At 44.9% G+C, this 72,089-nt stretch overlaps 1 long non-coding RNA gene across 2 annotated transcripts; it reads right to left on the bottom strand.

Annotated features, from left to right (window-relative positions):
* Nucleotides 1-34,244: 34,244 nt before the first annotated feature.
* Nucleotides 34,245-57,831, bottom strand: LOC137375673 (uncharacterized). 2 transcript variants are annotated; one of them, XR_010976055.1, is made up of 3 exons: nt 57,738-57,831; nt 40,470-40,576; nt 34,245-34,680 (listed from the first exon to the last, which is right to left on the bottom strand). It is a non-coding gene; the product is annotated as an uncharacterized lncRNA (long non-coding RNA). The 2 variants fall into 2 exon arrangements; XR_010976056.1 differs by lacking the exon at nt 34,245-34,680 and adding an exon at nt 39,214-39,473.
* Nucleotides 57,832-72,089: the final 14,258 nt, after the last annotated feature.

Below are 72,089 nucleotides of genomic sequence, written 5' to 3'. Positions count from 1 at the left end.
TTTACAACGAACTAGCAGCTTTTACCATCATTGCCCTATTCCCCCTTGCTCTATACCACAAATTATCAGATTTATTGAATTCAATTTCACAATTTACCATGGTGGGATTTGAGCTCATAGCCTCTGGCACTAGTCCAGCACCAAAACAATGACACTGTACAGATTATGCTCAGTTTCTTCCCATACTTCAGGGAGCAATTTTAATGTTTTATAACTTACAGTATTGACAGATGTCGAAAAATACAATGCTGGACATGTGTGATGGACTAATTTGTTTTGATTGAGATGTGGGAGTGCGCTAACAGGATCTGTTCTTGTTTCTGCTTTCAACAGTCAACATTGAGTGCAGGCAGTCCCAGCTGAGGTACAGCACAGCCACATAGAATCAGTCAATCAGAAGGAGGCCATTCGGCCCATCGGTTTGGCAGCAGCTCTTTCGAAGAGCAATTCAGTTAATCACACACATCCTGCTCTTTCCCCATATCCCTGCAATTTTTTTTCTCCTTCAAGCATTTATCCAATTCCCTTTTGAACGCTTCAATCAAATCTGGTTCCATCACCCTATCAGGCAGCGCATTCCAAATCCTCGCCACTTGCTGTGTGCAAAAGACTTTCCTCATGGCACCTCTGTTTCCTTTGTTAATCACCTTAAATTTATGGCCTCTAGTTATCAACCCTTCTCTTTATCTACTCTATCAAAACCATTCATAAGTGTAGGGAAAGCTTCAAGTATATAACATAAAGCAAAAGACTCTATCTACTATGGTCCACCAAGACCCAGCCTCCATTCCAACCTACAGAAAAGCACCTTCTACTGCATTACTGTGAATCAGCCACTTACTCAGGTCAGCTATTTTATTGTGTGAGATACACAATTCGAGGTGGAGGGTCACAATTCGTGAGACAAAAAAAAAGAGGTGATTGTGCCCCTTCCTGGGCACTGGCAGCACTCAGGATTTACCAACAAAATTACAGCTTTGGAAGAAACTACCGAGTGTGGGTGTGAGCTGGAGGTTTGGAGAGTGGAGAATGTGGCCATCATTTTGACAAAGGGAACTGTTGCTAATCTGGGTAGTTAGAGGTCGGTTAGCTTAAACATCTGCAGAAGGAGAAATTTTAGAATCTTTAATTAAGGTAGGAATTTCAGATAAAGAGGAAGTAGGTAGGAGTAGCCAGTACAGATTTCAAAAGGGATGAGTGTGCTTGGTGAACTGAATATATACTTCTTTGAGGGGGTAGCAGACAAGATAGATGGGGGAAGTGCAGTGGATGCAGTTTACATGGACTTTAGGAAAACCTTTGACAAGGTAACACATAAGTTGTTACGAGAAAAGATTGAAGGGTATATAGAATCAGGGAGAGGATAGAAACCTGGTTTAAAATTTGTTAGAATGATGAGGCAAAGAATAGGAGTGAAGCATGTTTTTTTCAGAGTTGTTGGAAGTAAGAGCAGGGTCCCACAGATTTCAGTTCCGAGGTCACTTCTGTTCACTGTACAATAACACAAAGAGGAGTGGCATCAGAATTTGCAAATTATACTGAAATTGGAGGTATAATTCTTCAGAAGTTCAACAGAAGCTCAGGAAAGTGGAGGAATTGGTTAAACAGTACGAGATGACATTCAATGTCAGTGTGACCTTTTGGTTGACAGGTAAGTGGCAATGAGACTCTGAAGGGAAAAGGTTCAATGTTGTGGTTGTGCAGAGTGTTTTGGGAGAACAGACTCACAGGCCAACATAGGGAACACTTCAGGTTGATATGGTTGTTGTAAAAAGCTTTATCACAACTGTCTGTTGTCATGTCTGTGTATTTTCAATGTATAGCAATAATTTTTACCAATTGACCATGTCTTAGGATTTTGAAGAAGCATTGGATCAGCTAATAGTGTCACTTATGAGACAGGCATGGCAACTGAGCGAAATATTTCACACGCCGAGTACAAACATGTAAATCAAGGCAGAGCTCATTACGACATATAGGGCTGGATTCTATAGAGCACTCGATGTCAGGATCTGTGGCAGGGGGTGCCTGAAGATAACCCCGGATGAGGCCTGCCACGGACCCTGACGCCGGCAAGGCCTGGCCTGATATTCCTGGCGGTGGCAAGGCCTTGTGGTGGTCCCTCCAACCCCGCCACCCAGCGACGGGACCGCAATTTAAATATTTAAATAAATTACAACACCTGAATTAATGACTCACCCGTCGTCTCCTAATGTCCTGCTGCAATCTTCACCCCGGCGGATGGCACTGCCACGCCTTCGGATCCCTGTCCAGGGAAACGAGGTGCAACACTGGTGGGGAGGGGGAAAGAGCTACGTTTCTCAGTGTTGAGGCGGGGGGGGGGGGGTGGGGGACTGGGTTAAATTAGCACCATGAGTGTAGGGAATGGTAGGAAGGGTATAGTTTATAGTTTGTGCAGTTGGGGTGGGAAGGTCAAATAGTAAAGGTAAGTATTTTGGGAGGGAAAGGGCAAATCATTAATTTAAATGTTATGGGGGGTGGGTGGGAGAGAGGCAAAAGAGATGTATTTATTTAATTTCATTTAATTTATCTTTAAATATTTAAATTTACCGGGAGGACTGACTTTAAAGATGGCGTCCGTGCCTGCGCACAGGCAGCTGATGCCATTGCTGGGGACGGACAGCCCGCCCTCTCCACGTGATCGGGTTCGGCCCGCCCTGGCTAGTTAAATGAGCCACTGAGCTTTGAATTGCAGCGGCTCTTTTCAGCCCATATTAATTCAACTGCATAGAGCCTGCCCAAGATTAAATGGGTCTTAAATACCATTTCAGTGTTATCACTGAGATTTCAGCAGAATGCAAAGGCAGGCATGTGAGATTGGCACACCACGTTTACATACCAATACAATAACAGATTTCATCCCTCCAAACTTGGGTTGCATCTGGAGATTTGTAGAACATTAAGGCGAAGAGCACATTCCAAGCTGTCTGTTTCTGGTGGGAGCAAATTGTGTTGATGGATTGAAGCTGTTTTTATATTGTTCATAACTTCAGTTACCTTGAGATACCAGAGAAACAGAGATTACTCTCCTGATAGCAGACAAGGTTCAGGGAATATTTAATGGTAATATTCAAAATTATGAATGTTTTTGAAAGATTAGATATGAAAGAACTGTTTCCATTCGCAGGAGGGTCGGTAACCCTGAGGGGAGGTGGTGGCGTAGTGGAATTGTCACTGGATTAGTAACCCAGAGACCCAGGGTATTTCTCTGGGACATGGGTTCAAATCCCACCACAGCAGAAGGTGGAATTTGAATTTAATTAATAAATCTGGAATTAAAAGCTAGTCTAATGATGGCCATGAAACCATTGTCGATTGTTGTAAAAACCCATCTGGTTCACTAAAGTCCTTTAGGGAAGGAAATCTGCTGTCCTTACCTGGTCTGGCCTACATGTTACTCCAGACCCACAGTAATGTGGTTAACTCTTACATGCCCTCTGAAATGGCCTAGCAAGCCACTCAGTTGTATCTAACCACCACAAAGTCAATAAAAAGGAATGAAACCGGAAGGACCACCCGGCATCAACCTCGGCACCGGAAACAACAATGGCAAACCAAGCCCTGTCGACCCTGCAAAGCCCTCCTTACTAACGTCTGGTGGCTTGTGCCAAAGTTGGGAGAGCTGTCCCACAGACTAGTCAAGCAACAGCCTGACAGAGTCATACTCATGGAATCATACCTTACAGACAATATCCCAGACACTGCCATCACCATCCCCACGTATGTCCTGTCACACCGGCAGGACAGACCAAGCAGAGGTGGTGGCACAGTGGTATACAGTAGGGAGGGAGTTGCCCTGGGAGTCCTCAACATCGAATCTGGACCCCATGAAGTCTCAGGGCATCAGGTCAAATATGGACAAGGAAACCTCCTGCTGATTACCACTTACTACCCTCCCTCAGCTAAGGAGTCAGTACTCCTCCATGTTGAACACCACTTGGAGGAAGTGCAGAGGGTGGCGAGGGTACAAAATGTACTATGGGTGGGGGACTTCAATGTCCATCACCAAGAGTGGCTCAGTAGCAACACTACTGACTGAGCTGGCTGAGTCCCAAAGGACATATCTGCTAGACTGGGTATGGGGCAGGTGGTGAGGGAACCAACAAGAGGGGAAAACATACTTGTCCTCACCAATCTGCCTGCTGCAAATGCATCTGTCCATGACTGTATTGGTAGGAGTGACCACCGCACAGTCCTTGTGGAGACAAAGTCCCGCCTTCACATTGAGGATACCCTCCATTGTGTTGAGTGGCACTACCACCGTGCTAAATGGGATAGATTTCGAACAGATCTAGCAATGCAAAACTGGGCATCCATGAGGCGCTGTGGACCATTATCAGCAGCAGAATTGTACTCAACCACAATCTGTAACCTAATGGCCCGGCATATCCCCCACTCTACCATTACCATCAAGCCAGGAGACTAACCCTGGTTTAATGAAGAGTGCAGGAGGGCATGCCAGGAGCAGCACCAGGCATACCTCAAAATGAGGTGTCAACCTGGTGAAGCTACAACACAGGACTATCTGTGTGCCAAACTACGTAAGCATGCGATAGACAGAGCTAAGCGATCCCATAACCAACGGATCAGATCTAAGCTCTGCAGTCCTGCCACATGCAGCTGTGAATGGAGGTGGACAATTAAACAACTAACTGGAGGAGGTGGATCCACAAATATACCCATCCTCAATGATGGGGGAGCCCATCACATCAGTGCGAAAGATAAGGCTGAAGCATTTGCAACAATCTTCAGCCAGAAGTGCTAAGTTGATGATCCACCTCGGCCTCCTCCTGAAGTCCCCAGCATCACAGATGCCAGACTTCAGCCAATTCGATTCACTCCGCGTGATATCAAGAAACGACTGAAAGCACTGGATACTGCAAAGGTTATGGGCCCTGACAATATTTCGGCAATAGTACTGAAGACCTGTGCTTCAGAACTTGCCGCGCCCCGAGCCAAGCTGTTCCAGTACAGCTACAACACTGGCATCTACCCTGCAATGTGAAAAATTGCCCAGGTATGTCCTGTACACAAAAAGCAGGACAAGTCCAACCCGGCCAATTACCGCCCCATCAGCCTACTCTCAATCATCAGTAAAGTGATGGAAGGTGTCATCAACAGTGCCATCAAGCGGCACTTGCTTAGCAATAACTTGCTCAGTGACGCTCAGTTTGGGTTCCGCCAGGGTCACTCAGCTCCTGAGCTCATTACAGCCTTGGTTCAAACATGGACAAAACAGCTGAACACAAGAGGTGAGGTGAGAGTGACTGCCCTTGACATCAAGGCAGCATTTGACCGAGTATGGCATCAAGGAGTCCCAGCAAAACTGAGGTCAATGGGAATCAGGGGGAAAACCCTCCACTGGCTGGAGTCATACCTAGCAAAGGAAGATGGTTGTGGTTGTTGGAGGTCAATCATCTGAGCTCCAGGACATCACTGCAGGAGTTCCTCAGGGTAGTGTCCGAGGCCCAACCATTTTCAGCTGCTTCATCAATGACCTTCCTTCAATCATAAGGTCAGAAGTGGGGATGTTCGCTGATGATTGCACAATGTTCAGCACCATTCGTGACTCCTCAGATACTGAAGCAGTCCATGTAGACATGCAGCAAGACCTGCACAATATCCAGGCTTGGGCTGATAAGTGGCAAGTAACATTCGCGCCACACAAGTGCCAGACAATGACCATCTCCAACAAGAGAGAAGCTAACCATCTCCCCTTGACATTCAATGCCATTACCATCGTTGAATCCCCTACTATCAGCATCCTAGGCACTACCATTGACCAGAAACTGAACTGGAGTAGCCATATAAATACCATGGCTACAAGAGCAGGTCAGAGGCTAGGAATCCTGCGGCGAGTAATTCACCTCCTGACTCCCCAAATCCTGTCCACCATCTACAAGACACAAGTCAGGAGTGTGATGGAATTCTCTCCAATTGCCTGGATGAGTGCAGCTCCAACAACACTCAAAAAGCTTGACACCATCCAGGACAAAGCATCCCGCTTTATTGGCACCCCATCTACAAGCATTCACTCCCTCCACCATCGACGCACAGTGGCAGCAGTGTGTACCATCTATAAGATGCACTACAGCAATGCACCAAGGCTCCTTGCACAGCACCTTCCAAACTTGTGACCTCTGCCAACTAGAAGGACAAGGGCATCAAATGCATGGGAACACCACCACCTGCAAGTTCCCCTCCAAGTCACGCACCGTCCTGACTTGGAACTATATCGCCGTTCCTTCACTGTTGCTGGGTCAAAACCCTGGAACTCCCTTCCTAACAGCACTGTGGGTATACCTACCTCACATGGACGGCAGCGGTTCAAGAAGGAAGTTCACCGCCACCTTCACAAGGGCAATTAGGGATGGGCAATAAATGCTGGCCTGGCCAGCAACGCCCACATCCCATGAATGAATAAAAAAAATACAAAGGACATAGTTTTAAGATAATTGGCAAAAGAAGCAAAAAGGGAGATAAGGAGTGATGTTTTTGTGTATTGAATTATTATGATCTGGAATGCTCTGGATTAAAGGGCAGTGGAATCAGTATCAATAGTAACTTTCAAAAGGGAATTGAACAAATACTTGAAAAGAAAAAAATTGCAGGCTATGAGGCAAGAGCATGGACTAATTAGTGTTTTGAAAGTACTTCTATTTTTAAATATTTTTGAAGTCTCGTGGTTGAAGATTCTAGAAATGAATTCCTTTGGAGGAGTGAAATGATTCCATAGATGCTGGTCTTTTTTTTCAGGGTCACTGGAAGGACCTTGTTTAAAAACACTGACTGGAATTTACATATCTTCAACTAAGTAAACAGCAGGTGCCTTCTGACTATGGGAGTTGTTTAGAGAGAAGAGACATGTCAAGATTTATGGTGGTCAAGAGTTGGTTTCATTTTGAATACTGGTTTGAGTCAGTTGGGGGTCAGCCTGCTAAAAGAGAAGCATCCAGCTGCTCTTTTCTCCACCTCTTTGAGAAACCTTGAGAATCAAGGGTAAGAAATAGAGAAACTGAAGCAGCATTTCTCCTGAGAAGCTTCTGGAATACTCCCTCTCGACATCTCCTTAACGAACTGTTTCTGAAAAGATCCCAGTGACGCGTCTACATGTACTCAGATGTCAGACAGTATGCCATCTGGTACAAACATATTTTATCCTTTTTCTTCAAGAATTAACAAGTACTTTGGCCAAAGCATCTTTATTTTTCCTTTAACCGATGTGTGTGTGTGTGTGTGCGTGTGTGTGTTCACGCGAGCGCGTGTGTTGGGCATTTAGAAGGAAATATATATATATATATTTCACAGAATCACAGAATTGTTACAGTGAAGAAGGAGACCATTCAGCTCATCATGTCTTCACCGGCTCTCTGAAAGAGCAATTCCCTCAGTTCCATTCGCCCGCCATCTACTTGTAACCCTGCACATTTTTCCTTTTCATATAGCTGTCTAATTCCCTTTTGAATGCATCAGTTGAACTTGCCTCCACCATGTTAGTCATAGAGTCATAGAGTTATACAGCACAGAAACAGGCCCTTTGGCCTATCGTGTCCGTGCTGGCCAATAAGCACCTAACTATTCTAATCCCATTTTGCAGCACTTGCACTATAGCCTTGTATGCTATGGCGTTTCAAGTGCTCATCTAAATACTTAAATGTTGTGAGGGTTCCTGCCTCTACCACCCCTTCAGGCAGTGCATTCCAGATTTCAAAAACCCTGAGGGTGAAATTTTTTTTCCTCGCATCCCCTCTAAACCTCCTGCCCCTTCCTCTAAGGGAAAAAGTTTCTTCCTATCTCACCTATCAATGCCCCTCGTAATTTTGTATACCTCAATCATGTCCTCCCTCAGCCTTCTCTGTTCCAAGGCAAACAACCTTAGCCTTTTCAGTCTCTCTTCATAGCTGAAATGCTCCAGCCCAGGCAACATCCTGGTGAATCTCCTCTGCATCTTCTCCAGTGCAATCACATCCTTCCTATAGTGTGGTGACCAGAACTGTACACGGTACTCCAGCTGTGGCCTAACTAGCGTTTTATACAGCTCCATCATAACCTCCCTGCTCTTATATTCTATGCCTCGGAGAATAAAGGCAAGTATCCCATATGCCTTCCTAACCACCTTAGCTACCTGTGCTGCTGCCTTCAGTGATCTATGGACAAGTACACCAAGATCCCTCTGACCCTCTGTACTTTCTAGAGTCCGACCATCCATTGTGTATTCCCTTGCTTTGTTAATCCTCCCAAAATGCATCACCTCACACTTCTCAGGATTAGATTCCATTTGTCACTGCTCCGTCCATCTTACCAGCCCATCTATATCATCCTGTAATCTAAGGCTTTCCTCCTCACTATTTTGCTTTCATTGATCTCACCAAAGCCTTTGCCTTCGTCAGCAGACGTGGTCTCTTCAGACTACTAGAAAAGATCGGATGTTCACCAAAGCTATTAAGTATCATCACCTCATTCCATGACAATATGAAAGGCACAATTCAACATAGCGGCACATCATCAGACCCCTTTCCTATCCTGAGTGGCATGAAACAGGGCTGTGTTCTTGCAACTACACTGTTTGGGATCTTCTTCTCCCTGCTGCTCTCACATGCGTTCAAGTCTTCAGAGGAAGGAATTTTCCTCCACACAAGATCAGGTGGCAGGTTGTTCAACCTTGCCTGTCTAAGAGCGAAGACCAAAGTACGGAAAGTCCTCATCAGGGAACTCCTCTTTGCTGACGATGCTGCTTTAACATCTCACACTGAAGAGTGTCTGCAGAGACTCATCAACAGGATTGCGGCTGCCTGCAACGAATTGGCCTAACCATCAGCCTCAAGAAAACGAACATCATGGGACAGGACGTCAGAAATGCTCCATCCATCAATATCGGCGACCACGCTCTGGAAGTGGTCCAAGAGTTCACCTACCTAGGCTCAACTATCATCAGTAACCTGTCTCTCGATGCAGAAATCAACAAGTGCATGGGAAAGGCTTCCACTGTTATGTCCAGACTGGCCAAGAGAGTGTGGGAAAATGGTGCACTGACATGGAATACAAAAGTCCAAGTGTATCAAGCCTGTGTCCTCAGTACCTTGCTCTAGGGCAGTGAGGCCCGGACAACGTATGTCAGCCAAGAGCGACGTCTCAATTCACTCCATCTTTGCTGCCTCCGGAGAATCCTTGGCATCAGGTGGCAGGACCGTATCTCCAATGCAGAAGTCCTCGAGGCAGCCAACATCCCCAGAATATAAACCCTACTGAGCCAGTGGTGCTTGAGATGCCTTGGCCATGTGAGCTGCATGGAAGATGGCAGGATCCCCAAGGACACATTGTACAGCGAGCTCCTCACTGGTATCAGACCCACCGGCCATCCATGTCTCCGCTTTAAAGATGTCTGCAAACGCGACATGACGTCCTGTGACATTGATCACAAGTCGTGGGAGCCAGTCGCCAGTGATCGCCAGAGCTGATGGGCAGCCATAAAGGCGGGGCTAAAGCGTGGCGAAGTGAAGAGACTTAGCAGTTGGCAGGAAAAAAGACAGAAGCGCAAGGAGAGAGCCAACTGTGTAATAGCCTGGACAACCAATTTTATCTGCAGCACCTGTGGAAGAGTCTGTCGCTCTAGAATTGGCCTTTATAGCCACTCCAGGTGCTGCTCCACAAACCACTGACCACCTCCAGGCACTTACCCATTGTCTCTCGAGACAAGGAGGCCAAAGAAGAAGAAGGAGAAGAAGAAAAGAAGATATATGACACGACTAATTTTCGTGTCATCTGCAAACGTACTGATCTTACCTCCTATATTCACATCTAAATCATTAATGTACACTACAAACAGCAAGGGTCCCAGCACCAATCCCTGTGGTATACCACTGGTCACAGGTTTCCCCTCGCAAAAACAACCCTTGACCATCACTCTCTGCCTCCTGCCACTAAGCCAATTTTGGATCCACTTTGCCAAATTGCCCTGGATCCCATGGGCTTTTACCTTCTTAACCGATCTCCCATGCGGGATCTTATCAAAAGCCTTACTTAAGTCCATGTAGACTACATCAACTGCTTTACCCTCATCTACACATCTAGTCACCGCCTCGAAAAATTCAATCAAGTTTGTTACACACGATCTCCCCCTGACAAAGCCTTGCTGACTATCTCTGATTAAACCCTGCCTCTCCAAGTGGAGATTAATCCTGTCCCTCAGAATTTTTTCCAGTATTTTCCCAACCACTGATGTTAGACTCACTGGCCTGTAATTACCTGGTTTATCCCTGCTACTCTTCTTGAATAATGGTACCACATTCACTGTCCTCCAGTCCTCTGGTACCTCTCCTGCAGCCAGAGAGGATTTGAAAATTTGTGTCAGCGCCCCTGCTATTGCCTCACACAACAGCCTGGGATACATCTCATCTGGGCCTAAGGATTTAACCACTTTTAAGCATGCTAAAACAGCTAATACTTCCTCCCTCTCGATGCTAATATGTTCAAGTACATCACAATCCCCTCTCCCTGATCTCTACACCTAAATCGTCCTTCTCTATAGTGAACACAGATGAAAAGTAATCATTTAAAACCTCACCTATGTCCTCCAGCTCCACGCACAGGTTCCCACTTTGACCCTAATGGGCTGCATTCTTTCCCTGGTTATCCTTTTGCCCTTAATATACTTATAAACTGCCTTAGAATTTTCCTTTATCTTGCCCGCCAATGTTTTTTCATGTCCTCTCTTCACTCTCCGAAATACTTTTTTTAGTAACCTCTTACACTTTCTATACTCCTCTAGTGCCTCTGCTGTTTTCATCACTCCGAATCCTCCTCAAGCCTCAGGCAGTGCATTCCAGACCTTAACCACTCGCTGTGTGAAAAAGTTTTTCCTCATGTCACTTTTACTTCTGTTACCAAATACTTTAAATCAGTGCCCTCTCGTTCTCGATCCTTTCATGAGTGGTAACAGTTGCTCTCTATCTACTCTGTCCAGACCCCTCATGGCATTGAATACCTCGATCAAGTCACGTCTCAGCCTTCTCTTCTCCAAGGAAAACAGTCCTAACTTCTCCAATCTATCTTCATAACTGAAGTTCTTCATCCCTGGAACAATTTGCGTGAATCTTTTCTATACTCTTTCCAATGTTGTTCCCAAAGTGCGGCTCCCAGAACTGGATGCAATACTCCAGCTGAGGCTGAACTTGTGTCTTATACAAGTTCAACATAACCTCCTTGCTCTTGTACTCTATGCTCCTATTAATAAAGCCCAGGATATTGCAAGCTTTATTAACCACTCTCTCAACCTGCTCTGCTACCTTCAATGTCTTATGCACATATACACACAGGTCCCTCTGCTCCTGCACCCCCTTTAGAATTGAATCATTTATTTTATATTGCTTCTCCATGTTCTTCATACCAAAATGAATCACTTCACATTTCTCTGCATTGAACTTCACCTGCCACCTGTTTGCTCATTCCACCACATTTCGAATTGTGTGCGAAAGCTTTGCATCTTTATTGACTAAGTCTTGCTTTAGAATAAATGAATACTTTTGTTGTTTATTAAAGAAACATGGTTGGTAGATTTTATTCAGAAACTAAAATAGATAATTTATATCATTGACCGTATCGGTAACTGGGTATAACATTTAAATACATGTCGTAACCCGTGGAGAAGTGTGACTAGAGAAAGACCGTGCACTCCTCCTGCTTCAGTCGTAACATTAGATAGTTCTCTTAAAGAACCAGTACAGGCACAATGGGCTGAATAGCCTCATTTGGTGTTGTATGATTCCGTGATAGCTCTGCAGCAGCCAAATCCCATAGTCCAACATTGGCAGCAGGATGAAGCTAATACTGTTGGAATCTGCTGGATTGACAGCCAGTATACTTAACATCAACAGTGGGTCTAATTGTGCCCAGTGTTACGAACAGGTTGTAATTGGTGTGGGTGGCTTCCACTTTTCACCTCCCAACTGACTGTAATCGTGTTTTGTTAAAATGGTGCATTTGGCCCTGATTGTTTTTAAGGTCAAATAAACAGAAAAATGACAGGTTTTCTCGTAGGTTAAAAAAATGAAGACAATAATTTGTTTTCAAACAATTCCCAAAATAGTTGCAACCTTCACCCACTCATGCATTCACACACACACATACAAGAATAGATAGATAGAGAGAAAGGGTAGAATGCAATTCCAAAGTGATATAAGAGTTTGTGGATTACTGAATACTTTTGAGTCTGCTTGGGAGGAATGCCTTTTTTTTAAAGATGTTTAGTTTAGTTTAGTTTAGAGATACAGCACTGAAACAGGCCCTTTGGCCCACCGAGTCTGTGCCGACCATCAACCACCCATTTATACTAATCTTACACTAATCCCATATTCCTACCACATCCCCACCTGTCCTTATATTTCCCTACCACCTACCTATACTAGGGGAAATTTATAATGGCCAATTTACCTATCATCCTGCAAGTCTTTTGGCTTGTGGGAGGAAACCGGAGCACCCGAAGGAAACCCACGCAGACACAGGGAGAACTTGCAAACTCCACACAGGCAGTACCCAGAATTGAACCCGGGTCGCTGGAGCTGTGAGGCTGTGGTCCTGGCTGTTTGCAGTCTTGAACTTTCTGAGCTGTTGTCGAGTTCTAGTGGTTAAATCAGCCCAAAGTTGGTGGTGTGCATTTAATTTACCTTCACAGATAGAGAGTCTCAAAGTCACTTTGTAATTTCTCTGCTGTAGTGGTTGTCTAGTTCTTGATCAGCAAGGTTCTTCAGTTTAGCTGGATCTCTCTCATAGCCTCTGGCTGAAAATTAGCCTTCTGTAGTCTTGGCTTGATCATCCTCTGTCTCTAGAGGGCTACTTTTCTCAGGTAAAAATCCGTAACATTTGAATTTCTGTTAGTTGACACATGGTCCTTTCCCCTGGTGTGACAACACACTGGATCAGATTATGAAAATCATGGCTATCTATTGATGTCTGACTGGGAACCATTTCGTTATAATGGTATTACTTCACTCCTATTCATTTTGGTTTGGGCTGTGAGTCAGTCTCTCTCCAGAACTTTTTGTTAGTTCATTCATGTGTGCAGGAATCATCAATATGCAATGGTTCTCCTTTCAGTTTCAATGAGTTCTTTCCAGAGCTATTTCAGACGAGGTTAACGAGTTTCATCCTCAACAGATGGAGGTTTGTATTTCCAGTACAGGAGGGATCATGTGACCACTACTCCATTTTGTCAGTGGTACAAGTGTCCACGTTCGTGTGGTTCAGTTTAATAGTTGACTATTAATTTTCATAATTCCTCCTATTCATCGTTTATTTCATCACGGCTCATTCCGAGCATGACACCAGTCAAAGAGCTGCACTGGTGGAAATGTGGTCTAAAGAAAGTCCTTCATTTATTTAGTGCCTCTCAAGACCACAGACTGTTCCAAAACCATTCATAGTCACTTTTGAAGTATTGTGACTTTTGTAATGTAGGTTATATGATTACCAATTTGCACTCCTTTGCAGTAATGGCTGATTAGCACAGTTCTTGATAAAACACTTCCCTGCTTAATAATTACTGGATAACTAGTGCATGTAATGAATTTTGAAGCAGTTTTACAGAGAGCCAGCATGGACTCGATAGGCCAGATGGCCAGCTTCTGTACCGCAATGACTCTATGGCAGTATGAAATGAGGTCTGAATTGTAACTGTGCTAAATAGGCTTAGATATCCTTCTGAGAGCAGGGATGTAGCACACTCCAGACAAGTTGCCCTCTTTACCATATATAATCGAGTGCTTCAATGAATCAAATGTTGAAGTCAATGCAATTCATTATCTGATGCACTAAGAATAAGAATCTTGGCTCCATCGGATAAATTAATGAATGAGAACCCACGACAAGCTAGATATATTGTTTTGCATTGTTGTCCCTCTTTTGACTGAGTAACTATATTAAAGCACATGATCACTGTCACAAGCGGTGCCAGTTTGACTCAGCTGATGGCACTCAATCCCTTTGGGCCAGAAGGCTATCTGTTCAAGGCCCATATCAGTATTTCAGCATAAAAAATAGACTGACACTCCGGTACAATATTGCCTTTATATAGTGCCTTCCCTGACCATAGGATGTGGTATCAAGAAATGGCTGAATGTACCGGGTACAGCAAAGGCTACGGGCCTGACATCATCCTGGCTCTATTACTGAATACTTCTGCTCCCGAACGGGCTGGGCCTCTAGCCAAACTGTTATAGTACAGCTACAACGCTGGCATCTGCATAAAAATGTGAAAAATTGCCCAGCTATGTCCCGCCCACAAAAGGTGCAACAAATCCAAGCTGCTTAATCATCAGCCTACTCTCAATACTGAGCAAAGTGATGGAAGGTGTTATCAACAGTGCTAATAAGCGATGCTCAGTTTGGGTTCCGCCAGCACCACTAGGCTCCAAACCTCATTACAGCCTTGATCCAAACATGGACAAAACAGCTGAATTCGAGAGGTAAGGTGAGAGTGACTGCCCTTGATATCAAGGCAGCACATGACCAAGTGTGGTATCAAGGAGACCTAGCAATATTTGAGTAAATGGGAATCAGGGTAAAACTCTCCACTGGTTGGAGTCATACCTAGTACAAAGGAAGATGGTTGTGGTTATCGGAAGCCAATCATCTCAGCCCCAGGACATCATGACTGGAGTGCCTCAGGGTAGTATCCTAGGCCCAAACCTCTTCAGCTGCTTCAGCAATGACCATCCCTCCATCATAAGGTCAGAAGAGGGGATGTTCGCTGATGATTGCACAATGTCCAGCACCATTTGCAACTCCTCAGATACTGAAGCAGTCTGTGCCTGCATGCAGCAAGACCTGGACAACATTCAGACTTGGACTGATAACTGGCAAGTAACATTCATGGCACACAAGTGTCAAGCAATGACCATCATAAACAAGAGAGAATCTGATCATCTCCTGTGCTATTTAGCAGCATTATCCTCGCTGAATCCCCCACCATGAACATCCTGGGGATTACCATGGAACAAAAATGTAACTGGACCAGCCACATAAAGAGCAGGTCAGAGGCTGGGAATTCTGCGGTGAGTAACTCAAATCCTTACTCCCCAAAGTTGTTCACCATCTACTGGGCACAAGGGGAGGCGGTGGTGTAGTGGCATTGTCATTGGACTAGTAACCCAGAGACCCAGGTATTGCTCTGGGGACATGGGTTCGAATCCCACCACAGCAGAAGGTGGAATTTGAATTCAATTAATAAATCTGGAATTTAAAGCTAGTCTAATGTTGGCCATGAAACCATTGTCAATTGTTGTAAAAACCCATCTGGTTCACTAATGTCCTTTAGGGAAGGAAATCTGCCATCCTTACCTGGTCTGGCCTACATGTGACTCCAGATCCACAGCAATGTGGTTGACTCTTACATGCCCTCGAAATGGCTGAGCAAGCCACTCAGTTCAAGGGCAATTAGGGATGGGCAATAAATGCTGGCCTGGCCTGCGACGCCCACATCCCATGAAAGAATAAAAAAAAAAATCAGGAGTGTGATGGAATAGTCTCCATTTGCCAGGATGGGTGAAGCTCCAACAATACTCGACACTATCCAGGACAAAGCTGAGCACTTGATCGGCACCACCATCTACCATCTAAAACACTCACTCCCTGCACCACCGGTGCACAGTGGCAGCAGTGTGTACTGAGATGTATTGCAGCAACTTGCCAAGTCTTCTTCAACAGCACCTTCCAAACTACCACCTAGAAGACTAAGGGGAAGCAAATGCATGGGAACACCACCACCTGCAAGTTCCCCTCCAAGCCACACACCATCCTGACTTGGAAATATATCACTGTTCCTTCACTGTAGCTGGATCAAAATCCTAGAACCCCCTCCCCAACAGCACTGTGGATGTACCTAAACCCCAAGGGCTGCAGTAGGTCAAGAAGGCGGCTCACCACCACCTTCCCAAGGGCAATTAGGGCAATAAATGCTGACCATGCCAGTGATGCTCACATCCCATGAATGAGTACAAAAAATGTCCCAAAGCGCTTCACAACAAATTAAATACTTTTTAATGTTTAGTCCCTGTTGTAATGTAGGAAATGCATCAGCCAGTCAGTGCACAACAAGGTCCTACAAACATCAATGTGATAATGACCAGATATTAAATTTTATTGATGTTGGTTGAGGGATAAATATTGGCCCAGGACAGCAGGGAGAACTTTCCTCCTCTTCTTCAAAATTGTACCACGGAATCTATGACATCCACCTAAAAGTGAAGATGGGGCCTCGGTTTAATGTTTCATCTGAAAGACAGCACTTCTGAAAGTACTGCATTGCATTGAAGTGTCAGCCTAGATGTGCTCAAGGCTATGGAGTGGGAATCCAATGGAGTATTGCTTTATCGGTAGTGTCATTCTTTGTACGTAATGTTAAAATTAGGTGCTACCTGAATGCTGAGGTAGGTGGCACAATTTGTAGAAGAACAGCTAGTTACGCTGGTACCTCAGTTACCTTCTCTCAACCAACATAACCAGAAAAGAATACAAAATACAAATGAACTGTTTTTTCAAATCTTTCTTGCTATTGGTATTACTGTTAGCGGCAAGGAAGTTGTATGTGCTTTTACTTCTAACCTACTCCTCAAATCAATAAGGCTCACAACATGGGAGGTCAAATATCACAGATTTATTAAGCATACAATAATTAAACATTCACAGAAGAGAAATGCATTAGACAAAAGCTTGTGAGTTTTATCCGGGGATTTTAAACATGTCACAGTTCCAAGCTCGATTTTACATGTTGATCAGATCTTATACCTTTTGCTCAGTCCCTCTTCGTGACAATTCACATATTTCACATTATGTATCATTCAACGCTGATTTGATTGTGTTCTGACACTTGCATCCACAGATCCGTAGCATTTCAGTTTCCACTTTCTTTTCTCTGACGAAAAGAATCACGCCCTAACTTTCCAGATCCAGTCTGTGGTCTTTCTCAGGGAGGTGCTCACCTTCAAAGTTTCCTTTCAAACGAATGAGCAAAGGAAGCTTTTTGCCTCCCGTTTGTGGCCACTAACCATTGTAAGATGTTACAATTTTAAAAAGAAAGCACATTCCAACCAACGAAGTTCTTTTGAAGTGTAGCCACTGTCAAAATCATATCACCAAGTGAAACTTCTCACTATAATTTTGTCAGTGATTATATTAGCACACTTCAAGGCAGTCTGATTAACTCTTTCCTCACCATACCTTGCCATGTTCAATTGGCTGCTACAATTGCTTACAAAATAAGAGTGATCACTCTTGGAAAGCAGTTGGTTATGAAGCACTCTGTCCTGAGTATTATTGTTTCACACTTTAGTCAAATAGTACACAAGCATAAAACCTGAGCCTGTTGGAAGCGATCCCATTACGTTTGTGTGGAGAACATCCCTTTGCTGACTGCAAATCACCTTTTTGTTTCCTGCTGCTCCTTGGCAGTTCAAGACAAATTTAAGGAGACAGCAGCCGATTTCTTTGTTCAAACACAAGCTGTTTTGCTTTCAGAGACAATAAAAATCTGATCACTGGAACAACCTTTTTCAAAGGACTAATCTTCCCCAGTTATAATTGTGGATAAGCTGAGCGATCACTTCCTATTATCGCCGGCACTGGTTTGGATGCAACTGGGAAGAACAGCTGTTTTAAACAATCTGCAGCCCAGCCACTTTTACAAACAGATAAACAGATGGTCTCCATTAACTTCTTCACAACTGTGGCTTAGAAGTTAATGTCACATCATTTCCTACAGTAGACAGGAAGTCCTCCTGCATCTCCTGGTCTTAGAATCACTCATTCTAACAGCACAGACTGAGGCCATTGGGCCTATTGTACCTGTGCAGGCTCTTTGAAACATCTGTCCCATTAGTCCCACCCCTCACTGCTCCTTCCCCATAGTCCTGCAACTTTCTCCCCTTCAAACATGTAAAATTCCCTTTTGAAAGTTGCTATGAATTTGCTTCCAATGCCTCTTCAGGCAGTCTTCATGTCAATATATCTTTCTTTGCAAATTAAGAATAAGGAGAAATTAAAGGTCTAAATGAATGACCCAGATTTTATGGTCAGCGCTGAAGTGAAGGTGCTCCCTGCCGAGCTTGAAGGAAGCTGCCCACAAGCTCCGTGGATTTCATCTTTCTTGATGTAAATTTCATTCCGGTGCCATCTACAAGGGATCGTTGACCTCCAGGAACACCTCCAGTGATGTCATCAAGCAGGCTAAGCAACCAATCACTTTGAAGAATTCTCACAAACAGCAAACCAGGAAGTAACAAGCAGGTTTTATTATTCACTTTTATGATTTTACAGAAGTTGAAGTAAAGATTGGGATGGACTCATGGGATTAAGGTTGAAGATAAACTATCACAAAAAACTTTTAAGAAAAACATATTAGGCTGAATTTTGCGGCAAGGCTGCAGGTCCCAACATCGAGTCTGGAAGTGGATATTGTTTTCACTCAGGCGTTCAGCGACCAGCCACATGTAATATCATGGCAGCCGGCCAATTAACTCTGGGGAGGCATGGAGACTGTCGGCTTACACTGCAGGGAGGTGACATCAAATGAAGCCGTGGTAGGTGCTGCCATTTAAAGGGCTGCCAGTCCTGCATTCACTGCTGACTGTCTTCCAGGAGCCTCTACCTGCCTGACTGCCAGGAGCCTCTGCCTACCTGCCTTCCAGGAGCCTCTACCTACCTGCCTTCCAGGAGCCTCTACCTACCTGCCTGCCAGGAGCCTCTACCTGCCTGTCTTCCAGGAGCCTCTGCCTGTCTTCCAGGTGCCTCTGCCTGCCTGCCTTCCAGGAGCCTCTGCCTATAGCCTTTCAGGCGCCTCTGCCTACCTGTCTTCCAGGAGCCTCTGCCTGTCTTCCAGGTGCCTCTGCCTGCCTGCCTTTCAGGAGCCTCTGCCTACCTGTCTTCCAGGAGCCTCTACCTACCTGCCTTCCAGGCGCCTCTACCTACCTGTCTTCCAGGAGCCTCTACCTACCTGCCTTCCAAGCGCCTCTACCTACCTGCCTTCCAGGAGCCTCTACCTGCCTGCCTTCCAGGAGCCTCTGCCTACCTGTCTTCCAGGAGCCTCTACCTACCTGCCTTCCAGGAGCCTCTACCTACCTGCCTTCCAGGAGCCTCTACCTGCCTGCCTTCCAGGAGCCTCTGCCTACCTGTCTTCGAGGAGCCTCTACCTGTCTTCCAGGAGCCTCTACCTACCTGCCTTCCAGGAGCCTCTACCTGCCTGCCTTCCAGGAGCCTCCGCCTACCTGCCTTCCAGGAGCCTCTACCTGCCTGCCTTCCAGGAGCCTCTGCCTACCTGTCTTCCAGGAGCCTCTATCTACCTGCCTTCCAGGCGCCTCTACTTACCTGCCTTCCAGGCGCCTCTACCTACCTGCCTTCCAGGAGCGTCTACCTTCCTGCCTTCCAGGAGCCTCTGCCTACCTGTCTTCCAGGAGCCTCTATCTACCTGCCTTCCAGGAGCCACTACCTGCCTGCCTTCCAGGAGACTCTACCTACCTGCCTTCCAGGAGCCTCTGCCTACCTGCCTTCCAGGAGCCTCTACCTGTCTTCCAGGAGCCTCTACCTTCCTGCCTTCCAGGAGCCTCTGCCTACCTGTCTTCCAGGAGCCTCTATCTACCTGCCTTCCAGGAGCCACTACCTGCCTGCCTTCCAGGAGCCTCTACCTACCTGCCTTCCAGGAGCCTCTGCCTACCTGCCTTCCAGGAGCCTCTACCTGTGTTCCAGGAGCCTCTACCTACCTGCCTTCCAGGATCCTCTACCTACCTGCCTTCCAGGCACCTCTACCTACCTGCCTTCCAGGAGCCTCTGCCTACCTGTCTTCCAGGAGCCTCTATCTACCTGCCTTCCAGGCGCCTCTACCTACCTGCCTTCCAGGCGCCTCTACCTGCCTGCCTTACAGGAGCCTCTACCTGCCTGCCTTCCAGGAGCGTCTGCCTACCTGTCTTCCAGGAGCCTCTATCTACCTGCCTTCCAGGAGCCTCTACCTACCTGCCTTCCAGGAGCCCCTACCTACCTGCCTTCCAGGAGCCTCTGCCTACCTGCCTTCCAGGAGCCTCTACTTGTCTTCCAGGAGCCTCTACCTACCTGCCTTCCAGGATCCTCTACCTACCTACCTTCCAGGCGCCTCTACCTACCTGCCTTCCAGGAGCCTCTACCTACCTGCCTTCCAGGCGCATCTACTTACCTGCCTTCCAGGATCCTCTACCTACCTGCCTTCCAGGAGCCTCTACCTACCTGCCTTCCAGGCGCATCTACCTACCTGTCTTCCAGAAGCCTCTACCTACCTGTCTTCCAGGATCCTCTACCTACCTGCCTTCTAGGAGCCTCTACCTACCTGCCTTCCAGGCACCTCTGCCTACCTGTCTTCCAGGAGCCTCTACCTACCTGCCTTCTAGGTGCCTCTGCCTACCTGTCTTCCAGGAGCCTCTACCTACCTGCCTTCCAGGCGCCTCTACCTACCTGCCTTCCAGGCGCCTCTGCCTACCTGTGTTCCAGGAGCCTCTGCCTACCTGTCTTCCAGGAGCCTCTACCTACCTGCATTCCAGGCGCCTCTACCTACCTGCCTTCCAGGCGCTTCTACCTACCTGCCTTCCAGGAGCCTCTACCTGTCTTCCAGGAGCCTCTACCTACCTACCTTCCAGGAGCCTCTACCTACCTGCCTTTCAGGAGCCTCTACCTACCTGCCTTGTGATCAGGGAGCTGAATGGAAGCCTGCAGTTACAATTGCAGAAGCTAGATCCAGGTGGCTCCACTGTTCAGTGCAGCTTCTACTCCATGTTTCCAGGGTCAGGCAGGTCTTCTTCGCCAGGGCTAGGAAGAGGAGACTGGCCCGCCTGAGTGAGCAAGCCCGGACGGAGAAGACAGATGAGGTCAGCGGCTGTGGGGTCACTCCCAGAACCTGGATCCAGTGCCACTAGCATGTCAATGACCTTATTTGGTCTGCCAAGGTGAGTTCTCCATACCTCGTTTCCATTTTGTGCTCGCATGTGGCAAGCCTTGAGGTTGTGATTGGTGGAGAGGGAGTTACCATCCAGTTGAAGGCAGTGGGTTCAGGCAGGAGCATATGTTCTGAGAGGCATGGCTGCACTTCGGTGAGTGACACGTCTGTGAATGCTGACCCCCACAAGGTCCCCTGAGAATGGCCGCATGCAAGAGCCATTGGTGTGCCCTCTTCATGGGCTGCCCGGTTGCCACCAGCATAGGCATTGCACTTGTCTCTGTTGGTCAACTAACAGTGTTCATTTTCGTGCATCCAGGAGAACATAACACAAAGGAAAGGGCGAAGACTGGTGGAGGGTGTCCACATCCTGACCCCCATGGATGAAGCGGCTCAGAAATGGCAGGGCAGCAGGGTGGCCACACTATCGCTGATGGTGAAGTAGGAGTGTCCACTCAACAGGGTGAGTGGGTGAGTGCAGGGGCACAAGGGGAACAAGGGGGCATCTGACACACATGTGGAATAGTGCTGATGTGTCCACAACTGGAGATATGGATAGATGGGATGATGCAATGGGAAGTCCTTAACCCTTTCATCTGTCTGTCCTCTCATGCAAGTCAGGGTCATGCCAAGGCACAAACAGCTGGAGAGACTGGGGCCAGCCGCCCACCTCTGAGTGTGCACTGATACATCATTTACCCACACCCTTCACCTGCGCAGATACTGTCTCATTGGTGGGTATCCGATCGCACAGAGATTCGAGCTCATTACCTGGTGAGCACATCACTGATGGAGGCTGCATCAGCTGAGGCCACTGACAGTCAGAAGACAGTGGGAGGACAGGCCAATGCTGAGATGTACCTCTTGAGTGGTTGTCAACATGGCAAATGCTGCAGCTGCAGTAAGGGAACATCTGGCGGAGCTTGCAGAGGCTATGCACACCCATGCATGGACGATGGAGGAATCATCCAGGTCATGAGTGCTGCCATGACTCTGACATGTTTGTGCGTGGCTTCCTCCATGTAGAGATTTACAACCCTCATGGAGAGCTTGATCCAGCAGTGGATGCCAGAGATGTGCGCAGAACTGCATGCCATTGCCTTGTTCATGAGCTCTGTGCACCAATGGCAAGGCGAGAAGGGAACGAGGCACCTGGATTCTTCAACAGGTCCTCGCACTTCTCTTCTCAATAGGGAAGTTGAAGCATGCCTTGCAAGGGAGGAAGAGCAGCTCCTCTCAAGGCACTCCTGCTTTGGGCAGCGGCTCCTCAGTCCTTCTGCCAGTGACACCAGTGCCTCGAGTAGCTGGGACCAGAGAGGAGGATCCTGCACCTGTGCAGGAGCCCCTCAGCATTCTGAGCCTTCCAGGCCTCAAGCAGCCAGAGGACAGTTCCCAAGATTAACCCAAGTCACAGGGCAACAAGGTCAGAATCTACCTCCACCTCAGCTGCAATCGCAGGGCTTGCACCACCTAGGAGCACCCATAAATGATGAAAGAAGAGCTCCTAGCTGCACTTAAGGTTCACGGGTGAAAACGTATGTTGATGTTAGACCTCACGTTTGTTTTGCCTTTCAATAAAGGTTTCTTGTATTGTTGCTACATCTCCTTCCAATTTGTGCTGCCCAGTGAGACTTTGTCTACAACCTGGTTCCCTCAAAGGTTGGAATCAATGGACTAAACCACATGTTCACTTGGGCGCAGGGCAATGCAAGGCAAAATGAAGGAGGTGACAGCAGGGCTGCATAAAAGTAAGGCTTTATAGGAATGTTTCTGAAAGGTAATAAGGGTTATAAGAAAGGTCTGTATATTAGCGCCTCCCAAGCCTCCTTTGCGCCTATCTCATTGAGCATTGCCTGTTGTCTATGAGATCCAACATCTTGCAAACTAATTTGGCAGGGGGGTGGAATACAGAGTGGAGGTATAGTAGGGGGTAATATAGAACAGAAAGTGAGTCTGCCTGGAAGGCAGAGCAAATATAGACCCGGTAAGGCACGAGGGAAAAATGCAAGGTTGGATTGCATCTATTTCAATGCAAGGCATCTTACTAGTAAGGCAGATGAATTGAAGGTGTTGATTATAACACGGGATTATGATATTATTGCTATCACAGAGACATGATTGAGAGAGGAACAGGACTGGGAACTCATTATTCCAGGGTATAGAATCTCCAGACGCGACAAGGGAGAGGATGACATCTTAGAAGGTTCCTCAAATGAGGCCATTTGAGTAGAACTTAAAAACGAAAAAGGGGCAATCACTTGGCTGGGAGTGTAGTACAGGCTTCCAAACTGTCAGGGAGAGATAGAGGAGCAGAAATATAGGCGCAAATCTCTGAGAGGTGTAAAAATAATATGGTAATAATAGTAGGGGATTTCAACTACCCCGATATTAACTTGGATAGTCTTAGTGCAAAGGGCTTAAAAGGGGTGGAATTCTTAAAATGCATACAGGAGAGTTTTTGAGCCAGGAGATAGAAAGTCCTACAAGAGAAGGGGCAGTACTGGACCTAATCCTAGGGAATGAAGCCGGTCAAGTGATAGGAGTGTCAGTGGGGGAGCATTTTGGGGATAGTGACCATAACTCTGTAAGATTTAAGTTAGTTATGGAAAAGGACAAAGATGGACCAGAAATAAAGATAATGAATTAGGGGAAGGCTGATTTCAATATGATAAAACAGAATCTGGCCAAAGTGGACTGGGAGCAGCTACTTGTAGGAAAGTCTACATCAGGCCAGTGGGAGTAATTCAAAGAGATAATTGCGAGAGTTCAGAGCAACATGTACCCCTTAAGGTGAAGGGTAGGAATAACAGGCTCTGGAAACCCTGGATATCAAGGGATGTCGAGGTTTGGAGCAAGAAAAAAAAAGGCTTTTGGCAGATCCCAAGCGCTGAAAGCAGCGGAGGCACTAGAGGAGTATAGAAAGTGTAGGGTGGCACTTAAAAAGTAATTATGAGAGCGAAGAAGGGACATGAAAAAACATTGGCGGGCAAGATAAAGGAAAATCCCAAGGTGTTTTATAAGTATATTAAGGGTAAGAGGATAAGCAGGGAAAGAGTAGGGCCCATTAGGGACCAATGTGGCAATCTGTGTGTGGAGCCGGAGGACATACGTGAGGTTTTAAATGATTACTTTTCATCTGTGTTCACTATGGAGAAGGACGATTTAGGTGCAGAGATCAGGGAGGGGGATTGTGATATACTTGAACATATTAGCATTGAAAGGGAGGAAATATTAGCTGTTTTAGCAGGCTTAAAAGTGGATAAGTCCTCAGGCCCAGATGAGATGTATCCCAGGCTGTTATGTGAAGCAAGGGAGGAGATAGCGGGGGCTTTGACACAAATTTTCAAATCCTCTCTGGCCACAGGACCAGAGGACTGGAGGATAGCGAATGTGGTACCATTACTCAAGAAGAGTAGTAAGGCTAAACCAGGTAATTACAGGCCAGTGAGTCTAACATCAATGGTTGGGAAAATAGTGGAAAAAATTCTGAGGGACAGGATTAATCTCCACTTGGAGAGGCAGGGTTTAATCGGGGATAGTCAGCATGGCTTTGTCAGGCGGAGATCGTGTCTAACTAATTTGATTTAATTTTTCGAGGAGGTGACTAGATGTGTCGATGAGGTTATAGCAGTACATGTAGTATACATGGATTTCAGTAAGGCTTTTGATAAGGTCCTGCATGGGAGATTGGTTAAGAAGGTAAGAGCCGATGGGATCCAGGGCAATTTGGCAAATTGGATCCAAAATTGGCTTAGTGGCAGGAGGCAGAGGCTGATGGTCCAGGGCTGATTTTGCGATTGGAAGCCTGTGACCAGTGGTGTACCATAGGGATCGGTGCTGGGACCCTTGCTGTTTGTAGTGTACATTAATGATTTAGAGGTGAATATAGGAGGTATGATAAGTAAGTTCACTGATGACACAAAAATTGGTGGTATTGTAAATCTTCTTTGGCCTCCTTGTCTCGAGAGACAATGGGTAAGCACCTAGAGGTGGTCAGTGGTTTGTGGAGCAGCGCCTGGAGTGGCTATAAAGACCAATTCTAGAGTAACAAACTCTTCCCCAGGTGCTGCAGATAAAATTGGTTTTCGGGGCTGTTACACAGTTGGCTCTCTCCTTGCACTTCTGTCTTTTTTCCTGCAAACTGCTAAGTCTGTTCGACTGGCCACTCTTTAGCCCCGCCTTTATCGCTGTCCGTGTGTAAATAGTGAGGAGGAAAGCCTTGGATTACAGGACGATATAGATGGGCTGGTAAGATGGGCAGAGCAATGGCAAATGGAATTTAATCCTGAAAATTGTGAGGTAATGCATTTTGGGAGGACTAACAAGGCAAGTGAATATACAATGGATGGTAGGAGCCTAGGAAGTACAGAAGATCAGAAGGACCTTGGTGTACTTGTCAATAGATCACTGAAGGCAGCAGCACAGGTACTTAAGGTGTTTAGGAAGGCATATGGGATACTTGCCTTTATTCTCCGAGGCATAGAGTATAAGAGCTGGGAGGTTATGATGGAGCTGTATAAAACGTTAGTTAGGCCACAGCTGGAGTACTGTGTACAGTTCTGGTCACCACACTATAGGAAGGATGTGATTGCACTGGAGAGGGTGCAGAGGCGATTCACCAGGATGTTGCCTGGGCTGGAGCATTTCAGATATGAAGAGAGACTGAAAAGGCTAGGGTTGTTTTCCTTGGAGTAGAGAAGGCTGAGGGGAGACATGATTGAGGTGTACAAGAATATGAGGGGCATTGATAGGTTAGATCGGAAGACATTTTTTCCCTTAGCAGAGGGGTCAAGAACCAGGGGGCATAGATTTAGGATAAGGGGCAGGAGGTTTAGAGGGGATTTGAGGAAAAGATTTTTCACCCAGAGGGTGGTTGGAATCTGAAACGCACTGTGTGAAGAGGTGGTGGAGGCAGGAACCCTCACAACATTTAAGAAGTATTTAGATGAGCACTTGAAAAGCCATAGCATACAAGGCTATGGGCCAAGTGCAGGATCATGGGATTAGAATAGTTGGGTGCTGGATGGCCGGCACAGACGCGATGGGCTGAAGGGCCTGTTTCTGTGCTGCATAACTTATGACTCTATGACTAGCTCTCTCGATGGCTGGCTGAGAGAGCCAGCACTGAGCTCCTGTTTACTTGCTGCCTCCTTTAACCAAGCAAGGCTCTGAAGCCCTGTGGTTCCCATGTGCCATTCGTAAAGTCTGAATTGTGTCATAATATTCAAGTTAATTGGCCTCTTAAATTCCTTAATTGCTCTCCCAGTGCAGCTTTGTGCAAAGTTCACGCTTTGTGTGGCGCCATTGGTTACATCTGGTCCGACGTCTTGCATTCCAATTTTACATTCCCCCTCCCTCCTCCAAACCGTTCCAAGCGGCCTCCAAAATTCAGGCCATTATTTTTTAAATCTATGGAATTTTTTATCATGGAATGGAGAAATCTGAGAATCCACAAATGTGATTTTTTTTCAGGAGCAGAGAGGTTGCTGAGTGGTAAATAAAACTTAGTATACTGTTTAAAAACCCAGTTACACTGTATTTGGTAAGGCTTAACTTTTTCAAGGATTTTTACAGTGAGAATAGTGTGTAAAAAATTCATATCAATTCAGTGATTTCTAATTGATTTCCACCTGCGGGGAATTCAACAGCACATGCTGTGGAGGAGTGGGGAATCGTTGGCAGCAGCTTCTGGATTTTCACTTTTAACTGCGCAGTTGCAGATGTCAGAAGTTGCTGTCAGTTTCACAGAGTAATGACTGCTGACAGTTTTACCATCATTACAACCGTAAAATCTGTACCGCTTGCCTTTTTGTCTGCATGAGTATAATAACACATGAGCTCCCCCAGTGGTTCAGTGAGTAACTGCACTGCTCAGTTCAGACTGAGTCAGACAGGATGGTGAGGTTCCACATTCCAACACTGGTCTGTGCTGTGGTAGCTGATCTCAGTAGGAATTAGCTTTAGCATGCTAAGGGTAAGTGAAAGGAAACAACAAGCTAGGTCTCCTATTTCTTCTCTTATCTATCTTTTGGTCTGTGTTGTAAAGCATTCACTGGTGGATGTCAACAATAACTTGAAGTTATAGAGCACCTTTAATGTAATAAAACCTCCCACACTGTTTCACGACCGGACACAAACCGACACTGAGACAAAGGTGGAGACTTTCGAGGAGGTGACTAAAAGCTTGGTCAAGAAGGTATGTTTTAAGGAGTGTCTTAAAGGAGGAGAGAGCGGTGGAGGGGTGGAGAGAATCAGCAAGGGAATTGCAGAGCTCAGGGCCAAGCTCACTGAAGGGACGGCTACCAAAGGTGAGGCAAAGGAAATGGGGGGGATGTACAATTGGAGGAATGCAGAGCTCTCAGATGAAGGAGGATTGGGCTCAACTGTGATGCCTTCCGCTGCCTCCATTCACATTCTAGGCCCACACATAAATAATGGAGGGGGGAGGGGAAATGTTGAAAGATTACCAGCTTCCATGCAATCGTACCCAAGCACCAGTTAGCCACTTCAGAAGATAAGGAAAGGGTTACAGAGCAACAAAAAAAAAGATTCATGGTTTCCTAGCTTGAAATAACTTGCTCCACATCACAGCTAGATGAACAGTGAAGATTTTCTGTTACCGTACTAGTCACCACAAGACAGCTCTGATAAGAATTATGAGTGTTACAAATCTACAGCATGCATAGCAAGTTACAACAGTCAGATTTCAAGTCTTGATAAATGATGCAGAGAAGCAGCAGAGGAAGTTAAGCCTGCAGTCAGGGGAAAGATGGAGATCAAGGTAGCAGGAGAGGGCATTCAATGAGGAATTGGAAGAAAAGATTCGGATAAATGGTCATTTTACATTGCTAGTCAGGTGCGAAAGTTGCAGCTATGAGGAAAAATTGGATAGGCTAGGAGTTGTTTTCCTTAGGACAGAGGGGGCTGAGGGGTGACTTAATAGAGGTGTACAAAATTATGAGGGGCCTAGATAGAGTAGACGGGAAGGACCTGTTTACCCTAGCAGAGAGGTCAGTTACCAGGGGGCACAGATTTAAGGTGATTGGTAGAGGATTAAAGGGGACATGAGGAAAAACTTTTCCACCCCGAGGGTGGTGGGTGTCTGGAATTCACTGCCAGGAACGGTGGTGGAGGCAGAAACCCTCAACTCATTTAAAAGGTACCTGGACAAGCACCTGAAGTGCTGTAACCTGCAAGTCTACGGACCAGGTGCTGGAAGGTGGGATTAGATTGGGCGGCTAGATTTTTTGGCCAGCATGGACACGACGGGCTGAATGGCCATCTCTGTTGCGTAATTTTTCTATGGTTCTATAGCCTTGGTCTCTCCAGCCATGTTGCGAGACATTCTGCCTGGAAAAAGATTTATACCAGGACAGGACCGAATACTGTTGATAGACTAGTTGTGCTACAAAATTTGCACTAATATGAAATGTTTACATATGAACATATGAATTAGGAGCAGGAGTAGGTCATTCAGCCCCTCGAGCCTGCTCCACCATTCAATACGATCATGGCTGTACTGTATGTGTCTCGAATTCCGCATTCCCATCTGCCCCTGATAACCTTTGATTCCCTTGCCTAATAAGAATCTATCTACCTCTGCCTTAAAAATATTCAATGACCCCACCTTCACTACCTTCTGAGGCAGAGAGTTTAGTGTTTACTGGTGCCATCATCCATCAATCAGTGTAGTGATTATGTTACTGGATAATTGATGCAGAAACCTTGGCCAATAATCTGCAGAATGTAAGTTCAAATCTCCCACAGAATCACAGAATTATTACAGTGCAGAAGGAGGCTGTTCAGCCCATTGTGTCTGCACTGGCTCTCTGAAAGAGCAACTCCCTCAGTTCCATTCCCCCGCCTTCTCCCCATAACCCTGAACACTCTTCCTTTGCATATAACTGTCTAATTCCCTTTTGAACCTGCCTCCACCACATTCTCAGGCAGGGCATTCCAGAACTTAACCACTCGCTGAGTGAAAAAGATTTTCCTCATGTCACTATGCTTCTCTTACCAAATACTTTAAATCTGTGCCCTCTCGTTCTCGATCCTTTCACAAGTGGGAACAGTTTCTCTCTATCTACTCTGTCCAGACCCCTCATGATTTTGAATACCTCTATCACATCACCTCTCAGCCTTCTCTTTTCCAAGGAAAACAGTCCCAACTTCTCCAATCTATCTTCATAACTTAAATTCCTCATCCCTGGAACCATTCTCGTGAATCTTTTCTGCACTCTCTCCAATGCCCTCATATCTTTCCTCAAGTGCGCTGCCCAGAATTGGATGTAATACTCCAACTGAGGCCAGATTAGTGTCTTATACAAGTTCAATATAACTTCCTTGCTCTTGTACTCCATGCCCCTATTAATAAAGCCTAGTATACTGTATGCTTTATTAACTGCTCTCTCAACCTGTCCCCCTCTGCCTGTACAGACAGCCTATCAAATACTTCCTCTTTATCAATTTTAAACCCCACTAGTGTCTGACTTACCTCCTCTTTCAACGTTGCCTGGGTTGCATTTTCTTCCTTGGTAAAGACAGATGCAAAGTATTCATTTAATACCTCAGCTATGCCCTCTGCCTCCATGTGTAAATCCCCTTTCTGTTCCCTCCTTTTATCACCCTTTTACTATTTATATGCCTATAAAAAACTTTGGGATTTCCTTTAATGCTAGCTTCCAGTCTCTTTTCATGCTCTCTCTTTGCTTCTCTTATTTGCTTGTTCACTTCCCCTGTGGACCTTCTGTATTTAGCCTGGTTCTCAATAGTATTTTCTACCTGACATCTGTCATAAGCACACTTTTTCTTCTTTATCTTAATCTCTACTTCTTTTGTCATCCAGGGAGCTCTGGATTTGTTTGCCCTACTTTTCCCTTTCGAGGGAACATATTTTGACTGTTCCCGATCGCTTCTTTGAAGGTAGCCTGTTGCTTATCTATCAGTTATTCTGCCAGCTTTTGACTCCAATTTATTCACCCCAGCTCCATTCTTACCCCATTGAGGTTGACCTTCCCCCAGTTAATTATTCTTCCCCTGGATTGTTCTTTGTCCTTTTCCATAGTCAGCCTAAGCCTTATGATAATATTACCTAAATGCTCTCCTACTGATACTTGATCCACTTGGCCCACCTCATTCCCAAGAAAGAGGTCTAGCAGTGCTTCTTTTCTCATTGGACTAGCAAAATAGTGTTGTAGAAAATTTTCCTGAACACACTCTGGGAGCTCTTGCCCCTCACTGCCCTTTACACTACTATTATCCCAGTCTATGTTTGGATAATTAAAGTCCCCCATTAAAATTACCCTATAATTTTTGCACCTCTCTATAATTTTCTTGCAAATTTGTTCCTCCACGTCCTTCCCACTAGCTGATGGCCTATAGACAACACAGAGCAATGTAACTCCCTCTGACATTTTGAGAATTTGGCTTCAGATTTTAAAAAAGAAATCTAGATATAAAAAGTTGGTATCAGTAATTATAACTGAAATTTTGGGTTGTCATATAAACCCAATTGGCTCACTAATATCTTTTAGAAGGAAAGCTGGCCTCCTTACCCAGTTTGGCCTATCTATCAATCCAGGACCATGTCAATGTGGTTGGGTCTTAACTGTCCTCGGAGGTGGCCTAATAGTCTACTTAGCTATGCCAGAGATTCAGGGAGAAGGTTCGTTACCACCTGCACAGGCCAAAATAGGAATGGGCATGAATTCCTGAGAATGAAATCCGTTTCAAGAGGCATCATGCCACTTGACCTTTGCTCCCATTGCAGTATAACAGTTATGAAGCTAAATATTAAAACAAGTTACCAGGCACGTTTCCTTAATGCTCTAATATTAGGAGTTGGTCTTTACTTTCGACAGGGAATGACCACTCAGTTGGTGGCAAGGGGGTTCGGCAGAGGTATTTTCTATCAGAGGCATGGCTGTATCCCGGCAAGAGGCACCCATCTATCATTGGCGACCCCACAAGGTCCCTTCAGTGCACCCAAACAGAGGATGCATTCATGAGGTTCATCGTGGACCAAAGGGCTGTCACCAGCATAAGTGTTGAGCTAGTTTTTATGGGAAAACAGTGTTGTGCAGAGCACAGCAGACCACCACAATACATGAGACCCCCACTGGCCCATACTGAAGGGCTCCACTGGAGTGATCTCGGTCATCTTCAGCAAGTCCAATGGCCTGGCCAATGGTTGCAAGGGCAGACCTGTGGCAAGTACTGTACGTGCATCCGTGCATGGGTTCCTCATAGGCCTGAGCAACCATACCTTCAACAAGTAGCCCTTGTCCCCAGGAATCCAGCCCTGAAGGCACGCACTGGAACAGCTCTGACGTCTGGGGCTGCCTTAATATGTAGGCGTTGTGGCTGCTTCCCTAGAAATGTGTGCACACCCGAAGAATTCGCTTTCAACATTCACAGACTAGTCAGACATTGATGGAATGGAAACCTTTTCTGTTGATGAAGGCCACTGGCTGGTCTGTGGGAGCCTTGATGGGCGCTTGCTTGCAGGCAATGATATTTTGTACCTACAGGAATCCAGCAATGGCCCTCTTCGCCTGACTGTCCGGGTCTGCTTGGTAGTGCACATAAGCGGTGGGCCTCTTGAATGGGGCATTGGTCACCTCATTGATGCACAGATGGGCTGGAGCCTGGGAGATCCCAGGCATGTCCCCCAGTAGATCCCTGAAAAGTGCTGGATGTGTAGAGAATGACAGCCACAGTAATCTTCAGGGCCGGACATTGAGTTTTTAAAAATTCATTCATGGGATGTGGGCGTCGCTGGCCAGGCCAGCATTTATTGCCCATCCCTAATTGCCCTTGAGAAGGTGGTGGTGAGCTGCTTTCTTGAACCGCTGCAGTCCAATTGACTTTGTAGCGGTTAGATACAACTGAGTGGCTTGCTAGGCCATTTCAGGGGGCATGTAAGAGTTAACCACATTGCTGTGGGTCTGGAGTCACATGTAGGCCAGACCAGGTAAAGACAGCAGATTTCCTTCCCTAAAGGGCATTAGTGAACCGGATGGGTTTTTACAACAATTGACAATGGTTTTATGGCCATCATTAGACTCGCTTTTTAATTCCAGATTTATTAATTGAATTCAAATTCCACCTTCTGCTGTGGTGAGATTTGAACCCATGTCCCCAGAGAAATACCCTGGGTCTCTGGGTTACTAGTCCAGTGACAATACCACGACGCCACTGAACACCGTGGGTCTCAGCTCGGCCTGCAGCATGGTGCATAGATCAGTGACAGCCTCCCTGTAGAGTCTCAGTCTGCACTGACGCTGCCTCTCGGCTTTCTGGAGATAGTTCAGCAGTGTACAGTGGACTCTCTCCCGGGAATGGGCCCTTCTTCAGGCAGGAGGATGTTGGTGCGTGCTTCTCTGGCTTTGCCAGCTGGAGGCTAGCCCTCTTGCTGCCCCTGACACTCCGGCTGTGCCCTCCCCAGTTCCTGGACCTCTGTTCCTCTATGCTAATCCTCCTCAGGGCTACAAAGACTGGGTGGATCAGGCTTATGGCAGGCAGGCTCTCTCCTAGTTCTGCACATTTGTTCCAGCCAACTCCTCCCCAGACCATTCCCTGGCTAGTCCCTTGGAAGCAAATGTTACTGTCCCTCTGCAACCCCTGTCGCATCCCTCCTCAGACAGTACTGCAATTTTACGCGCCCCCTCAGTCATTGCTGGCACCTTTACCCCCTTTCCTGCCATCATCCAGCAATGCCCAACATTCACCACCCTCCCTTCCACCTTTTGTTGGCTCTCAGTATGGCTGCTGGGCAGAGGCAGCACTGAACACTCGCCTCCTTGCTGCATCCTTTAAGCAGGCAGGGCTGTGAAGCCCCATTGTTCCTGTGAGCTGTTGATAAAATTGTCAAAGCACTGTAAAATTCAGGTTAATTGTCGTCTTAACAACCTTAATTGAGGTCCCGGCCCATCATTGTAAGAAGTCTGCCCTCCATGGTTTCCACCTCTTGTAAAATGCGGAATCAATGTCACAAAGTCGAATTTCCGGCCGAACGCATCCTGACTGTATTTAACACCCACTCACCCCATACCCCCCACCGTTATCCACACCCCCACTCACACCAGCCTTGCTCTCAGTGGCCCAGTAAAATTTCAGCCATAGAGTCATAGATTCATAGAGTAATTATGGCACAGAAGGAGGTCATTCGGCCCATCGAGTCCATGCCAGATCTCAGTAGAGCAATCCAGTCAGTCCCATTCTCCTGCTCTATCCCCGTAGCCCTGCACGTTTATTTCCCTCAAGTGCCCATCCAATTTCCTTTTGAAATCATTCATTACTACTCACTCTGTAAAAAAAGTTCTTTCTCACATCTCCCCTGCATCTCTTGCCCAAAAGCTGAAATCTGTGTCCCCCTCATCCCCCTTACCCCAGTTAATGGGAACAGCTTCTTTTTGTCTACCTTATCCAAAGTTGTCAGAACCTTGTACACTTCGATCCAGCATTTTCCGTTTTTATTATATTTTCCTTTGGCTGCCTTTGTTGACCACAAATTGCATTAAATCTGTTGCCGGGTGGTGTCATTAGCTCGGAATGAGTATGCTCACAGGACGTCTGTATTAGACAGACTGTACTGTGTAACATGTTCCGACAGATTGATCTTTCAGTTGCTGATTGCTTCTGCTGGTTAGGTAAGGATGAATCATGGCAGATTTCATTGCCTATCTATTGATCTATTGGACTCTACAGGGGCAATTAATATTTTCATGACACACCCTTGGCAAATGATCATGACAGAACTCATCATAAAAAAAATCTTCCAAAGATCTCACGTGAAAAATTAGGGGAAAAAAATCAAAATGATTTATAAAGAAAATTAACCTTTTAAAGAATTGACATTCTTTTAAAGAAAGAAAGAAGGAACTTGCATTTATCGAACGCCTTTCACCTCAGGTCATCCCAAAACACTTTACAGCCAATTAAGTACTTTTTGAAGTGTAATCATTGGTGTCGGAAGTAGCAGCAGCCAATTTGCACACAGCAAGCTCCCACAAACACCAATGAGGTAATGACTAGATAATCTGTTTTTTTTATGTTGAGTTACAATTAGGCATGGCGGGGTCACAAGGTCCCCTCGTGTCCTTCCTCTTATTTGACCGCAACAGGGTTTTTTCCTTTTTAAACAATGGATGTGCTTATCACCTCAGTGAGTCTTTTACCTTTCACCTTTGTTGTGATCGTAAAAAAAACAATTGGACAGGTTTTCTTGAGTTTAAACAGGAAAACGGTGAGTTTGTGATACTTAAAAATCTAAACCCGATCTAAATAAAATAACACTTACACGCACACACTCACTCAAGAATCACACAAACAAAAATAGATTACAGAGTGATGACGAATAGATTTGTGTTGGATTGGAGTCCAGAACAAATAAAAATAATACAGTTTGTGGTGATTGGTGACTTCAGTGGTCTTCCAGGTGAATTTGTGGTCCTGAAGTTCTGTGTTGACAGTTGTTCTTGGAGACAGTTGAGCAGAGGGCTTCCTTCTCAGTGTCTTTGTCTTGGATCTAGCAGCCCGCAGCTAGGCTTCGCACACCCCACCAGGCCTTCTGGAGAGACAGAGGGTGAGAATAACAGCCCTTCAGTCTTCTGCACAGATTGAGTCTCTGGCTTGTCTGCTTGTCCAAGGGAAACTCCCAGTTCCACAGAGATAGACGGATGGTCGCGTGATTGTCCCAGTGTATTCTCTGATACCTTTTAATGAGATTCAAGTTTAGTAATTTCCATCTTTTAAGGGTCATGGTGTCAATGTTTTGCACTGGAGGGGTTTGCCCTTTCAATGGTAATGTCCCAGGAATGGCTTTGAATGTCTTGCCAATGAAAGCAATCTCAGGTAGCTCAATCAATAAGGCAAGCCATTGTTTTGGGTACAGGCTAATCAGACATGTGTCTCCACTTCTGATGCCTTGGAATGTGCAAGATTTTCAAATGCAAATGGTGATGACCATTTTTAGCTGTGGCAAAGTCTTTATAAAAGTTGTTTGTAATATTCCAGCCCAGCTTTCCTTTTTTGTTAAGTTTATTGTGAGTTTCCAACCAATGAATTAAAAATCCTCATTTGGCATTGCATGTTTTCTTGACACCTCCACACCACACAGAATGAAATGTAATGATAGGAACATTTCATTACAAGGTTGTAAAAAAAAATACGTGGATTCGTTCTCAAACACTCACTTCTCAAATTCACCCATTAATATTAGAATTGCTGTCGCTGGCATTGTTTGCAACAGCTATTCTGGTGTCATCCTCCTTCCTTTGGATGAGGTACAATTAAGGAATTGCATTTCTTTTGGGTTATGTGTTGTCAAATGGGGTTAAAGTTTCTCAAGCATCATTTTGTAATACTCTGGGAATGTGCATCTCAATAAACATGTGGTTGTTGGTGAAGCTTGGAGTATGCAAATTTCCATAACTCCTTGTGACAAGTCCTCCTGTATGTAAGCTTTAACCCTTCAACTGCTATCTCCGCAAAACATGGCTTTAACCATTCAGGTTCCAGCACCTTGATACTTTTTCTCTCAATAGCGACAGTGGGTAATGAATTGCTTTTTTTTTTAGCCCCTGTGAGGTATTTGATATTTCCTCCGGGCCCTTGTTCTTGCTGAGTTCTGAATTGAAGTTGCTGGGTTTGATTAGCTTTGGGTTTGGGACCTGACCATTGGGTTCTTCAGTGGGTAGATCCACACTGACCTCACTTTTAGTTTTCTGGTGAGTTACACAAGTGCTGTTTACTTTAGGGAAGTTTTCCTTCCCTTTCCCCTTTACTGTGGGGAGGATCTTTTCTCTAATCTGCCCAAGTCCTCTGGGACCTCACTGCTCGCAATTGTCTGGCCAGCTTTCATTGCACTCCCCTGCAGCACTTCAACTAGGGGAGGCATCTCCCTCACTTTTGGCCTGCCCTTTTGGGAACTTTACTTGTCCCTGCAGATTTGTGTAAATGCTGTTCGCAACCTTTTTTAGGGCGTCTCTTGGTTCTGCATTTCAGTAGGAGAGTGTGGGGTCTAATTTTCCTAACATTTTAGGGTTGGCTACCCAGACAATCGGGGTTCAATTTGGGAATCCTCCTGGCCCTCCTCTAACATGTCCTCACTGTTCTTTTTGTTTCCTTACTCCCTGACAGTCTGACAGACCCATGCTGGTCTGTCCCCTTCCCGGCTGTGACACTGTTTTAACATGTAAATTTGGCACAGCCTTTGTTTTTTCCTTCGGTCTGGGTATCAATTAAATAATTTACCTGGCTAATTCTTTTTTCCACTCGTTATTGGCCCTTGAACCAGGCTTTCAGAGATTCACCCTGAATTGGGAGTGATACTAATACATGGTCTCTGGGCTGAAATGTTCTGGCCTTGGCATGTTTATCTGCCTGCCTTTTCAAAGCTGCCTGGGAGGTTTTTAGGTGTTCCTGAGCCATTGCGCAGGCTCTTGTGAGTCGCTCCCAGAACTTGGAGATGTAATCTAACATGGAAGACTTATCCCTGTGTCCCAAAAACCTCTCTTTAAGAGGTTTAAGAGTTTAAGAGGACCTCTCACCTTGTGTCCATAAACTAATTCAAAGGAACTAAAGCCGGTGGACTCACTAGATGAGTCCCTGGTGACAAACAGGAGAAATCCCAGCCCTTTGTCCCAGTCATGGGGGTACTCGTAGCAGTACACCCTGATCATTGTCTTTAGGGTCTGGTGGTACCGCTCCAAAACCCCTTGTCACTGTGGTGGTAGGCTGAGGACTTTAACTGGGTTATGCCCAGATTACCCATGACTTTTTGAAAGATTCCAGACATGAAATTCATGTCCTGATTCACCAGATTCAGCAAGCAGCCCATATTTGGTAAAGAATTGGGTTAGCCCCTCCACCACTACCTTAGCAGAGATAGTTCTTAGGGGAATGGCCTCTGGGAATCGGGTAGTCACATCCCCAATGGTGAGAAGATACTGTTAGCCCCCTTTTATTTCAGCAGGGGCCCCACAAATCCACCAGCACTCTGCTAAAGAGTTCCCCAAAAGCCAGTATAGAATTAAGGGCACAGATTTTATTGCAGGTGGGGCTTCCCCACAACCTGGCATGCGTGGCAAGTTTTACAGAACTCCACCACATCTTTGTGGATCTTTGGCCAGTCAAAATGCTGTCTTATGCAGGCTTGGGTTTCTCGCACACTGACATGTCCAGCCATTGGAAGCTCATGGGTTGTTCTTAGTATTTCCTTACGGTATCTTGGCGACACCACTATCTGGTGAACCACTGTCCACTCTTCATCTACAGATCTGTGAGGAGATCTCCACTTCCTCATCAGCACCTCATCCTTTAAATATTGGCATTCAGGGACTCCTTCTGCTTCAGATTCAGTTTGAGCGGTCTGTGTTAACTCTCTTAATACTGGGTGGGCTTGCTGAGCCACAACTAAGGAAGATCTGTTTAACACATCCTTTGGGTCCTCTAACTTCCCAAAGGAGGTTTCAGATAACCAGACAGCAGGGTCATCTGTCTGCAGTGCCAGTTCAGTCTCCTCTGATGGAGCTTGTTTGGCCATGGACTGACTCATTACACATCAGGGAAAATGCCGGGGACTTTCTCCTGCAACTGCTCTGTCTCCCTGACCTCTTTTGGTCTCTCTAAAACCACTGGGGAAACTTCCACATTTGCCCCTACCAAATCATTATTTCGGAGCAGGTTGACCCCGTCCAGAGGGAAACTAGGGGCAATCCCCATGGTTACCAATCCTGAAACTAAGTCGCACTCCAAGTATGGGCATATGCTTTCATCCAGTATCGTTTACTGGCAATCTAGCATTCAATGCATTCTCTTGGTAAAGGTGATGCCTTGCAAGGTGGCCCCTGGACCCCTGACTATGAGCTTACTTGCCTCACTCGAGGGGTACGGGGTCACTTTTCCTCTGGACACAAAATCCTAGTAACTCTCAGGGATTTTGTTAAGTTTGCCCACACTGTCAGCGGTAAATTTACTGGGTTTGCTGCAGCAGTTAAAGTAACAGCCTGGTCAGCTGTGCATTCCATCAGGAAACTGATGAATAAAAAATCCTCATTTGACATAGTGTGTTTTCTTGACAGTTGGTTGAGGGATAAATATTGGCCAGGACACTTAGGAGAGATCACTTGCTCTTCTTTGAAATTGTATTATGGGACTCCTTGCATCTACCTGAGGGGGCAGACAGTGCTTAGTTTGAAAGGCAACATGCCCAACAGTGCAGCACTCCCACAACACTGGAGTAGAATGTGACCTGGATATTTGTGCTTAAGTCCTGGAACAGGGCTTTAACCCACAACTTTCTAATTTACCTAATGAGAGTGTTGCCCACTGAGCCACAGCTGACAATTCACTAACTGTCTCACCTAACCATTAAACTATCGTAGCCACTAACAGCATAATTTAAGATTATTGATCGTGTTACGATCGAGGTGGGAGTAATGCACTGTCAATTCAGTCCCATTAGTCCACAGGTCACAGCATATTATTAAAGTTTCCCACCTACCGCAAATTAGCCAAATTAAACACTTCATTAATCTCCAGAATAAATGCACCAATCTAGGTATCTTTAAACAACAACAAATTAACTATTTATTAATAAACTAAATCTTAATAAATACTGAAATAAATCTATGCCTGAAAAGACTCTATAACTTCTTATTCCTCTTAATCCTCATGCACACACACGTACATTCAGAAACCAATGTTCAAACTGATATTTTAAATTAGAGCTGTTTCTTCAGAATAATAAAACAACTGGCTCGTAAGCAAAAACAAGAAATGCTGGAATCACTCAGCAGGTCTGGCAGCATCTGTGGAAAGAGAAGCAGAGTTAACGTTTCGGGTCAGCGACCCTTCTTCGGAACTGACAAATATTAGAAAAGTCACAGATTATAAACAAGTGAGGTGGGGGTTGGGGCAAGAGATAACAAAGGAGAAGGTGCAGATTGGACCAGGCCACATAGCTGACCAAAAGGTCACGGAGCAAAGGCAAACAATATGTTAATGGTGTGTTGAAAGACAAAGCATTAGTACAGATTAGGTGTGAATACACTGAATATTGAACAGCAGCAAGTGCAAACCTGAAGAAAAACAACCTGAAAAAAACAGTGGGTAAGCAAACTGAACAAACTAAGATGAAATGAAATAAATGCAAAAAAAGATTGTAAAAAATATAAAAAGGAATGTAAAAAAAAAGGAAGAAAAAATAACTAAAAATGACTAAAAATGAAAGTAAAGTGGGGGGCTGTCATGCTCTGAAATTATTGAACTCAATGTTCAGTCCGGCAGGCTGTAGTGTGCCTAATCGGTAGATGAGATGCTGTTCCTCGAGCTTGCGTTGATGTTCACTGGAACACTGCAGCAATCCCAGGACAGAGATGTGAGCATGAGAGCAGGGCGCATCTGGCTCGTAAGTCCTGGTTGGTTACTTTCCCGGATCAGTGTGGTGTCCCAGAGTCACATAGTCAGATGCCACTCGAAGTCTCCAGGCGAGTTGATGAACAATCTGTAATGGATAGACGTTCAAGGCACTTTGGCTGCAGTAGGCATTAAACAGATCTTTCAACAAGGAGTATAACAACAAGTTTATTTGGATTTTGAATTAGCAGTCTATCAGTAGAAACCTCACTGAGTTTCCAGAACCCCAGAAACACAAAAAGACAACAGAAAGTCACTCCTGTGGCAAAAATTTCTTAGAGACGGAAGTAAAAAGGATTTGCGACCTCCAATAATGCAAAGATTCCTTTCTAGTGGTCTTTTTCTCTTTAGGTGAAACACAGCCTGTAGGCCAATGTAGATTTTCTGCTGAGAGACAAATCCTTCCTTCAGGGAGAGCACGCTTCGTCGGTCTGCCAGATCAAACCAGTTCTAGCCAGTCTTTACACAAAGTCAAACTGATACAATACGGCATGTGACCGCATCTCTCTTGCTGTTGCTTAGGAACAAGCTTGCAGATCGCACACACTGTTTCCAGAGTCTTAAAGACACACAGAGAGAAACAGAGGTAAACAGAGAGAGAAAAAAAACACTTCAATGGCAATTTGGATTGCCTTGAAAGTGTCCCGATTGAATTTTTTCACATTTTAAGTGTTTGATGATTAATAAAGATACGCTGGGGAGAATCAGTAGGCCAGAGGTCAATTTTAGTTTGTCTGCTGCAGTGCAAGCTACAAATCAAATCTTGTGTCATCTTCATCGCTGTGGCTCAGCTCCACACTGGGCAGATTGATGACCGACCTAGTTATCAGATTTATACAGTTGATTAATAAAACAACTTATATTAGCACTGATTACCATTGTCAGCTGATACTATTGATTTTTTTCTTCAAGCCTGGTTTTCTAGTGTAATTGAACACTAAATAGAGGATATGTTACAGTGCATAATCAAATAAAAACATTAATCAGTGAGTGACCCGGAACAGAATCGTTACAGCACAGAAGGAGGTCATTTGACCCATCCTGTCTGCATCCACTTTCTTTTAAGACACTCCTTAAAACCTACCTCTTTGATCAAGCTTTTTGGACATTTGTCCTAATATCTCCTAATGTAGCTTGGTGTCAAATTTTGTTTGATAACACTTCTTGGGATGTTTTCCTCCGTTAAAGGTGCTATTTAAAAACAACATGTTGCTATGAGTCACACAAGCCTATTTTGCAATTATATCATTATTCTATTGGTTTACTGACATTAAGAACCCAATTTTTACAATGCAACAACACAATATAAATAAGGCACTGTATAAGAATGACATGCACAGGCTAGATTGAAAGCTTCACAACTTCGAATGATTACTAGTGATGCCATCACAGCAGCACCATGGAACTATAACAGCTCTTTGGGACAATGGCTATGTCCTATTGATTGGTTTGACGTGCCCGATTTTCAGAGATTTAGATTCACACAGCAGATGCTGCAAGACTTGTGTGGGGAGATTGGAAATTCATACAGCCACCAATATTCCACAACTGCCACTGCAGGTGACTGCTGCTTTCACAATTTGTATTGATGACATCGTTCAGTCTCCTGTTCAGGAAACCGTGGGCATTGCTCAAGTAACTTTGACACCACTCAGAAAGAAATGTCTGTTGTAACAAGTCTCCACAATGATAGCTCAAAACCAAACAGGCTTGTTTTAAAATTTACAATGCTACTGCATTGCATGCTGTTGGCTTTATCCCAATGACAGGTCCAAACAATTCTCTGACCAAACACGTCTTTTAGAGCAGAAAAGGGCCATATTAGCTCGGTGTGCTGTAAACAGAAAGAAGTAGCTTACTTTTATAAAGCAACTTTCATATCCTCAGGACATCCCGAAGCTGCTTTTGAAGCATAGTCAGTATTGAAACATGACAGCCAATTTTTGCACAGCAAGCATGAGGTGGTGTAGTTGTAATGTCATTGAATAGAAATCCAGAAGCCGAGGCCAACGTTCATGGCAGATGGTGAAATTTGAATTCAACTAATAAAATCTGGAATTCAAAGCTAGTCTAATGGTGACCAGGGAACCATTGTCAGTTCTTATAAAAATCGATCTGGTTCACTAATGTCCTTTCGGGAAGGAAATCTGCCATCCTTACCTGGTCTGGCCGACATGTGACTCCAGACCCACAGCAATGTAGTTGACTCTTAAAATGCCCTCAATTGGATCAAGGGATGGGCGATAAAATGCTGGCCTATCCAGTGACACCCACATCCCATGAACAAAGAAAAAAAAAAGCTCCTACAAACAGCCGTAAGATAAATGAGTAGGTAATCTCTTTTAGTAATGCCAGTTGAGAGATAATTATTTGACAACAGGGAGAACTCCCTCGAAATTGTGGCATGAGATCTTTTATGTTCACCTGCGAAAGCAGATAGGGTCCTAGTTTAATGTCTCAGCCAAAAGACAGCATCTTTTTTAAAATTCATCTACTGTATGTGGGCTTTGTTGGCATTTATTACCCATCCCTAAACTGCCCTCTTTTAAAGACTGCACTGTTTAAGCTTTATAGGTCGTAGATCTTAATATTACTCGAAGGAAGGTTGTGAATAATTAGTTTTCTGTTGTATCCCACAGAGCATAACATGACAGGGCTTTTTGTTCATCCTGTCATGCAGTTGCAGCAGGGATATGTTCAGGTACTTGACTTAGTGCAGAGCATGAAGCAACAACCATCAGCAGTATTTCAGATCCCATCAGTTTTAGAGTCATAGGGAGACACAGCACTGAAACAGGCCCTTTGGCCCATCGAGTCTGTGCCGACCATCAACCGCCCATTTATACTAAACCTACCTTAATCTCAAATTCCCGACCACGTCCCCACAATTCTCCTACCACCTACCTACACTAGGGGCAGCTTACAATGGCCAATTTACTTATCAACCTGCAAGTCTTTGGCTGTGGGAGGAAACCAGAGCACCCGGCGGAAACCTACATGATCACAGGGGGAACTTACAAACTCCACACAGGCAGTACCCAGAACTGAACCCGGGTCACTGGAGCTGTGAGGCTGCACTGCGCCACTGTGCCACCCTGCAGGCCCTGACTGAAGGAGTTGGATGAAACTTCTCTGAGGACAGCCATATTTGCATTTCTCCACGAGACACAGATGGGGACCTTTCCTTTTTTTTAAAAAAAGGATTGAAATAGAAAGAACAACAAATAGAAATAATCCCGTCATCAAGACAACAGGAAAGATAATAATAGAACAATCAGGTCTGCCAAAAGGTCACCAACCTGAAACATTAACTCTGTTTCTCTCTCCACGGATGCGGCCAGACCTGCTTTCAGCATTTGCTGTTTTTATTTTGAATGTTCACTGTGTGTTAGCATGATCTTGTGACAACTGTACAGGGCATTGATGAGACAGCAACTAGCAAACTGCATACAGTTTTGGTCTCCTTATTTAAGGAGAGATATACTTGCATTGGAGGCGCTGCGCAAACGACTACTGGCAACACCTATGCAGTTATGTTCAGCTGGCCTCAGACACCGGAAACATCAGAGGAATGTATGATGGCATTAAGAGAGCTCTTGGGCCAACCATCAAGAAGATCGCCCCCTTCAAATCTAAATCAGGGGAAAGAATCACTGGCCAACGCAAGCAAATGGACCGCTGGGTTGAGCACTACCTAGAACTGTACTCCAGGGAGAATGTTGTCACTGAGACTGCCCTCAATGCAGCCCAGCTTCTACCAGTCATGGATGAGCTGGACATACAGCCAACCAAATCGGAACTCAGTGATGCCATTGATTCTCTAGCCAGCGGAAAAGCCCTTGGGAAGAACAGCATTACCCTTGAAATAATCAAGAGTGCCAAGCCTGCTATACTCTCAGCACTCCATGAACTGCTTTGCCTGTGCTGGGACGAGGGAGCAGTACCTCAGGACATGCGTGATGCCAATATCATCACCCTGTATAAAAACAAAGGTGACCATGGTGACTGCAACAACTACCGTGGCATCTCCCTGCTCAGCATAGTGGGGAAAGTCTTTGCTCGAGTCGCTTTAAACAGGCTCCAGAAGCTGGCCGAGCGCATCTACCCTGAGGCACAGTGTGGCTTTCGTGCAGAGAGATCGACCATTGACATGCTGTTCTCCCTTCGTCAGATAGAGGAGAAATGCCGCAAACAACAGATGCCCCTCTACATTGCTTTCATTGATCTCACCAAAGCCTTTGATCTCGTCAGCAGACGTGGTCTCTTCAGACTACTAGATAAGATTGGATGTCCACCAAAGCTACTAAGTATCATCACCTCATTCCATGATAATATGAAAGGCACAATTCAACATAGCGGCACATCATCAGACCCCTTTCCTATCTTGAGTGGCGTGAAACAGCGCTGTGTTCTCGCACCCACACTTTTTGGGATTTTCTTCTCCCTGTTGCTCTCACATGCGTTCAAGTCTTCAGAAGAAGGAATTTTCCTCCACACAAGATCAGGGGGCAGGTTTTTCAACCTTGCCCGTCTAAGAACGAAGTCCAAAGTACGGAAAGTCCTCATCAGGGAACTCCTCTTTGCTGACGATGCTGCTTTAACATCTCACACTGAAGAGTGTCTGCAGAGTCTCATCGACAGGTTTGCGGCTGCCTGCAACGAATTTGGCCTAACCATCAGCCTCAAGAAAACGAACATCATGGGACAGGACGTCAGAAATGCACCATCCAACATTATTGGTGACCACGCTCTGGAAGTGGTTCAAGAGTTCACCTACCTAGGCTCAACTATCACCAGTATCCTGTCTCTAGATGCAGAAATCAACAAGCGCATGGGAAAGGCTTCCACTGCTATGTCCAGATTGGCCAAGAAATTGTGGGAAAATGGCGCACTAACACGGAACACAAAAGTACAAGTGTATCAAGCCTGTGTCCTCAGTACCTTGCTCTATGGCAGCGAGGCCTGGACAACGTATGTCAGCCAAGAGCGACGTCTCAATTCATTCCATCTTCGCTGCCTCCGGAGAATCCTTGGCATCAGGTGGCAGGACCGTATCTCCAACACAGAAGTCCTCGAGGCGGCCAACATCCCCAGCTTGTACACACTACTGAGTCAGCGGCGCTTGAGATGGCTTGGCCATGTGAGCCGCATGGAAGATGGCAGGATCCCCAAGGACACATTGTACAGTGAGCTCGCCACTGGTATCAGACCCACCGGCCGTCCATGTCTCCGCTTTAAAGACGTCTGCAAACGCGACATGAAGTCCTGTGACATTGATCACAAGTCGTGGGAGTCAGTTGCCATCATTCGCCAGAGCTGGCGGGCAGCCATAAAGGCAGGGCTAAAGTGTGGCGAGTCGAAGAGACTTAGCAGTTGACAGGAAAAAAGACAGAAGCGCAAGGGGAGAGCCAACTGTGTAACAGCCCCGATAAACAAATTTTTCTGCAGCACCTGTGGAAGAGCCTGTCACTCTAGAATTGGCCTTTATAGCCTCTCCAGGCGCTGCTTCACAAACCACTGACCACCTCCAGATGCTTACCCATTGTCTCTCGAGATAAGGAGGCCAAAGAAGAAGAAGACTTGCATTGGGGGCAGTTCAAGAAGATTCACTGGATTGGTTCTTGGAATGAAGGGGTTGTCTAATGAGGAAAGGTTGAGCAGGTTGGGTCTACACTCATTGGCGTTCAGAAGAATAAGGGGTGATCTTATTGAAACATAGAAGATTCTGGGGGCGAGGGGGGCATGACAGGGCAGATGCTGAGAGGATGCTTCCCTTTGTGGGTGAATCTAGTACTAGGGGACACAGTTTCAGAATAAGGGATTGCCTATTTAAGATGGAGATAAGGAGGAATTTCTTGTCTGAGAAACATAGAAACAAAGAAAATAGGAGCAGGAGTAGGCCATTTGGCCCTTCAAGCCTGCTCCGCCATTCATTATGATCATGGCTGATCATCCAACTCAGTAGCCTGTTCCCGCTTTCGCCCCATACCCTTTGATCCCTTTAGACCCAAGAGCTATATCTAACTCCTTCTTGAAAACATACAATATTTTGGCCTCAACTGCTTTCTGTGGCAGCAAATTCCACAGGCTCACCACTCTCTGGGTGAAGACATTTCTCCTCATCTCAGTCCTGAAAGGTTTACCCCGTATCCTGAGACTATGACCTCTGGTTCTGGACTCCTCCACCATCGGGAACATCCTTCCATGAGAGAGTTGTGAATCTTTGGAATTCTCTACCCCAGAGAATTGGAGGTTGGGTCATTGATCTTATTGAATGGTGGAGCAGGCTTGAGGGGCTGAATGGCCTACACCTAATTCTATTTCCTATGCTCTAACCTCTTCAGCTCGCTCTACCTGGGTTTGAATCCAAGTCCCAGTCATAAATTTCTTTCTTTGCCAGCTGTAAAAGTCTTACATGAAATGTAAGATTGCGTGGGTTTCCTCCGGGTGCTCCGGTTTCCTCCCACATGCCAAAGACTTGCAGGTTGATAGGTTAATTGGCCATTATAAATTGCCCCTAGTATAGGTAGGTGGCAGGGAAATATAGGGACAGGTGGGGATGTGGTAGGAATATGGGATTAGTGTAGGATTAGTATAAAATGGGTGGTTGATGGTCGGCACAGACTCGGTGGGCCGAAGGGCCTGTTTCAGTGCTGTATCTCTAAAACTAAAACTAAAGCTAAAACATCAAAATATATTACTGCAGGTCAAAGAGCGAGGTTTTAAGTAGCATCTTAATGGAGTAGAAAAAAGTAAAGAGATGGAGATGTTTAGGGAGGGAATTCCAGAGCTGAGGGCCCAGGCAACTAAAACCACGGCCACCAATGATGGAACAATTAAAATCGGGGATGAGCAAGAGGTCGGAATTGGAAGCGCGCAGTGATCTTGGAGCACTTTAAGCTGGAAGAGGTTGCAGAGATAGGGAGGGATGAATCAATGGAGGAATTTGAAAACCTGGATGAGAATGTTTAAATTGAGAATGTTGCCAGACCTGGGACCAATGTAGATCACTGAGCACAAGGGTGATGGGTGAATGGGAGTTGGTACGAGTTCGGACATAGGCTGTAGATTTTTGAATTGCTCAAGTTTATGAAAGGTGGAAGATGGGAATCCAGCCAGGAGATCACTGGAATAGTTAAGTCTAGCTAACAAAGGCATGGATGTGGAGAGTTTCAGCAACCGCGATTTCAGGGCACTGAGTTCTCTGTGACAGCAGTTCCCAGCTTTGGTGCAATAGGGAGTTCTTTACTTCACATCCCTAGTGGTGAAAACCCCTCTATCCCTGGGACAGAGCAGCACAAACAATCAATCCCAGAGATAGAATGACTTCTCTGCCACTGGGAATGCTGAGTAAAGAGGTTTCCATTCTCCAGCAGCTGATATTTTTCACCCGATGCTGCCTCATGCTTTTATGCTTGTCCCATGTGTTATGGTCAGGAGTGGAAGGGAGTCACAGGCTCTCCACTTGCCCTTCCTCACCTTTTCCCAGCTGAAGGGATCTGTTGGCCCCTGTATCCCTGGGTATGACTATGGGTTTGCTTACCTCACTCGAGGGCTATGGGGTCATTTTTCCTTGGGATACAAAACATGATTACCTTCAGGGATTTTGTTAAATTTCCCTGCACCCACAGCAGTATGTTTACAGGGTCTGACTGCAGCAGTTAAAGCCACAGCCTGTTCTGCTGTGCTGTCCATCACGGCTCCTTCTCCTGCATAGGTTGGTGTGCCCTGATTAATCCTACAGGTTTTCCCCGTAATTTCCAGTAGTCAGCTCGAAGGTGACCTGCCTTGTTACAGTGGAAACGCACAGGTCTTCGGGTTTCTCTCCTGCTCTCAGCACCATACTTTTTAGCTTGAGGAGGGCCCCCTGTGTGTCCAGCTTTCCGTTCTCGTCCTGGGCTGTTCAGCACCTATCACCCTCCCACCTTTTATCCTTATCAGGTTTATGGGGGTGACTGGGGAAGGGTTTCCTTGGGTTTTTTAAAAATTCATTCATGGGATGTGGGCCTCACTGGCCAGGCCAGCATTTATTGTCCATCCCTAATTGCCCTTGAGAAGGTGGTGGTGAGCTGCATTCTTGAACTGCTGCAGTCCATGTCGGGTAGGTACACCCACAGTGCTGTTAGAAAGGGAGTTCCAGGATTTTGACCCAGCGACAATGAAGGAACGGTGATATAGTTCCAAATCAGGATGGTGTGTGACTTGGAGGGGAACTTGCAGGTGGTGGTGTTCCCATGTATTTGCTGCCCTTGTAGGTAGAGGTCACGGGTTTGGAAGGTGCTGTCTAAGGAGCCTTGGTGCTTTTGTACAAGAGTAAATTCATCAGCCAGAACTATGGCCTGCCTGACTATTTGAATCTTTTGTTCTTCTACATGGGTTTTAATAGAAAGAGGTAGCGAGTTTTTAAATTTCTTGAGAAGGATCACCTCTCTGAGGTTTTCATGTGGGCTGTATATTAAGTGCCCTTAGCCACAGGTCAAAAGCAAGCTGCTTAACTCTTATGTTTCTGGTACTAGCTCATATACTCCCAGGATAGCATTTCTAGTCATCTCATAATCCGATGAACTTTCATCTGGCAATATGAATAAATCTCATGGGCTTTTCCTGTTAGCTTGCTTTGTAACAACAAGGTCCAGCTCTTGGCTGGCCATTTCAGCTGTCTTGCAAGCTTTTCAAAGGTACCAAAAAATGCTTCCACATCCCCCTCATTTAACTTTGGAATCAACTGGGAGAACATTAAGAGCTCAGCACATGACCCTGAGCTTGGAATAGGTCCCTTGCTAGCCTTGCTTTCACTGGAGTGTTGGGTCGCCCCCCGCCCCCCTCCCAAGTTAGTTCGAGTTGCCTTAACTCCCTTTGGAAAGTTCTTTCTTTTTCCCTTTCTTGATACTCTCTCTGCTCTTTCTCTGTCTGGAATTCTAACCCGAGTCTCCTCTGTTCCAATTGTATTTTAGCTAACATTACCCTGTCTGTTTCTGACTCTAATCCTGTCTCTGAATATTCAGGTTCAAATGAAAATGGTTGGCCACAAGACTTAGGATTTTGGATTTCTTAGCTTTTGCAGGGAAAGTAATCCCTAACTGCCCAGCTATATTCCTCACCTCTTCAATAGATAGGGCCTTTAACCTGTCCCAATTTACTTCACCCTGGCCTGGGTAGGTACTGGCCTCGAGTGTGAACATGTTAGTATTCTAGCAGTGAAACACAAGAAAACCTAGATTGAAGCTTTTAAAACTTTGGTAGGGATTAATTTGGTTTCCCACTTCAAATTTCTCATTTGTCGTTGGGTTACAATCCCGAACTATAGCCCCCAAATTTCTGACAGCCAGGTGAGGATGGGGGTCTCAGGCTCCCCTCTGACTCTTCCTCTTATTTGACTGCAACAGGGTTTATTCCTTTTAAACAGTGGTTTTGCTTACCACCTCTTTGAATGTTTTACCTTTTTACCTTTATTGTGATCATGAAAGAACCAAACAGATTTTCTTGAGATTAAACAAGAGGTAAGTTTAATATATTTAACACTTTAACAGTGATTTAGAACTACAAAAAAAAAGCTGCACATTCACGCACTGATTCACATGAGAATCACACGCACACATATAGATTACAGAGGGAAAAATAGATTTGGTGGTTGATTAAAAGTCCAGAATAAATGGAACTTAAATACACAGTCTGTGAAGTGGATGATCTGGTAGTCCTCCGGCTAAAGCTGTATTCTTGAAGTCCTCGCTGGTCAAAGTGCACTTTGTGGTTGGCCTGCTTTGCTCAGGGTTTCCTTGCAGGCAGAATTGTACTTGGCTGTCTTCCCCTGGTTGCTGGCTGTAGCAGCTTATAGGCTTGGAGGGTCCACAGTACCAGACAGTTTTCAAACTTGATGTTTTCTGGGGAGAGGGAAAGAGAGAAAAAGGGAAGCACGCAGCTTTCTCTGCTGCTGCAGTCTCAGTTACTCCTTGTCTTCTGGGAGTGGAACAAAATTCCTGTTTTTGCAGAGTTGGGCAGACGGTCACATGGTTCTCTCAATTCCCATGTTTTTTTTAATGAGATACAAGGTTCAGAATTGGCTCCACAGGTTCTAGGATGCCAATATTTACACTCGGAGGCGTTTGCTCTTTCAAAGTCAATGTGTCAGGATGGCCTTGACAGCCATGCTAATGAAGCAATCCTCGGTAATTCAATTACTTAGAGCAAGTCATTGTTCTGGGTCCAGGGCTTTTCAGACTTCTGTCTGCAGTTCAATCTCCTGGTATTTCAGATGCAAATTGCCTTGGCCATCTTGGCTGCTAGTTTTTTTATTTGTTTATGGGATGTAGGCGTCATTGGTTAGACCAGCATTTATCGCCCATCCCTAATTTCCCTTGAGAAGGTGGTGGTGAGCTGCCTTATTGAACTGCTGCAGCCCTTGTGGGATAGGTGCACCCACAGTGCTCTTAGGAGGGGAGTTCCAGGGTTTTGACCCAGCGACAGTGAAAGAACAGCGACATAGTTCCAAATCAGGATGGTGTGTGGCTTGGAGGGGAACTTGCAGGTGGTGATGTTCCCATGCATCTGCTTCCCTTGTTCTTCTAGGTGGTAGAGTTGTAGGTTTGGAAGGTGCTGCCTAAGGAACCTTGGTGCGTTGCTGCAGTGCATCTTGTAGATGGTACACACTGCTGCCACTGTGTATTGGTGGTGGAGGGAGTGAATGCTTATAGATGGTGTGCCTATCAAGCGGGCTGCTTTGTCCTGGATGGTGTCGAGCTTCTTGAGTGTTGTTGGAGCTGCATCCATCCAGGCAAGTGGAGAGTATTCCATCACACTCCTGACTTGTGCCTTGTAGATGGTGGACAGGATTTGGGGAGTCAGGAGGTGAGTTACTCGCTGCAAGATTCCTAACCTCTGACGTGCTCTTGTAGCCACGATATTTATGTGGCTACTCCAGTTCAGTTTCTGGTCAATGGTAACCCCCAGAATTTTGGGGGATTCAGCGATTGTAATGCCATATAATGTCAAGGGGAGATGGTTAGATTCTCTCTTGTTGTAGATGGTCATTGCCTGGTACTTGTGTGGCGTGAATGTTACTTGCCACTTATCAGCCCAAGCCTGGATATTGTCCAGGTCTTGCTGCATTTCTACATGGACTGCTTCAGTATCTGAGGAGTTGCGAATGGTGCTGAACATTGTGCAATCATCAGCGGACATCCCCACTTCTGACCTTATGATTGAAGGAAGGTCATTGAGGAAGCAGCTGAAGATGGTTGGGCCTCGAACACTACCCTGAGGAACTCCTGCAGTGATGTCCTGGAGCTCAGATGATTGACCTCCAACAACCATAACCATCTTTCTTTGCACTAGGTATGACTCCAACCAGCAGAGAGTTTTCCCCCTGATTCCCATTGACTCCAGTTTTGCTGGGACTCCTTGATGTCATACTCGGTCAAATGCTGCCTTGATGTCAAGGGCAGTCACTCTCACCTCACCTCTTGCGTTCAGCTGTTTTGTCCACGTTTGAACCAAGGCTGTAATGAGGTCAGGAGCTGAGTGGCCCTGGTTTTTCTAAGCAAGTGCTGCTTGATGGCACTGTCGACGACACCTTCCATCACTTTACTGATGATTGAGAGTAGACTGATGGGGTGGTAATTGGCTGGGTTGTATTTGTCCTCTTTTTGTGTACAGGACATACCTGGGCAATTCTCCAAATTGCAGGGTAGATGCCAGTGTTGTAGCTGTACTGGAACAGCTTGGCTAGGGGCATGGCAAGTTCTGGAACAGAGGTCTTCAGTACTATTGTTGCAATATTATCAGGGCCCATAGCCTTTGCAGTATCCAGTGCCTTCAGTCATTTCTTGATATCACGCAGAGTGAATTGAAATGGCTGAAGTCTGGCATCTGTGATGCTGGGGACTTCAGGAGGAGGCCGAGCTGGATCATCAACTCGGCACTTCTGGCTGAAGATTGTTGCAAATGCTTCAGCCTTATCTTTCGCACTGATAAGCTGGGCTCCCCCATCATTGAGGATGGGTATATTTGTGGATCCACCTCCTCCTGTTAGTTGTTTAACTGTCTACCACCATTCACAGCTGGATGTGTTAGGACTGCAGAGCTTAGATCTGATCCATTGGTTGTGAGATCGCTTAGCTATGTCTATAGCATGCTGCTTCTGCTGTTTGGCACACAAGTAGTCGTGGTTTGTAGCTTCACCAAGTTGACGCCTCTTTTTGACGCTGCGCCTGACATGCCCTCCTGACCTCTTCATTGAACCAGGGTTAATCCCCCATCTTAATGGAAAGAGTAGAGTGGGGGATATGCCGGCCATGAGATTACAGATTGTGGTTGAGGACAATTCTGTTGCTGCTGATGGTCCAGTTACTGTAGGATTTTTTCCATTAAATGTCTAATGTAAGTTTCCAACCGATGAAATTAATATTTCTCATTTGGCATATGGGGTTTTCTTTTCACATGTTTTAAGTTACGAAAAGATTTGTTGCACTGAAGGATGTTGGTAGTTCATAATTTGCGATTGTCCATGGTTACAAGGTCCAGTTTGTATCAATTACAAGGTAAGTTACTTAGGACTGTCAATAAGTGCCTATTCTTAGTGAAGGGGACTGTCAGAGAATACAGCAGAATATAGATAGACTGGAGAGTTGGGCAGAGAAATGGCAGATGGAGTTCAATCAGGGCAAATGTGAGGTGATGCATTTTGGAAGATCCAATTCAAGAGTGAACTATACAGTAAATGGAAAAGTCCTGGGGAAAATTGATGTACAGAGAGATTTGGGTGTTCAGGTCCATTGTTCCCTGAAGGTGGCAACGCAGGTCAATAGAGTGGTCAAGAAGGCATACGGCATGCTTTCCTTCATCGGACGGGGTATTGAGTACAAGAGTTGGCAGGTCATGTTACAGTTGTATAGGACTTTGGTTCGGCCACATTTGGAATACTGCGTGCAGTTCTGGTCGCCACATTACCAAAAGGATGTGGATGCTTTGGAGAGGGTGCAGAGGAGGTTCACCAGGATGTTGCCTGGTATGGAGGGCGCTAGCGATGAAGAGAGGTTGAGTAGATTAGGATTATTTTCATTAGAAAGACGGAGGTTGAGGGGGGACCTGATTGAGGTGTACAAAATCATGAGAGGTATAGACAGGTTGGATAGCAAGAAGCTTTTTCCCAGAGTGGGGGATTCAATTACTATCGGACACGAGTTCAAAGTGAAAGGGGAAAAGTTTATGGGGGATATGTGTGGAAAGTTCTTTACGCAGAGGGTGGTGGGTGCCTGGAATGCTTTGCCAGCGGAGGTGGTAGACGCGGGCACGATAGCGTCTTTTAAGATGTATCTAGACAGATACATGAATGGGCAGGAAGTAAAGAGATACAGACCCTTAGAAAATAGGCGACAGGTTTAGATAGAGGATTTGGATCGGCGTAGGCTTGGAGGGCCGAAGGGCCTGTTCCTGTGCTGTAATTTTTCTTTGTTCTCTTTGTTCTTAGCAGGTGTCCATTTCTCAGGGGTGTAGTTTGTAGAGGTTTCATTGTAATTTGTGTTGTGTATCTATCCTCCCGTGCTGGAGTAACAGTCGTGTTCTATCAGGGACCTCGTGTAGTTTCATCATGAGTTTTGTTTGCTGTAGTGCATAGAGCTTAAAATGGTGGCGGAGCGGGGGCAGGGGTTGCTGAAATTGCAGGTGGCTCAAGAATCGGGGAAGAGGTGGTGACCGGGAGCTCGGGGAGGGGAGGGTGGAGAGATGTCGAGAATGATTTCCCCTTTTCACTGCCCTTGGTGTTTCCTTTTCACCTGCTCTCGAGTGGCCTCCTGGTTCCTGGAATTTCTCAAACACCAGCAACTGGTGGGAAATCACAAATAAAGCGTCTCAACTACAGGGGACCAAACTCTATACAGTCAATCCAATAACATCCGTACAAGGTATGTGGTCCAATGCCATGTGATCAGATGTCATGTGATCTGACCTCTCACAATCCAACATTACATGGTCAGATATTATGTGGTCAGAGCATCACATGATCAAACTTCCAGAAATGGCCCCAACCAGAGCTGGCATCTCTAATCCACCAGTCAGTTAGGTCCCTGCTCACAGTTCCCTACCAACCCCCCAGCACTTCAAACATTAGCAGCGGCAGGACAGGAAGGGAGGAGGCCCTGACAAGGGTTTGAAGCACATTAAACTCCCCCATCTCCCCAAGTTGTCTGCGATCTGCCAGGCACTCCGTCTCAACGGTAGCCGCCTTGCCTTGCCACTCCTCACCATAGCAGATCCCAGGATCAGGACATCACTGCCTCAGTGGAAAAGGACTGCGGAATGGCAATCAACTAGGAATCAACTAACAATTAGAAAATCAACAGAATTTGACAGGGCACCAGAATTAGGAACAATCCCAAGCAAGGGCGAGAAAAAGATGGAACACTGCAGGTGATACAGTCAATCTCGAGAGATTTGGCCTGTCCGATTTACTGTACATACAATGATCATTTTGATAAAAAGGAAACCTGCAAATAAAGGACCGTGCAGCTCCCTTAGGTGTTCCTCATGTATAGGTTTCATTCAGTGGGTAAAGTCAATCCTGGTCACTTACAGCAGTATGATTTCCAGGAGTGATTGGTGGGGGAATTACCCAATTGTCGGCATTCTGGTCAGGAATTCTGTTGTCACTATACGCAGCCTCAAAAAGTATTCTTGGGATTCCATGCCCATGTAAAGCTTTTCATTAATACGACAGAGGTAGATTTTCAACTTTCCATCAGCACAGCCAAATCGTGCTGTCAGTTTTACACCCAGTTTGCAAGCTGAATATTGACTCCAAGGTGCAAAGATAACAAAAGAGAACTATAGAGTGTTAATAGCTTTTATTGCTCCGGTGAAAATAGTGTGGATTACTGTAATTTGTTCAAATCTGCTGGTCTATTGTATTGCTTCAGTTCAATCTTACCTCCATGAACTAGTACTTTCTGTCTAAGCCAACGGTCTATCAATGTGATGTTTTCCATCAGTCAGAGAGATCGGGGGGGTAATTTTGACTTTGTGTAATAGTGCTACACTAAGATTAAATTTGGTAGAAGTGTTCAAAATCATAAGCAGTTTTGATTGAGTGGATAAGCAGAAACTATTTCCAGTGGCAGAAGGGTCAGTAACCACGGGACACAAATTTAAGGTGATTGGCAAAAGAACGAAAAGTAACATGAGGAGAAAGATTCTACTCAGTGAGTTGTTGTGATCTGGATTCATTGCATTGGTTGTAGAAGCAGATTCAATAGTAACTTTCAGAAGGAACTGGATCAATCCATACAGGGCTATGCGGAAAGGGCAGGGAGTGGGACTAATTGGACAGCTCTTTCAAAGAGCCAGTACAGGCATGATGGGCCAAATGGCCTCCTTCAGAGCTGAATCATTCTATAATTCTATGATTCTAAATGGATGATAACCAATCAGTTTCCTATTTTACATCTCTACCTATTTTAATTGCTATTGAAGTCAATTGGTGCTAATGTAAAACATTGATTCACTATTATCCATTTTACATTAATCACAGACAAGTCAAAATTACCCCCAGGGAGTTGCCAGTGTTAGGAGGCTATTTGCCTCAAGTGGCCTACGCCAGTGTTTATGCTCCACATGAGCTTGTGTCCACCCTACTTCATCTTATTCTTTTTTTTTTCTTTCTTTTTCTTTTCTTTTGGGCCTCCTTATCTCGAGAGACAATGGATACGCGCCTGGAGGTGGTCAGTGGTTTGTGAAGCAGCGCCTGGAGTGGCTATAAAGGCCAATTCTGGAGTGACAGGCTCTTCCACAGGTGCTGCAGAGAAATTTGTTTGTTGGGGCTGTTGCACAGTTGGCTCTCCCCTTGCGCCTCTGTCTTTTTTCCTGCCAACTACTAAGTCTCTTCGACTCGCCACAATTTTGCCCTGTCTTTATGGCTGCCCGCCAGCTCTGGCGAATGCTGGCAACTGACTCCCACGACTTGTGATCAATGTCACACGATTTCATGTCGCGTTTGCAGACGTCTTTATAACGGAGACATGGACGGCCGGTGGGTCTGATACCAGTGGCGAGCTCGCTGTACAATGTGTCTTTGGGGATCCTGCCATCTTCCATGCGGCTCACATGGCCAAGCCATCTCAAGCGCCGCTGACTCAGTAGTGTGTATAAGCTGGGGGTGTTGGCCGCTTCAAGGACTTCTGTGTTGGAGATATAGTCCTGCCACCTGATGCCAAGTATTCTCCGAAGGCAGCGAAGATGGAATGAATTGAGACGTCGCTCTTGGCTGGCATACGTTGTCCAGGCCTCGCTGCCGTAGAGCAAGGTACTGAGGACACAGGCCTGATACACTCGGACTTTTGTGTTCCGTGTCAGTGCGCCATTTTCCCACACTCTCTTGGCCAGTCTGGACATAGCAGTGGAAGCCTTACCCATGCGCTTGTTGATTTCTGCATCTAGAGACAGGTTACTGGTGATAGTTGAGCCTAGGTAGGTGAACTCTTGAACCACTTCCAGAGCGTGGTCGCCAATATTGATGGATGGAGCATTTCTGACATCCTGCCCCATGATGTTCGTTTTCTTGAGGCTGATGGTTAGGCCAAATTCATTGCAGGCAGACGCAAACCTGTCGATGAGACTCTGCAGGCATTCTTCAGTGTGAGATGTTAAAGCAGCATCGTCAGCAAAGAGGAGTTCTCTGATGAGGACTTTCCGTACTTTGGACTTCGCTCTTAGACGGGCAAGGTTGAACAACCTGCCCCCTGATCTTGTATGGAGGAAAATTCCTTCTTCAGAGGATTTGAACGCATGTGAAAGCAGCAGGGAGAAGAAAATCCCAAAAAGTGTGGGTGCGAGAACACAGCCCTGTTTCACACCACTCAGGATAGGAAAGGGCTCTGATGAGGAGCCACCATGTTGAATTGTGCCTTTCATATTGTCATGGAATGAGGTGATGATACTTAGTAGCTTTGGTGGACATCCGATCTTTTCTAGTAGTCTGAAGAGACCACGTCTGCTGACGAGGTCAAAGGCTTTGGTGAGATCAATGAAAGCAATGTAGAGGGGCATCTGTTGTTCACGGCATTTCTCCTGTATCTGACGAAGGGAGAACAGCATGTCAATAGTCGATCTCTCTGCACGAAAGCCACACTGTGCCTCAGGGTAGACGCGCTCGGCCAGCTTCTGGAGCCTGTTCAGAGCGACTCGAGCAAAGACTTTCCCCACTATGCTGAGCAGAGAGATTCCATGGTAGTTGTTGCAGTCACCGCGGTCACCTTTGTTTTTATAGAGGGTGATGATGTTGGCATCGCGCATGTCCTGGGGTACTGCTCCCTCGTCCCAGCACAGGCATAGCAGTTCATGTAGTGCTGAGAGTATAGCAGGCTTGGCACTCTTGATTATTTCAGGGGTAATGCTGTCCTTCCCAGGGGCTTTTCCGCTGGCTAGGGAATCAATGGCATCACTGAGTTCCGATTTGGTTGGCTGTATGTCCAGCTCATCCATGACTGGTAGAGGCTGGGCTGCATTGAGGGCAGTCTCAGTGACAGCATTCTCCCTGGAGTACAGTTCTAGGTAGTGCTCAACCCAGCGGTCCATCTGTTTGCGTTGGTCAGTGATTATGTCCCCCGATTTAGATTTGAGGGGGGTGATCTTCTTGATGGTTGGCCCAAGAGCTCTCTTCATGCCATCATACATTCCTCTGATGTCTCCGGTGTCTGAGGCCAGCTGAATATGACGGCATAGGTGTTGCCAGTAGTCGTTTGCGCAACGCCTAGCTGTTCTTTGTGCAGTACTTCTGGCTGCTTTAAGTGCTGCGGATGTTAAATCGCTGGGGGCTTTCTTGTAGTTCAAAAGTGCAATGCGCTTAGCGGCTATGACAGGTTCCAGCTCTTCATTATGAGATTGAAACCAGTCTGCATTTCTCTTCGCACTTCATCTTACCTTATCAATATATCCTTCTATTCCATTTCTCCTTTACCTACTCAATCTAGCTGCTTCCTAAATGCATCGATGTTATTCACCTTAACTACTCCTTGTGGTAGTAAGTTCCACATTCTAACTATTCTCTGGGTAAAGAAGTTTTTCCTAAATTCCTCATTAGATGTATTACTGACCACCTAATATTTTTGACCACTGGTTTTGGATTTTTAAAGATCTTAATTAGTTTACCCCTCAGCCTTCTCTTTTCTACAGTGAAGAGCTCCAGCCTGATCAATCTTTCCTGATAAATATAACCTCTCAGTTCTGGTATCATCCTTTTAAATTTTTGCACCTTCTCCAAAGCCTCGCTTTCCTTTATAATATGGAGACCAAAGCTGTTCACAATACTCGAAGTGTGGTCTAACCAAGGTTCTACACAAACTTAACTGACGTTGGAGGAATTCACCTGATCTGCTGCTTCTCCTCAGTGTTCCACTGACCTTCTGCCAAAGTTCTGGTGGGAGATTGGGAGAATCGTCATCGAAATTCAATTCCCTTTGATCGTCACATGCTTCAAGAATTCCATGGAAGGTTGTGCCGTGTTTAACCTGAGAGTGCTTGAAGATGACACTATGTGATTAAAAGGAGAAAAAAGCATCCCGTTCTTTAACCCTCAAACATAATTTTCCAGCAGGTTCAGGCTCGTTAACATTGAGTTTAATGGCATAGTTATTTATGTCTAAATAACCCATCAATTTGTGATAAGAAAGAGGTACTGTTATGATAGGGTGAGGAAAGGGTCTCAGATTCCCCTTTTGCTCCTTTCCTGGTTTGGTTGTAACAGGGTTTATCTTTGTAAAACATAGTGTTTTTAGCTTACCACCTCAGTGAATCTTTGCTCACTGCTCTCTAACTGTAATTGCAAATGAACCAATCAGACAGGTTTTCTTAGGTTTAAACAAGAATGATGTAAGTTTAATAGCCTTCTCACTCTAACTCGGTTAAAATTACTAAAATAGGCGACACAACCACACTAGCATGCATATGAAATAAACACACACACAAATAGATACAAAGGGGCAGAAAGAACTGGGGGGGGGGGGTGCTTGAAGCACGGTTGGCAATAAATGGAATTCAGTTACTGTCTTTTGTCTTTGATCTGATGTCCTTGATTGAAGTTAAGGTGTTGGAGTTCTCGCTGGGGCCCAGTGCACAATTTTAAGCTTGCTTCTCTGGTACCAGAAGGCCAAAGAGAGGTTTCATTTGTCTTCTTAGTGGTCGCCTGTAAGGTTCTGTAGTCTTGAGGCTTATGCTGCCAGTGTGGCTTCCTCAGGAATTTGCTGGAAATAGAGAGAGAGGTGCTTTCTTCTTGAAGTTCAGTTGCAGTCTGTTACCTTGCTGTGAGGCACAATTCAAACAGCCCCCTGTCTGGCCAGCAGGTAGGTCATGTGACCATCTCTTTGTGTGAAACAGCCACTTCTTGGGAGGGTTGTTGATTTCAAAGCTTTCCAGACACACTCAGTGGGGTATGGAGTTCTGGCTCTTACACAGATAAAGAAGGTTGATTATCACTATTGCCCAGATCAAGCTTGTTAATTGAATCAGTGAGCACTCTCTATTCAACTGTCTCAGAATGCAAATGTGCAACCATGTTTTAAGTTGCTCAGCTCTGTTGGTTTTTTAAATAAGTTATGTGCAATGTCCAGGAAAAAAAGTTGAAGTGGTGTCCCTTATGACAAAATTAATATGGTTCCATTTGGCAGGTGTGATTTCTGTCACAATATGCTATGAGTTGCCAGTTGCTACAAATTACTGAGCGATTTGTGCCTCTCTGCCATTAGCCTTGTGAAAACTGATCATTATCCTCAATCCCGATGTGAGTTTCAAGAAATTGCTGCATTTACACTATTAAAATGAATTGAACTTGCCGCAGAAAGTTAGGATTGGTACTTAACAATGTAAGGACCTATTTAATGATGATATTGATGTTTGTGCAATGACGTTTAACCCCTCCAGACCAGAAAGGGAAAAATTGAAACTGTGGAGTTTCAGTTCAGCAAGTAGTAAATTGCTCCTAGAGGCTTTTCTATTCAGTTTTTTTCCTCTTACTTTTCGGTCCCTTTTTTTTCTCTCTTTTTTAATTCAATTTTTCTTTCTCTCACTTTATTTCACTTTCTGTATTTAATTTGACTGCAATTCACTTATTTTCTTATTTATCAGTCATCTGTTTCTTTCTCTTTAAATCTCCTTGGTTAATGGAAGACAACCATTGGTCCAGTTGTCACCAAGGTCCCAGATGCCCTGTCACTGGCTCGATCTGACTGTGGCCTCAATTCCACTTTCCTGTTTGCCCCCAATAACCCTCAACTCCCTTGTAGATCAAAAATCTGTCTAATATTCAATGGCCCAGCTCCACTGCTCTCTGGGGAAGAGAATTCCAAAGATTAACGACCCTCAGAGAGGAAATTTCTCCTCGTCCGTCTTAAATGTGAGAACCCTTACTTTTAAACTGTGCCCTCTAGTTCTAGATTCCTCCGTGAGGGGAAACATTATCTCAGCATCTACCTTGTCAAGCTCCCTCAGAATCTTATGTTTCAATAAGATCACCTCTTATTTTTCTAAACTCCACTGAGTCGAAGCCCAACCTTTCCTCATAAGACAAACCCTTCATCCCAGGAATCAGCCTAGTGAACCTTCTCTGAACTGCTTTCAACACAAGTATATCCCTCCTTAAATAAGGAGACCAAAACTGTACACAGTATTCTAGGTGCAGTCTCATTAATGCCCCGTACAGTTGTAGCAAGAATTCCCTACTATTATACTCCATCCCCTTTGCAATAAATGCCAACATTCCATTTGCTGTACCTGCATGCATCCTTTTGTGATCCCATTTTCCTCATGTCGCCTCTGGTTCTTTTGCCAATCTCCTTAAATCTGTGCCCTCTGGCTAGCAACCCAGCAGCCATTGGAAACGGTTTCTTTTTATTTACTCTACCTAAACCCTTCATAATTTAAAAAACCTCAGTTGAATCTCCGCTTAATGTGGAGAAACAATAATACAAAAGGATTGTGCTAAACAGAAGTGTGAATCAAAATTTTTTTTACTGATTGACATTAAAGGGAATTATAGGTCAAAGATCAAACATCTTACATGAGGCTAGAAATTTATGAGGGTGAAGTTATGATGCAAGCATTTAATGTGCTTACCCCAAATTCTTCTCTCCATTATTTTAATGAAGACACTAATCCATGTAAATAACCTTAAAATGACAGCAAGAGGAATTTGGTGTGAATGCATTAAGTGTTCCTACAGTAACTCCACTATTATGATTTTATTTACTTTTGCAGAAGGAACAATGTTATCTACACTTATAACATATAAAAGGCCGTCTCAGGTTAAGTGAAGCATATCAAAATTCATACACGTTTTACACACACAACAAAAAATATAAACAGCTGCATCACTCATTGTTAATTATCAGTATTTATAAAGAGGTTGGAAGATATTGAGGATGCCACTGAGTCAGGTGAATCTGCCAAACCCCTTAAATTGTTTTCTTGCTCTCCTGTTAATTATCCCTAATTTCATTTGTCTCACCCTGTTTGATTTCCCTCAGCTCCTCCAGCAGCTCTTTCTTTAACTCTCTACCTGCCTTGATGCCATCTCTCATTGCAGGAAATTTGTTGACTGGAATTAAACGCAGGGGCTTAGTTGATTTAAAAAGTTTCATTTATTGAGATACCTTGATGAAGACCCAATGGAGCAGGACAAAACCCAGGATTGAAAAACAGCAAGGGAAAAGACCAAAACAATCAGGAAGTGGTGGTTACGTGATGAGTTTTAGACACCTGTGGGTTGCAGGAGAAATTAAGACTGAGGGAGCTAAGAGTTAAGGTGTTTTTTTAAAAATTCATTGTCGGATGTCTAGGTAAGGTTGGCAGTTATTGCCCACCCCTGGCTGCCCTTGAGAAGGTGAAGCAACTAAGTGGCTTGTCAAGCCACTTCAGACAGCAGTTAAGAATCAACCACATTGGTAGGGACTGGAGTCACAGATAGGCCAGACCAGGTAAGGACTGTTGGCCAGGGACTGTAAGAAACACAGAATCAGTTACAAACTGCTGGGATTGTTTGACCTGTAGTAACCTGGAGCTCAGACACTGGCCTGTTCTGATAAAAACCAGTTTGAACTAGTTACTTTATGAGACAAGACAAAGGATCGATCACAGGAAAAGGGCCTTATTTGGACATGATGTGATACCAGGGTCTTTGGGCCTGGGCCAATTAAGAGAAGCTGTGAACGAGGTGAGCAGGCTTAAGCCAACCGGAAAGACACAGCTCAGATTTGGAGAGATAAGAGGGAGGATAAGAATAGAGCTTTTTGGGCATAGAGCCAGCGAAAACTCCGGAGATCAACCATCGTGGAAGCGGAAGACCCTGCGTGAGTGATGCGGCGACGATGTAGAAGAGAGAGAGAGAACGGAACGCCTGGCCAGCGTTAGCTCTCCCTTTTTCGGGCAATATCCTTAAGTTTTCTGTGACTAGGTCAGGGAAAGGTCAGAGGAACCTAGTGTGTGTGCTTATGAATTCTAGCTAGTTTTTTTATTAACTGTATAACTCAGTGGGAGTTGTATGTTTTTGTCTAACTAAGTGTATAAGCCTTATTCTTACATTGTACAACAACGTGAATAAAGTAAATTGATAGCTAAAGAAAGGACTGAGTTCCTCCTCTTTGTACTAAGCCATTAACTGTAGCTGTGGATTAAGCTGGAGGGTGGCTCTCTTGAAATCTGATATCCCAAACACTCAGCCTGAGCCTGAATTAAGAGGACTTCAGTCCCACGTGACGGCCAGGATCAAATGGGTATAGGGAATAAAGGGGACAAGGGGGAGTTGACTCCACGCCACGATTTACAGGATGGCAAGTTTCCTTCACTTATGCACCTTGGTGAACCAATTGGGTATTATATAAATTATTTCATCCGAACGTTTATCTTAGTCATCATTTTAAATATAAAGTTGATGATCCATCCATTAGCTGAAAGAACATTCTATAAAATATTGAGAATATTTACGAGAATGACACCAGAGATGAGGGATTTCAGTTATGTGCAGAGACTAGAGAAGCTAGGACTGTGCTCTTTAGAGCAGAGAAGGTTAGGGTGAGATTTAACTGAGATGTTTCTTCTTATTTACTCTGTTTCCAGATGTGTTGGCAACCAGAGAACCGATTTAAGTTAATATGTAATAAAAGAATGAGAGGTGACATGAGGAAAGAACAAATATGCAGTGAGTTGTTGTGATCTGGAATGCGCTGCCTGAAAGGGCAGTGGAAGCAGATTCAATAGTAACTTTCAAAAGGGAAGTGGCTAAATGCTTGAAGAGAAAAAAAATTACAAAGCTTTGGGGAAAGAGCAGGAGAATAGAATTAATTGGTTAGCTCTTTTAAAGATGGTGGGCTGAATGTCTTCCCTCTGTGTATTCTTTGAAAATGTTATTTTTTGGGCCAGTGTTCAATTCATTGTAGACTTGTCATGCCATGTTCTATTGTAACCCAATCTATGGGATCTAAAACTGTTGAACTCCTTACCTCTCTCAATCATCTTTTCCTTTTAATGTAGAAGCTTACAAAAGACAAAGTGCTGGGTTTCTGCACCAGAATCAAATTATCCTGCCTTTCTTACTATTGTACATCACCCTCCATTCACCTACTCAGTGCTAACTCATGGATTTGTTAGATATCACTCTACTCAGAACATCCTGCTTCCCACATGCAGATGGCACAAAATTTGAAAGTATTGTGAACTGTGAGGAGTATAGCGATAGACAAGCGGTGGAATGGGCAGACACATTGCAGATAAGGTTTAATGCAGAGAAGCGTAAGGTAATACATTTTGGTAGGAAGAATGAGGAGAAGTGATATAAAATGATACAATTCTAAAGGCGGGTGTGTGCAGGAACAGAGAGATCTGGGGCGCGTATGTGCACAAATCATTGAAGGTTGAGAAAGTGGTTAACAAAGCATATAAGTTTCTGGACTTTATGAAAAGAGGCATTGAATACAAAAGACAAGGAAGTTATGATGAACCTTTATAAAACCCATATGAACATATGAATTTGGAGCAGGAGTAGGCCACTTGGCCCTTTGAGCCTGCTCCGCCATTCAATAAGTTACTGGCTGAACTGATTACTCCACATTCCCGCCTATCCCTGATAATCTTTCACTCTCTTGTTTATCAAGAATCTATTTACCTTTGCCTTAAAAATGGTCAAAGACTCTGCTTCCACCACCTTTTGAGGAAGAGAGTTCCGAAGACTCACGACCCTCTGAGAAAATATTTCTCATCATCTATGTCTTAAATGGGCGACCTCTTACTTTTAAACAGTGACCCCTAGTTCTCGAGTGGTTAGGATCTGGAATGCACTGCCTGAGAATGTGCGATGGAGGCAGATTCAATCATGGCTATCAAAGGAAATTGGATAATTATCTGAAGAGAAAAAATATGGGGAAAGGGCAGGAGAGGATCTAGCTGAGAGCTGGTATGGAAATGATGGGCTGAATGAACTCCTTCTATCCTGTAAACATTCTATGATTCTAATAGGCTAGAAATCCACAGAAGGGCTATTTAAATGTTTGGGCTGTCTCCTTTGTGCAACAGAGAAAGAGCAGACTAGAGGTAAGTGATCCCTCAGGGGTTGATGATCTGAGGTTGTGCCCTCAGGAGGCTCAGAAAAGAACCTAAAACTACTCTCAACATGCATAGGCCCCACTGGGCATATCAGGAATAATCTGGGGAATAATTCCTGGGATAACCCAGGAATGCCGAGCCCAGATGACACCCACACCCAACAAAAGCAGTGAATAGGTGTATATCGACGAAATACTTTTCCCCACTGGAGTCCACTTTCATGGGTAACTGCTGAGGGGTAGGAATCCTGACCTATCGGAATTCTGTCTCTCACCCCCGAGCTTTAATCTCCTAGTAACTGCTGCTGTCCATCCAAACTAACAAAAATTAGTTAATTGCTCATTCATTTCACTTGATGTTTGTGGGATCTTGTGAGCTAACTGGCTGTTGCATTTTTCTACATCATATCAGTGACTACACTTCAAAAGGTAATTTATTGTCTGTGAAAACATTTTATGACATCCCGTGGATGTGAAAAGCGCTATGTAAATACAGTATTACTTCTTTCCTCCTTCCCTATTGAAGTGTTTCAATTATGAAGACATTTTATTATCAGTCGAAATCCACCCAATTGAATCGCGGAGCTCATATTTTACCTATTGATCCGTTGTGAAGAGTCCTATTGATGTTTGTTGAAAGCCAGCAACTGATTCATAAACTCATGTTGCTTCGATTTATTACCAATATTCAATGTGCCACTTCAATTCACTCAGTAACATTTTTACCGTAACTCGCAGAAAGTGGTGGTTTCAAGACACACTCCAGCACCTGAGCAACCAACCTAGGCTGGCACTTCAACGCAATATTGAAGTGCTGTTCGTCAGATGAACCAAGGTCCTGTTGGCTTGGTTAGATAGATAGTAAAGATTCCATGGTACAAAGAACAAGAAGGTGCACAGAACAACATGCTTCTTTCAACCAATTGTTACAAGGGTTTCCAGTTTTCAGGGTGGGGGAAGAGCGGGGAAAACTCTTGCTATTGGCTGAGAGGATGGTGGGAAAGGGTAGAAGGGCAAGGTAATAAAGTTGGGGGGAAAGTTCGGGATGGGAAAAAGGGGGGAGAGGGCAATAAATGAATTGTTAGGTTATGGGAGGAAGCGGGGGAGAGGGTCTTCGATCTTTTATTAAACTTTTAAATGTCAATGTTCCATTCCTTCCTTTTTAAAAATTACAATTACCTGTAAGGGCTTGAAGTCCTTTAAAAATGGCGGTGGTGCCTGCGCGGTGGCACTGGCGCCATTGCCGGGGACAGAGCGCCCGCCCCCTCGACATCGTCGGGGGTGGGCGGTCCGCCCCCTCTATGTAAATGAGCTTCCACGCGAAATATCGCGGCGGCTCAGAAGCGCACAACTTGAGTGTGCGCCGCGCCTTTGTTGAGATCGGCGACGAGCTTTCAAAATTCAGGCTGTGATGTGGCGATAACAGAGACCTGACTCAAAGAAGGGCAGCACTGGGAGTTAAATATTCCTGGATACAAGGTGTTTAGGAAAAGAAGAAAAAGGGAAAGAGAGGCGATATTGATTAAGGAGAGCATTACAGTGCTGGGGAGAGAGAGGATATCCCTGAGGGGTCGAGGATAGAATTTATAAGGAACAAAGAAAGTGCAATTGCATCGCTCGGTATAGTCTATAGACCAGCAACTAGTGGAAATAATGCAGAGGAACAAATTTGCAAGAATCCAAGCAGTTATAATGGGAGACTTTAATTATTATAATATTGACTATAATAGTAAGAGTGTTAAGGGCAGTGAGGGGCACGAGTTCAGGAAACTTTTCTACAGCAGTATGTTTCCAGTCCCACGAGAGGGGAGGCACTGCTGGACCTGGTTCTTGGGAATGAGGTGGGCCAAGTGGATCAAGTGTCAGCAGGAAAACATTTAGGGGGCAGTGATCATTGTATCATAAGGTTTAGATTGGCTATGGAAAAGGACAAAGAAAAGTCTACAGTAAGAATAATTAACTGGGGGAAATCCAACATCAATGGGGTCATAAAAACAGAAAGTACTGGAAATACTCAACAGGTCTGGCAGTATCTGTAGACAGCGAAACAGAAGTAATGTTTAAGTTCTGTGACCTTTCATCAGAACTGGACTAAGAAGGGATCAGAGCCAAATAAATTGGAATCTGAGGTTGGCAGGAAAAACAGTAGCTGAGCAATGGGCTACCTTCAAAGAAGAGAGAGTTTGGGCACAGTCAAGGTATAATCCCTTGAAGGGGAAAGGTAGGGCAAACAAATCCAGAGCTCCCTGACAAAAAAGGTAGCAATTAAGATGAAGAAGAATAAGTATGTTTATGACAGATGTCAGGTGGATAATACAATGGAGAATCAGGCTGAATATAGAAGTTTTCAAAGGGGAAGTGAAAAAGCTAATAAGATAAGCAAAGAGGGAGTATGAAAAGAGACTGGCTGTTGACATAAACGGGAAGTTCAAAGTCTTGTATAGGCATATAAATAGTACTAAGGTGGTAAAAGAAGAAATAGAGGCAAATAGGGACCAAAAAGGGAATTTACACATAGAGGCAGGGGCAAAGGAGGACCAAGGGATTGATTAAGAAGGGGAAACTAGAGTACGAGAGCAAGCTTGCAGGGAACATAAACACTGACTGTAAAAGTTTCTATAGGTATGTGAAGAGAAAAAGATTGGTGAAGACAAATGTAGGTCCCTTACAGTCAGAAACAGGGGAATTTATTATGGGGGATAAAGAAATGGCTGACCAACTAAATGCATACTTTGGTTCTGTCTTCACCAAGGAGGACACAAATATCATACCAAAAATGTTGGGGAACACAGGGCTTCGTGAGAGAGAGGAACTGAAAGAAATCAGTATTAGTCGAGAAATGGTGTTGGGGAAATTGATGGGATTGAAGGTCGATAAATCCCCAGGGCCTGATGGTCTGCATCCCAGAGTACTTAAGGAAGTGGCCCTAGAAATAGTGGATGTATTGGTGGTCATCTTCCAAGATTCAAAAGACTCTGGAACAGTTCCTACAGATTGGAGGGTAGCTAATGTAACCCCACTATTTAAAAAGGGAGGTAGAGAGAAAGCAGGGAATTATAGACCAGTCAGCCTGATGTTGGTAGTGGCGAAAATTCTAGAGTCCATTATCAATGATTTCATAGCAGAGCATTTCGAGAACAATGGTAGAATCGGAGAGAGTCAGCATGGATTTACGAAAGGGAAATCATGCTTGACAAATCTACTAGAGTTCTTTGAGGATGTAACCAGTAGAGTTGATCAGGGGGAGCCAGTGGATTTGGTTTATTTGGACTTTCAGAAGGCTTTCGACAAAGTCCCACATAAGAGATTAGTGTAATTAAAGCGCATGGGATTGGGGGTAGTGTATTGCGATGGATAGAAAATTGGTTGGCAGACAGGAAACAAAGGGTAGGGATAAATAGGTCTTTTTCCGAATGGCGTGGGGTACCGCAGGGATCGGTGCTAGGACCCCAGCTATTCACAATATACATTAATGATTTAGATGAGGGAAATAAATGTAATATCTCCAAATTTGCAGATGACACAAAACTGGGTGGGAGGGTGAATTGTGAGGAGGATGCAAAGTGGCTTCAGGGTGATTTGGACAAGTTGACTGAGTGAGCTAATGCATGGCAGATGCAGTATAATGTGGATAAATGTGAGGGTATCCACTTTGGTAGCAAAAACAGGAAGGCAGATTATTATCTGAACGGCTATAAACTGAGAGAGGGGAATATGCAGTGAGACCTGGGTGTTCTCGTACACCAGTCGCTGAAGGTAAGCATGGAGGTGCAACAGGCGGTAAAAAAGGCAAATGGTATGTTGGCCTTCATAGCAAGAGGATTCGAGTACAGGAGCAGGGATATCTTGCTGCAATTATACAGGGCCTTGGTGAGGCCACACCTGGAATATTGTGTGCAGTTTTGGTCTCCTTATCTGAGGAAGGATGTTCTTGCTATAGAGGGAGTGCAGCGAAGGTTTACCAGACTGATTCCTGGGATGGCAGTTCTGACGTATGAGGAGAGATTGAGTTGGTTAGGATTATATTCGCTGGAGTTCAGAAGAGTGAGGGGGAATCTCATAGAAAACTCTAAAATTCTAACAGGACTTGACAGACTAGATGCAGGAAGGATGTTCCCAATGGTGGGGGAGTCCAGAACCAGGAGTCATAATCTAAGGATAAGGGGTAAGCCATTTAGGACTGAGACGAGGAGAGATTTCTTCACCCAGAGAGTGGTGAGCCTATGGAATTCGCTGCCACAGAAAGCAGTTGAGGCCAAAACATAGTATGTTTTCAAAAAGGAGTTAGATATAGCTCTTGGGTCTAAAGGGATCAAAGGGTATGGGGCGAAAGAAGGAAAAGGCTACTGAGTTGGATGATCAGGCATGATCATAATGAATGGCGGAGCAGGCTCGAAGGGCCAAATGGCCTACTCCTGCTCCTATTTTCTACGTTTCTATTTAATCACTGAGGTGCTAAATAAATACTTGCATCTGTCTTTACCAAGGAAGAAGACGCTACCCAGGCTAGGGTGAAAGAGGAGGTAATGAATACACTAGAAGAATTTAAAATTGATAATGAGAGGTATTAGCTAGACTGTTTATACTTAAAGTTGATAAAGCACCAGGACCGAATGAGATGCATCCAAAGATACTGAGGGAAGTGAGAGTGGAAATTGTGGAGGCATGGCCATAATTTTTCAGTCTTCTTTAGACTCGGGTAGTGCCAGAGGACTGGGGAATTGCAAATGTTACACTCTTGTTCAAAAATGTATGTAAAGAAAAGCCCAGCAAGTACAGGGCAGTCAGTTTAACTTTGGTGGTGAGAAAACTTGTAGAGGCAATAATTAAGGATAGAATTAATAGGCATATGGACAAATACAGGTTAATTAAGGAGAGTCAACATGGATTTGTTCAGGGAAAATCATGCTTACCTAACTTTCTGGAGTTTTTTTGAAGAAGTAACAGCGACGGTTGATGAGGGCAATGCAGTTAATGTTGTGTACGTGGATTTCCAAAAGGCATTTGATACAGGGAATGCTAACAGACTTGTGAGCAAAGTTATAGATCATGGAATAAAAGGGACAGTAGTAATGTGGATACAGAATTGGCTGTGTGACAGGAAACAAAGAGTAGTGGTTAACCGATTAAAAACAGAGTGCTGGAAATATGGTTGCTTGTAATTTTAATTCACCACCCTACTCTTATGCCCACATATCTGTCCTTGGCCTGCTGCAGTGTTCCAGTGAACATCAACGCAAGCTCAAGGAACAGCATTTCATCTTCCGATTAGACACTCTACAGCCTTCTGGACTCAACATTGAGTTCAACAATTTCAGAGCAGGACTGCCTTTTTTTATTATTTATTTTATTTTTTAGCCATGTGCCTGTTTTAAACTTGTTTTTCATGGCTTCGCTTTTGGACAGAGCTGTTCCCTATTCTGCCATTAACACTCTCTGGACTAACGGTTTGTATTTTACTACAACTATTACCACTCCCTTTGCCTTTGTTCCATTGCACCTTTGACATTTAATCTCTCCTGCCCTCTGCCCAATCACACACTTTCCCTTTAGTTCTTCTTCTCCCACACCTCCCCTATTGCATTTCTAAACTTTGCCAGTTCTGATGAAAGAGCTGAAATGTTAACTCTGCTTCTCTCTCCACAGATATTTCTAGCACTTTCTGTCTTCATTTCAAATTTCCAGTATCAGCAGTATTTTGCTATTATTTTAGTGGTTAATGGATGTTTTTCGGGCTGGAGGCAGATTTTGTAGTGGATCTCCCCAGGAGTCAGTGTTGGGACCCTTGCTCTTTCCGATATATATTAATAACCTCGATCTTGGTGCACAGGGAACAATTTCAACATTTATGGATGATACAAAACTTGGAAGCATTGTGAAATGTGAGGGGGATAGTGTAGTACTTCAAAAGGACATAGGCAAGTTGGTGCAATGGGCGGACAAGTGGCAGATGAAGTTCAATGTGGAGAAATGTGAAGTGATTCATTTTGGTAGGAAGAACATGGAGAGACAATATAAAATAAAGAGTACAATTCTAAAGGGGGTGCAGGAACAGAGGGACCTGGGTATATAAGTGCATAAGTCATTGAATTTGGCAGGACAGGTAGAGAGAGTGGTTAATAAAGCATACAGTATCCTGAGCTTTATTAATAGGGGTGTAGGAGCTAAGGGTTAATAACTGCCATACCTAATCTGTTGTTACTGTACTGCTTGAATGAAGCGGTGCTGGTTATGGCCTGCAGTTTACATAAGGTGGTTTTTTTTAAGTGAATGATACAGTTATGCTGGTGAATAATAAAACTTTGTCTGTGTATCAATGCATTATATTAGGATTAAGTTGTGTATCTTGTGCTTGGAATCATATTATGTGAACTGTATATTATGCTGTACTGGAAAGATGATGAAAGATTGTCTACTATAGCAACAATAGCAGAAGTGGCTTTTGAGTTAAAGTAGGATGTTGGATGATTGCTGCTCTCCATTTCAATTAAGAGAGAGACACAGAGTAACAATAACTGATAGGCTTGCAGGCCGCATGGGGATGGAAATGTAAATAAAGGTATTCGGAGACCATTTGTACCTGGCTGTTGATAGGGATATCAACAAATCCCCATTGTGTGACAATTACTTACGCTATCAAACCATTTGTGGAGACCATGTATGGAAGGTGAGGTCACACCTGACCAATTGAAAGGGCTAAGTTGGAATATGACCTAATATGGAATGAAGAATCCCTCAGAGGGAGATAAAAGAAGTGTACTGAGAGACATCGGAACGCATCATCGAGGAGAAGACGGACTTCAATCAAGAGACTAGCGACGCAGTCAACCGGAGGTCGAGGACCAGTGTTCCACAGTGAATGCAACTGCTTACCACTGCCTTTTGTTAAGTAACACGTTTTTGTAGTCATTGTGATAAACTTAATAAATTCTATGAAGCCTGTGAAAACACACTCATACCCATTGTGGTTTGTAGCTAGTCTGAACTGAAGGCCCTTTTCAAATCAACTCTCCCAACTTAGTCTATAATTGCAATTGACCTAAGTCTTACAATTAAATTAAAGCAAACCCCAGATCTTACAGGGGCATCGAGTACAAGGGCAAGGAGGTTATGTTGAACTTGTATAAGACATTAGTTCGGCCTCAGCTGGAGTATTGCATTCCGTTCTGGGCACCACGCTTTAGGAAAGATGTGAAGCATTGGAGAGAGTACAGAAAAGATTAATGAGAATGGTTTCAGGGATGAGGAATTTCAGTTATGAAGATAGATTGGAGAAGTTGGGACTGTTTTCCTTGGAGAAGAGAAGGCTGAGAGGTGATTTGATAGAGGTATTCAAAATCATGAGGGGTCTGGACAGAGTAGATAGAGAGAAACTGTTCCCACTCGTGAAAGGATCAGGACTGAGAGGGCACAGATTTAAAGTAATTGATAAAAGAAGAAAAGGCGACATAAGGAAAAACTTTTTCACGCAACGAGTGATTAAGGTCTGGAATGCACTGCCTGAGAGTGTGGTGGAGGCAGGTTCATTCGTGGCATTCAAAAAGGGAATTAGACTGTTATTTGAAAAGGAGGAATGCGCAGGGTTATGGGGAGAAGGCAGGGGAATGGCACTGAGTGAATTGCTCATTCGGAGAACCGGTGCAGACATGATGGGCTGAATGGCCTCCTGTGTTGTAACAATTCTGATTCTGTGACTGAATTGGAACAGCAATAACAGGTGCATGAATCCCAGGAATGCCCAAGGAACAGTTAATAGGTACTTCAGGTGTGACTTGAAGTATTATTATGCAATGAACTGCCCAAAACAGAGAGGTGGGGTCCTCAAAATGACAGAATTCTGAGTCAGAAGAGGAAGATAATGATGAATTTGAATGAATTGCATTATTCACAAGGAGTTTGGTCCTGTGATGAATGTTAGTCGCGGATTCATTCAACTGTGCTGTGTTAGTGCTTGCACGTCGACAGCGTGTGGAGTAGATTGGTTAAAATGTTATCTGGATTCACTCAGTAGTGATGATCGATGCAAGGTTCAGGAGTAGAAAAGTACCACTTGTTTTAGGTTTGGTGATGACAACACAGTGAAATCACTAAAGAGAGTTGTAATGCCATGTAAAATAGCTGAGGTAAGCCAC

This window comes from Heterodontus francisci, chromosome 12, assembly GCF_036365525.1.
Source record: "Heterodontus francisci isolate sHetFra1 chromosome 12, sHetFra1.hap1, whole genome shotgun sequence".
NCBI lineage: Eukaryota > Metazoa > Chordata > Chondrichthyes > Heterodontiformes > Heterodontidae > Heterodontus > Heterodontus francisci.
The sequence above is the reverse complement of the archived record's forward strand: the minus strand, read 5'-3'. Positions and strand labels throughout refer to the sequence as shown.